General features: G+C 58.3%; 4 protein-coding genes across 9 annotated transcripts in view; 3 read left to right on the plus strand and 1 right to left on the minus strand.

Moving 5' to 3' along the window:
- Positions 1-1,017: 1,017 nt before the first annotated feature.
- PCIF1 (phosphorylated CTD interacting factor 1) lies at positions 1,018-10,969 on the plus strand. The gene is made up of 16 exons (XM_088154465.1): positions 1,018-1,153; positions 2,813-2,951; positions 3,060-3,184; positions 3,304-3,444; positions 4,134-4,261; positions 5,836-5,990; positions 6,084-6,231; positions 6,327-6,410; positions 6,634-6,733; positions 7,447-7,609; positions 7,805-7,977; positions 8,125-8,211; positions 8,358-8,542; positions 8,765-8,858; positions 8,966-9,141; positions 10,117-10,969. The coding sequence occupies exons 2-16, from the start codon at positions 2,828-2,830 to the stop codon at positions 10,337-10,339; spliced, it is 2,106 nt and encodes a 701-aa protein (XP_088010591.1). The 5' UTR covers positions 1,018-1,153; positions 2,813-2,827; the 3' UTR covers positions 10,340-10,969.
- Positions 10,970-13,968: 2,999 nt separating this feature from the next.
- LOC103049279 (E3 ubiquitin-protein ligase RNF182-like) lies at positions 13,969-18,833 on the plus strand. Its single transcript, XM_088154493.1, has one exon. The coding sequence runs from the start codon at positions 14,667-14,669 to the stop codon at positions 15,390-15,392; it is 726 nt and encodes a 241-aa protein (XP_088010619.1). The 5' UTR covers positions 13,969-14,666; the 3' UTR covers positions 15,393-18,833.
- A 17,306-nt stretch (positions 18,834-36,139) lies between these two features.
- Positions 36,140-46,495, minus strand: ZNF335 (zinc finger protein 335). Of its 6 annotated transcripts, none has more exons than XM_088154455.1 (24): positions 46,337-46,494; positions 45,344-46,042; positions 45,098-45,250; positions 43,994-44,228; positions 43,718-43,895; positions 43,528-43,640; positions 43,358-43,376; positions 42,952-43,068; positions 42,792-42,868; positions 42,550-42,710; positions 40,940-41,172; positions 40,759-40,837; positions 40,202-40,296; positions 39,863-40,119; positions 39,581-39,689; positions 38,994-39,317; positions 38,713-38,855; positions 38,472-38,611; positions 38,155-38,258; positions 37,529-37,609; positions 37,356-37,439; positions 37,195-37,260; positions 37,005-37,086; positions 36,140-36,546 (listed from the first exon to the last, which is right to left on the minus strand). In XM_088154455.1, exons 1-24 carry the CDS (start codon positions 46,413-46,415, stop codon positions 36,434-36,436), a joined length of 3,741 nt encoding a protein of 1,246 aa, XP_088010581.1. In that variant the 5' UTR covers positions 46,416-46,494; the 3' UTR covers positions 36,140-36,433. The 6 variants fall into 6 exon arrangements, with proteins under 6 accessions (XP_088010581.1, XP_088010580.1, XP_088010579.1 ...); XM_088154454.1 differs by having other exon boundaries at positions 40,759-40,840; XM_088154453.1 differs by having other exon boundaries at positions 43,979-44,228.
- Positions 46,496-53,987: 7,492 nt separating this feature from the next.
- Positions 53,988-58,222, plus strand: part of MMP9 (matrix metallopeptidase 9) — a 7,636-nt gene continuing 3,401 nt past the window's right edge. Inside the window, exons 1-9 of the mRNA XM_088154466.1 lie at positions 53,988-54,290; positions 54,755-54,984; positions 55,323-55,471; positions 55,585-55,716; positions 55,818-55,991; positions 56,431-56,604; positions 56,970-57,143; positions 57,505-57,660; positions 58,119-58,222. The exon at positions 58,119-58,222 is cut by the window's right edge and continues 92 nt beyond it. Coding sequence (XP_088010592.1) covers positions 54,135-54,290; positions 54,755-54,984; positions 55,323-55,471; positions 55,585-55,716; positions 55,818-55,991; positions 56,431-56,604; positions 56,970-57,143; positions 57,505-57,660; positions 58,119-58,222 — 1,449 coding nt within the window. The 5' untranslated portion in view covers positions 53,988-54,134. The remainder of the gene's footprint in view (positions 54,291-54,754; positions 54,985-55,322; positions 55,472-55,584; positions 55,717-55,817; positions 55,992-56,430; positions 56,605-56,969; positions 57,144-57,504; positions 57,661-58,118) is intronic.

Raw genomic sequence — 58,222 nt, forward strand, 5'->3', positions numbered from 1 at the left:
ACTGGGGCTCAACCCCTGAATCAGACATCACCAGATTTCTGGGCCTGTGTAACACGCCGAATTCGTAAGTGATCCACTTCAGCGTGCACTGCACTGCACACCCAGGGTTGGCACACTCGCACAGCACGCTTAGCCCCAGCCCCAGGCTAACGAAGCTTAACTGCTACCTTCACAGACACGCTACGCCCAGCTGGCGAAGGCACAAGCCCCGTGAGGCGGCGCCCCTGCTCACAACGGCGCGTTACGGCCGTTACCATCAAACCCAATTTGAGCCTCACCAGAGGTTCTGAAACTTTTTCAGGCCGTGCAACCTGTCGAAGGAACACAAAACTGTTTGAGTGAACCGTATGTTTCGGGGAATCCGAAGCCCAGGACTCTGAAAGCTCCCGGGGTCGGCGGCCGCCGTCCCGTCCCGCCCCCGCCTGGCCTGGCCTGCGGCCGCGCCCGGTCCCAGCGCTCCCCTCCAGCCACCGGCGGCCGGAGCAAGACCCGCGGCCTTCCCCGGCTCTCCCGCCCAGGAGGACAGACGAGGCGGCCCCACAACGCCGAGGGGAGGAAGCGCGCCAGGACTCCCCTGCCCGCACGGCGCCCGAGGCCGGGAGCGAGGCTCCCCCGCCGCCCGCGGACCTCTCCCCTCACCCGGCCGCCCTTCTCCTCCTCCCCCGCCCGCAGGCGCCGCGGCCCGGCTGAGGATCGGCGCCCTTCCCGCGGCGGGAACACGCGCGGCCTCACGCGGGTCCCCCCCTTCCGCGCGGAGAGGCCGACTTGAAGGGCGGCCTGCGAGCAGCTGCGGGAACCGGGTGGAGCCTGCGGCGTCCCTCAGCGGCGCCCCCGCATCGCCCGAGCAGTGACCGGCAGGCCGCTCTCCCCCAAGATGGCGCCCGCAGCCTGGCCCGCGCACGTTTTCCACCCCTGCTTTGCCCATGCGCGGCCCCCACGGGGCGGCCACCGGGGCCGAAGTGCGCCTGCGCGGCCGGAAGGGCCCGCCGAGCGACGCGTGCGCAGAACGCGCGGCAGGGCGTGTCCGGCGCCTGCGCGCGGCTCGCCGCGGGTCCCGATTACAAGATGGCGGCGGCGGCTGCCAGGGTGAGGCAGCGGTGCGATGGCGGCGGGAAGCTGAGCGACCCCCAGCGACCCCAGGCCCCGGCCGCAGGTGAGGGGCGGCACGCCGAGCACGGAGGCCTTCCCTGGCGAGCAGGGGCCGCCGCGCCGTGGCGCCCGCGGGCGGTGGAACCTCCGCGCTGACGAGCCGCAGGCGGGAGGAAAAGGAGGCGCCGCCGCCGCCGCCATCTTGGGCGCGCACCCGCCCTCCCCCGCCGCCGCCGCGCGCGCACGTGACCCCCTCGCAGGCCCCGCGGCCCGGCGCCCCGTCCGCGCTGCTCCTCCGCTCCCGCCGGAGCCTCGCCGCCCGCCCCCCCCACCCCGCCAGGCCAGGCGCGGCCCCCCCCGCGCGGCCCCCCCCGGAGCCCACGGCTTCTGGCCGCCTCGCGGCGCGGCCAGGGGGCCGCCGCCCGCTCCTCCCCTCGGCCTGGGCAGCCCGCCGCCCGGACCGGCCCAGCCCAGCCCGGGCTCCCCGTGGCTGCTCGGGCGCTTGCTTCCGCTCAGAGCGGAGGACCGGCCCGGCCCGGCCGCCGCCTCCCGTCTCCCTCGCCCCGCCGCGATGCTCGGAGACGCGCGCGGCCCTGTCGGGGCCGGGCCGGGCCCGGAGCAGCCGGCGGCGCGGACGCAGCGGGCGGCGGAGCGGTCCGGCGCGCTCCCCAGGGCGGCCACGTGGGCGGGCCCCGGAGCCGCGCCGCTCCTGCGCCACGAGAAGGGAGGCCGGCCCGGCGCCTCGCCGGGGCCGCGCGCTTGGCTGGCGGAGTCGGGGCGGCCCTGGCGGCCCTGGCGGGGCTGGGCTGGGCTGGGCGCGGCGCGGGAGGAGTCGCGCCCGGGCCGCCTTGTTAGGAGGAGGTGGGCGGCACACGAGCGAGCCCCTCCGCGCCCCGCAGGGCAGGGCAGGCCCCCGAACGGCGCGCTCAGCTCCGCTCCGGCGGCGTTTAGGCGCGCGGAGAGCAGCAATCACCGTCGCCGTTTGGCCCTTTCCCCCCGAGGCCTCCTAGCCCAGCCCCCCCCGCAAAGCCCCCCTGCCGGTTCCCGTCTTCTCCTCGGGTGCTCTGCGACGCCCCTCCACGTCTCCCCGGCCCCCTCCTCTCTGGGCTGCACGCACCAAGTCCCGCCGTTGCTCTTGCGGGGTTCACCCTCCGAGCCCCGCGCCGTCTCTCGCCGCTCCTCGTGCGGGGCTTTGCATGCGCCTAAAATCGGTGGCCCCCACCCTCAGTAGAAGGAAGATAAAAAAAGCTGGAGCAAAGCTTAGCAGCTGGCGCGGAGAAGAGCACTGAGCAGGGCCTGAGTGGGAGAAACTGAAGGGGAGTTGGCACGCTTTGATCGCCCTAGTTGAATCACATAGTAATCACATTATGCCAGTTTTGTACGAGAGGCCGCTCAAGTACCACAGTGTGGCAAATTGGTTCACAGCCCTGAAGCATGGAAGACTGTCCCCCATCCCCTTCCTCTCTTCTCCTATGCAGGCTTTTCAGGAGTGCTGAATAAACGGTCCGTGTTTTTGATCGGCCCCCTTGATGCTAGGATTCTCCTAATGGGACAAGGGTGGAATTCGGACTTGATTCCCCACAGGGTTCTGGGAGTTCTGCAGTTGGCAGGATTCAGCAGGTCCCCTGACAGTCAACTGGTGCGATGCCAGCATTCTTCTGCGTTGCGCGTGGGTTTGGCTGTGGGCAGGAGATGTAGCGATGCCGTTTCCTTGTTTCCCCAGTGCCAATGCTGCAAAATGGCCAATGAGAACCACGGCAGCTCCAGGGAGGAAGCTGCTCTGATGAGCCACTCTCCCGGCACCTCCCACCAAAACCAGCCAAGCTCCCCCAAACCCGCCCGTCTGGTGCAGGACTTGCCAGGTAACCCTTGACCATGGAGCAGAGCCAGGGGCTCTGGGAAACTGCTGGTGTGGGTGGCCAGAACACCCGTTCCCCCCGTAACACTGGATGTTGTTACCTCACCCGCAGATGAGCTGGTGCAGGCGGGCTGGGAGAAGTGCTGGAGCAAACGTGAGAATCGCCCTTACTACTTCAACCGCTTCACCAACCAGTCCCTCTGGGAGATGCCGTTGCTGGGGCAACATGACGTCATTGTGAGTTGCTGGTTTGGCTGCTCTGGGGCATGGCCCCTTGGAGGATCCTGGTAGCTGCTTGCGCGGCTTGTTTCAGGACACCAGAGTTCGTTTTAACAGTTCTCTTTTGGGCTTCCTAGTCCGACCCTCTGGGTCTGAATGCTGCTCCAATGCCCGCTGAAGGGGGAGCCAGTGAAGTCACCACTGCCGAAAGCAGGATGTGGAAACGGAGGCTCTCTGAGGAGGGCCAGCCCAGTGGCAACAGTGCAAAAAAGCCCAAGGTAGGGTGCCCTCTCCTCTTGGACCCATAGCTCTCAGGCAGACCAAAACACCGAGCGTTCAGCCAGCTGGGGTAGTGGGTTGTGATGGCAGAGCCTGGCTGCAGTGGGCTGTGAGAATAACCTTGAGGAACAGGAGGAAGAGCCGCAGCCAAAGCAGTGGTCAGGTAAGAGAAAAGCAGTCCGGAGCAGGAAGGAAATTTGAGAAGCGTCTCTGGCTTGACCCTCCCTAGTTCTCGTTAGGATAAAGGCAGGGAGCAGGGAGACCTATTCAGACTTGCAAGAGTCTGTTTCTGTAACCCTTCAATAAAAGTAGCATTAGCATTCGCGGCTTCGCTGTTCGTCTGGTCTGCCTCCAAGGGCCAACATCGGCTGGTGTGACAGGGGAGTCGACAGGGCCGCAGGCTAGCGCCTGCTTGTGACCTGAAGAACTCTGGGCCCTCCAGCAGACCTGGGTGTCCCTGGCGCAGCCTTCCCAGAAGCCTCCTCAGCCTCACTGTTTTCCTTGCTCTGCCGTTCATCTCTTTCACAACTGGAAGGTCCAGAAGTTCCCAGAGCCCAGTGACAAGTGTCCGTCCGCCTCTGTTCTGCAGTTCAGGGTTGGGGCATGGGAGGGGCATGAGGACGAGCTGGTGCTTGCTGCTGGGTGAGCCTGTTCCTTTCCCAAGCTCAAAGGCGTTTCTCACTTTCAGATGGAGGTACCAGGAAACCCCACAGCTCAGCCAGTCCCAAATGTTTCCAGCACCCCCGGGACGCCACTGTTGAAGGTGTGGGGCGTCTCTCCTGAAGACCGGCAGACGGCTCTCTTACGGCCCACCGAGTGAGTCAGACCTTGGGGATGCCCTCTGGTGAATCTGGGAGAGTTGCTGGGCAGGAGGAGGCTTAGCCCGCAGTATGCTTTCAGCTGACCCTAGCGTAGCCCCGTACACCGCCACTTAGAAAATCCGTGGCTTTTCTTTCTCATCCTGCCCTGCATGTTGTTGAAAGAAAAACTGGGTATTTCCTTTCTAACAATTGTTTGGTGCAAGTTTAGCTTTTGAAATGTGCATTTCAGAAAGTTTGGCTATCCTCAGAGAATATAGTCTACAGTCTTCTTTTTCTCATGCACAATCTTTTGAACTTTTTTTTTTTTATTTAAGCAATTTATATAGCGTCTGTCTCTCACCTGTGTTTTTGGGCAGTGAGCAGAGGGTTAAAACCAAAAGCAACAACAACATTTATAATAATAATATAATATGTGTCTGAGGTCTAAAAATAATTCCAGTCAGTAAAGACAAGAACTAAACTGATCAACAGAGAGATTATTTGTTGTATTTTAAGAGAAGGTGATAAGTTACTGAAATTGTTTACACTTGTTGGAATGAAGGGGGAAGTCATTTCTTTATATGTAAATATTTTTTTCCTTTACTGTATTCTTATTTCTTGTTTCATTTCTATTTTTTCTTTTCTGCACATTCTATTTTTTCTTTTTATTCTTTCATTTTTTCAGTTTGTATTAGTTTTTATTGTTGTATTTGTAATTTTTAATAAAATTACTATTAAAAAGAAAAGAGCTAAAATGATCAACTAACAGGGCTCACTGAGCCTTCTGGCCCAAATGCCTATGGGAACATCCAGGTCCTCAGTGCCTTAGGAAAGGCCAACGGGGTCATGGCCATCTGGACCCCAGGAGAGAGGCTGTTCCATAGGCCAGGCCCTGCCACAGAGAGTGATTCTAATCACGGGCAGTCACAAAAACCTGGGTTCTGCTTACTATTTCATAATCCCGTTCTTTCTGCACAAACAGCTGTATTTTGCAGTTTCGCACATTCCCCTGATTTTGGCAGTTCTCCTGTTTTCCCAGTTGTCAATTACAGTCTTGGAATCTATATTAATGCTTAACCCCAGATAGTAACCAGTTGGTGTAGTAATTAAGGCACCTGGCTAGAAACTGGGTGACTGTAAGCTCTAGTCCTGCCTTAGGCAAGAAGCCAGGATGGTGGCTTTGGGCTTCTTTCACAGCCCGAGGAAGCAACAGCCAAGGGCAAACCACTTCTGGGAAATGTTCCCAAGAGAACTGCAGGGACTTCCCTGTGCAGTCGTCAGCTCAAAAGGGGAAAAAGCCCCATGTCTAATAAAGATTCACTGCCATAAAGCACCAGGCAGGGTCTTTCCAGTTATGTGCCTTCCAGGAGGCCTTCCTGCCCAGCCCATTGTCGGTCTGCAAGGGCAGGTTGTGGGCCTGTGGATCCTTACTGGTGAAACCAACATAGCGTATGAAACTGGACAAAGTTTTTTAGGATCCGCGTGGCGATGGGCTTTTCTGCATTGCAATTTTCTGGGTTTTTGAAGCAAGAGCGGGTATTGCTTTAGAAGGGTTTTCAATTGTTGCCGTAAATGGGTTTCCTTCTGCAGAGTCTACTGGGACTTGGACATTCAGACCAACGCAGTCATTAAGCAGAGGGCCCCATCCGAAGTGCTGACCCCACACCCTGAAGTGGAGCTGCTCCGATCTCAGTTGATGCTGAAGCTGCGGCAGCATTACCGGGAGCTCTGCCAGCAGCGAGAGGGTAAAGCCTCCCCTTAACCCTTACGGACTGCTGGCCTTGTCTCAGGGGGTGCTTCAGCTGAGCCCGCCTGTCCGTCTCCGGCTCCTCCCTCAGGAATTGATCCTCCACGGGAGTCCTTCAACCGCTGGATGCTCGAGCGAAAGGTGGTGGACAAAGGGACGGATCCTTTGCTGCCGAGCAACTGCGAGCCTGTTGTATCTCCTTCCATGTTCCGAGAAATCATGAATGACATTCCCATCAGGTATAGCTAGAAAGGGGTGACCTGCAGGGCATCTTGCGAAGCTGGCCACCTGGTGCCCAACCCTCAGCCCTTCCCCTCTCCTGTCTGCGCTGCAGATTGTCCCGAATCAAGTTCCGGGAAGAAGCCAAGCGGCTGCTCTTCAAATATGCCGAGGCTGCAAAGCGGCTCATCGAATCCAGGTTGGAGCACCTTTAGCTATTTTAGCGTGGGAGGGGGAACCCTGTTCTTCCCAGAAGGCAATCCAGCAGGGAAGGGGGGTGGGCACTGTGCAGCGGTGAAGGAAGGGCCCAAGCCCCCAGACGGGGGAGCAGAAGCCTCGGGACCAGGCTCTCCAGAGGCAGGTTAAACCGAGGCTCAGTTTCTTGGCCTTCAGAGCCAGCAGGTATTTCTCTCTGTGTGCAGGAGCGCCTCTCCGGACAGCAGGAAGGTGGTGAAGTGGAACGTAGAAGATACCTTCAGCTGGCTGCGGCGGGATCGCTCCGCCTCCAAGGAGGACTACATGGTTGGTGTGCTTTCTTCAGGGAGATGTGCGGGATGGAACAGGAATTGGACTGTTTTGTAATCATGCCTTTATACACAAATGCATCGTTGCACATGGTCTCCAGCTGTATTTCTGTGTAGGTCCTCTAAGTACAGATTTCTTGTTAAAGTGCCAGTTTATTGCCCATGTGTGAATACGCGGCAATAGAATTTATGCTTTGAGCAAAGGTGGTAGATTCTGCTTTGCCTCCTTATTTCTCCCCCTCCTTTACTTACTGGGCCAGTTTGTTAAAGTGACAATTAGAGCCTTGACCCCTCTCATCTGTCAAAGCCGCCATTCCAAATAGTACGTCTATAATGTCTTCACACTGTGACTTCCATGCTCTTAGAGTTATCTTGTCTCCTTATCAGTTGTAAAGCCATTATTTCTCTGTTGCGTCTCCCGTTAGCGCATAGGGACACTCAAACTGTCCTGTCCGGCATCAATGTTTTATATAAGTCACATCAACTTTGGAGTTCTTGCCCCGGCTCGTCTGGGTGGAAGAGACCAGTAGCTCGGTGTAGCCTGCTGGCTTTGGAAATAAGATGATCGTTCGGATCCTCTTCAGTTATTGGCATTTATTGGGCGAGTTTTCCACCACAGAGAGAAGCAGCGCAAAGCAGGTGTTCCACACTGCTAAGTGCAGCGGCTACCGGGAAGCTCACAAGAGCCGTTTCTTTCTCCTGCCTGTGTAGGACCGCCTGGAGCACTTGCGCAAGCAGTGCGGTCCCCACGTCTCTGCCGCAGCAAAAGACTCGGTGGAGGGCATTTGCAGTAAGATCTACCACATCTCCTTGGAGTACGTCAAGCGCATTCGTGAGAAGCACCTGGCCATCCTAAAGGAACACAACATATCTGGTAGCTACAAGGGAGAAGGGCGGGCAGCAGAGAAGCCGCCTGTCCTAGCGCTCTCTGTGGGTCCCGGGTGGAGGGAGCGGGGCTGACTTCCTCGGGCGGGCACTCTGGTGCCAGAGTGCTCTCCGGTGGTTCGGGTAGCCCGCTTGATGGGGAGAGGGTGCGGTACACGTAGGGCTAACTTCCCATCGCCCACAGTCGAGGTAGAGGCTCCCGATGCGCAGGACCGGCTCGTTTACTGCTATCCGGTGCGGCTGGCCGTCCCTTCGCCCCCGCTGCCGAACGTGGAGATGCACGTGGAGAACAGCCTGGTCTGCGTGCGCTACAAGGGCGAGATGGTGAAAGTCAGCCGCAGCTACTTCAGCAAGTTGGTGCGTCATCTGTGGGGCGAGGGGGGCTTTGAGGCACGGAACAAGCCAGACTACAGGAGGGGGCCGGGGGCCCTTCCTGGGCAGCGGCTCAGAGCCCCTGCCCCTGCCCCTTTGCATCCTCTTGCAGCGCCCGTCTTTCCTTTGCAGTGGCTGCTTTATCGATACAGTTGCATTGACGACTCGGTCTTTGAGCGCTTCTTACCAAGGGTTTGGTGCCTTCTCCGCAGATACCAGGTATGGCCCGTCCGGCTGGGCTTGGGCCAGGAGGATGGTGGGGGGAGGGCCAGGCTGTGGGGCTGGCAGGTTGGCACTGGCCCAGAAGATAGGCCCACCCTGTCCTGGAGTTCTGCTCCCCAAGGGCTTCCGTCCTTCCTCCTCAGATGATGTTTGGCGTCGGGCTCTACGAAGGGACTGGCCTGCAGGGGGCTCTCCCGGTGCATGTCTTCGAAGCCCTCCACAAGCTCTTTGGGGTGAGCTTCGAGTGCTTTGCCTCCCCCTTGAACTGTTACTTCAAGCAATACTGCTCGGCCTTCCTGGACACGGACGGGTACTTTGGATCAAGAGGGTGAGTGCCCGTGGGGGAGCTCCCCGCCCACCTTGGGGCTCGGGTGCTGTGGGAGGAGGAGACGGGACCCGGCCCGCTGAGCGTGGTTCGTGGGCCACGCTGGGGAAGAGGGTTGGGCGGAGGGCATCTTTCCCAGGGGCTGCCCCCCCCCGGTCATCTCACTGGCTTTGGCCGTCTCCTCCTCCCCTTCCTCCTCCTCCTTCTCCTCCTCCTTTCCTTCAGGCCTTGCCTGGACTTCTTTCCCATCAGCGGCTCGTTTCAGGCAAACCCCCCCTTCTGTGAGGAGCTGATGGATGCCATGGTGTCTCACTTTGAGGTAGGCTGGGCCGCAGGGCGTGGGCACCTCTGCTCTCCCTTTTTTGCGGAGGCCAGGTGGGCGAGTCACTCACTGGCTGGCCTTTCTGCCTGTTCTGTGTACCTTAGAAATTGCTGGAGACGTCCAGCGAGCCCTTGTCGTTCATTGTCTTCATCCCTGAGTGGCGAGACCCCCCCACGCCAGCCCTGACTCGCATGGAGCAGAGTCGCTTCAAGCGCCAGCAGCTCATCCTCCCGGCCTTCGACCACGAATACCGCAGCGGCTCCCAGCACGTATGCAAAAAGTAAGCCGGGAATCTGGCGAAGCTTTTATCCCACCTTTGTATTCGTAACTCAAGGCAGCAGGCATCCCTGATCCTCCTGCCCCCTCCTCTTTTCCCCCAACAACGACCTTGTGAGAACGGTTGGGCTGAGCGAATGGGACTGGCCCCAAGTCACCCAGCCGGCTTTCATGCCTGAGGGGGGGCCTCGAACTCCCCGCCCCCCCCCGGTTTCTAGGCCAGCTCCTTCGCTGCTACCCCAGACTGCTCTCTTCCCCCTCTCTTCGTTCTCTGTTCCCTCCCAAGCCTTCCCCGGTGGGGGGGCTCTGTGAGAGGAGCGCCTTGGTGTCCTCCTCCCTCTTCCAGGGACCTCCTTTTCACGCAGCAGCGGGAACAGCCCGTCTCTGGGTTTGCCGGGTTCTTTTCCTGAGGCCGGGCTTTGCAGCAGCCTCCTTCCCGGGGGGGGGCACAGCCCCTGAGCAGGGTCTTCTCCCACTCTCTCCATGCGTCCCCCGGAGCACTAGCCTTCGACAAGAAGCTCTAGCCAAAGGAAGTCTGGGGGCCGAAAAAAGAAGGCGGGGCGGGGGCGGCTGCGTGACCTGATGCATAAAAGCACCGAAAGCCCTTCCAGGGCAGGTGCCAAAAACGCTTCTGCGCCTTCCTTGAGTGAACTTCGTGGAGACATCTGGCCATCTGCCCAGTGGACACACTCTCGGGCTGCCGCATGTTGGGCCGTTGGGTCCAGCACCATCTTCCCCGGCTGGGGGCTGGAACTGAAAAGAGCCTGAAAGGAAGCTGGGCAGCCGCGACTGTTCTCGCAGTGACCCTCCGAGGCAAAGCAGGAGGGCCCTCGCCTGCTCCCCCCCGAGCCCCGTGCAGAGCAAGCGCTGCATCGCTGCGTTGTAGCCTGTGTGCTGTCCCCTCCCTAAGGGCTGGGCGGTGGCAGGGGGTGAACAAGCCCTCGGGGGGACTTTGAGTATTGGTCTTCCGCAACTGCAGGGAGGAGATGTACTACAAAGCGGTGCACAACACAGCAGTCCTGTTCCTGCAGAACAACGCGGGCTTTGCCAAGTGGGAGCCAACGCAGGAACGCCTGCAGGAGCTGGTCACCACCTACAAGCACTCGGGACGGACCCTGGCCGCCGCCACCTCTTCAGCTCCAGACAAGGAACAAGAGACAGTTCGGGAGCAGAGTACCAGCAGAGAGTCGACCCCTAATTGATCAGTAGCGGACTGACAGGCAGAGAGGGACAATCAGATTGTCCAAAGCAGGGAGGGGAACGGCTGACCTCAGCATGCTGGACCGAGGGCTGGTAGTGACACGTTGGCCTCCCCTGTTGCCCTCGTGTCCCCCGGATGAGCTGCAGATCTCCTTGGGCTGTGCCCAGCAGGGCAGTGCCTCCTGCCCCACCAAGTCCCCTTTGGCCGAGGCGGGGGGGGACAGCTGGAGGCCCTGCGGAAGCGGGGCAGGGCTGCCGCCCTCGCAGCAGAAGGTGGGAAAAGCAGGTGGGATGGTGCCCGTGCACATCAGTAGTGTAAATATGTGTCCATGTGGTGACTGCTCTTGTTGCCTCGTCCCAGTTCTTTCCAAGTGTGCCCGTTGCATATTTCCACTGGCGCCGTTTATTGTCAGTTGCAGAGCAAAGGACTGTGTGTGTGTGGACAGAAGGTCTCGGCCGCCTTTTGTAGTTGTCTTGTTTCCACCTGAGGCTCCTGGCTTTCTAGGAGGGGTTTTGTTTTTTTTAAGGGTTTAATTTAACTGTGCTAACCATTTTATGACTTAAGAGCAAAGGAAAGTCTATTTTGGATTTTGTTTCTAGTTCTTAGGAACATTAAAACCAGCATTACCGTGTGCCCGGACCTCAGTGGCTTTCCTGCGAAGGGTTGGACCGGGGGCAGCCGTGAGCTCACTCAAGGGTTTGCTGCTAAAGTGGCACCTTCTGGCCAGATGTGCCAATGAAGCGGCAAGGCTGTTGGCCAGTTTGGGTAATTTGGTTCTGAATGTTTGAGCGCAGAGCTTTTCTCTGCTGCGAGAAACCCCATTGTCGTATCTGCTCACAGCTGTCTACTTTCACAGCTTCAGCCACACAACCTGTCCTGCCTCCCTCCCCCCTCCTGTGGCTGTGGGAGCACAGTGGCACCAGCACTAGATTCAAGTGTTCCTGGAGGGTGAATTGGCCCCTTGGGCTCACCGTCTTGCTACTCATTCATTCATTTATTTATTTTATTCAAGTTACACGGCTGCCCATCTTGCCAAGGCAACTTGCTGGGCCTGCCCAGGTTTCAAGAGGATTACCGAAGCAATGAATCTAGCAAACGCCCATCTGATCACATAAGTTCACAAGGCAATTGGCCTCCGTTCCTGCTGTTTGCAGGATTCTCTTTGGGGGACCTGGCTGGTCAATGCAGGAGCAGAAGCTGGCCTGGATGGGCCTTTGAGTTGCTTCAGACTCAGGCCTCTTCTACGTGGAAGATCCCTGAAAGCTGCTAGGAAGGGTCTTCCACATGAAGAGTTGACAAGGGTCAACTAGTGCCCCCTGCTAGTCAGCCAGGGCAGTAGGAGTTCCAGGGGGTCACGGTGCACCATACATAGGCTGTGAGGATGCAATTCCGGCCCTCAAGGTGTACGTGGCATCACTCTGACTTCCTTGCATTGTGCTTCATGTTGGTAGGGTTCAGGACATCCGTCCCACCACACAGCCTTTCGAATTCTAGTTGAGGAGGGACACTAAATCTGCAAGAGAATACGTATAACAAATGCATGGGTTCTAACCTCTTAGTGACCTGTTCACTCAGAAGCAGTGACTTTCTGCAATAATAAAAGTATTTAAGATGCAAGCAGCATATAACCGGAAAGGCGGAGGGAAGATTTTCGTGAATCTCAAGCTCTAGTGCTTGCCGAACATTCCAGAAAGTGTGTGTGAAAGCCCTGAAGCCAGTGGTAATTTGATTTTGTTACTCATGGAGGACAGAATGCTCAAATGTTGCTGAAATTATTTTGCAAAACGTTTGGCGATGTTTAAATTACAAGAGACCATCATCATCTAATCCAGCCCCAGAATCCACACATCCTTCCCTGGTGAGTCATCCGATCCCCATTTGGAAGTCTCCAGTAAAGAGAAGTCCATCTCTGTTCCAGGCAGGTTCTTCTCCTGTTCCATCGTTCTTGCCTTTGGGATGTTCTTCCAAAATACCCAGAGCAGCTCTCTTAATCTCAGCCTGTTGTTCCTTGACCTGCCCTCAGTTTCAGCAGAGAATAGGTCTGCCATTCGGGTATTGGTAGACACCTTCCTCAGGTCTTCTCCATCTTCTCTTGTGTAAGTTAAACGCAAGGCCCAGAACTGGACGTGGTTCTCCAAGCGTGGATTAAACTGGCAGAGAGGAACCATCTGGATGCAGTCTGATTGCATTGCCCTTTTTAGCTGCTGGGTCACGCTGCTTGCTCGGCAGATGGTGCACTGGGACCCCTAGTCTTCATGCACACTGCTAGGTCTCCCTGATCCTTTCTTCTGCCCAGCTTCTGGACCTTTTCTGGTCGCTGAGCATCATTTTGGCCCTGTGCAAACCCTCAAGGTGGTTTTGCTCTGTCGTTTGGCAGTGTTAATCCCCTTAGCTTGGTGTCATCCGCAAATTTAATGAACATTCCTCCCATCCTCTAGGTCAGTGTTTCCCAACCTTGGCGACTTTAAGATGGGTGGGCTTCAACTCCAACATGGCTGTCTGGGGAATTCTGGGAGTTGAAGCCCACCCATCTTAAAGTCGCCAAGGTTGGGAAACACTGCTGCTCTAGGTCATTTATATAGTTGTTTGAAAGTGAAGGTTGAGGACAGTCCCATCTTCTCCAGGCAGTACAGAACTGTTGATGTGGCAGAAACGTCTAACCCGCAGTTCTCCCCTTGGCCAAATGTGTGAATGGCAGATCTTGTCAAGCGCGTTACCAAGATCGAGGTGCGCTGCAGCCAGGCCCTCTGTCACAAAAGGCTGGCCTGGCGTGGCTTGTTCTTGGCCGACCGTGATCATTTGCCAAGCCCCTGAGGACGCGCTACGTGCCATCTTCCTTCCCCTCTTTGGGCGCTGGAACTGTGTTTGTTCTGCTTCTTGGGCCTCTCGCTCTTTCCCGGGGGTTTCCAAAGAGCGCAGCCAGCAGTTCTGAAATAATCAGGGAGAATCTTGCCGGCAGTCTTCAAATTTAAAAACATGCAGTAGACGTATTTTTTTGTTGCTAAGACAGCATTAGAAGCAACAGGTGGAGAAGCAGATTGTGGCTAAATATTAACGGTGTGAGCTGTTTCGCAGCAGAGGAGGGCTGCGGTGGGCATTCTGGGGAGCTGCCTCGGCGATGCAATAGTTACCTTGTAAATGCCGCATTCCTTTGAGGGTAAGAAGCTGTTCCACGCTGAGTTTATGGAACGAGTGACATTGAATCTGTCTGTTAGAGTGCCGAATCTTACTATTTATTTCACTAAATAATTTCAATAAAGCTGTTGCGCCCTCTGTGTGAGGGCATGCAAGAGAGCAGGTCTTTCCCCTGCCTTGTGCCCAAGTCCCTCTTTCCAACATCCCAGAGGGCTGCGAGGGCCGGTGGGCCAGCGGCTGCTGCCAAGCAGGACCGGGGGGGGGGGTGGATTTGGGCTAAGCGAGTGTCGCCTGCATCCCGCTCAGTCTGCGTCGCCTTGGCAACGGAGAGGCGGATGCCCGTGGCCTGGGAGCGCCCAGCTGGCACTGCGGCAGCAGGAGTGCCGGCAGTCCCTGAGAGGCAGATGGGCCGCCGGGCTCCCTCCGAGCCTGGAGTGAGGTAAGGAGGCAGGAGGGCAGGACCCGGCCCGGGGAGTCCCGTACAGCGGGGGGGGGGGGGGCTCTGCAGTCTTTCAAGGCGAGGCTCCGCCCACGTGGGCTCCAGCAGTCCTGTTGCCGCTGCCTGACTGCCCCCTGACCGGCGGCACCTCAGGGCTGAGCCATGCGGAGGGGGCAAAGGAAAGGGGTGCTCCTGCCGAGCTGCTGCTGGCAGCCGTGAGGGTGCCCGGGCTGGCCAGTGAGTACCATCAGACCAGCCAGCTTTCCCCCGTCCAGCCCTGCTTCCTTCTGCAGGCGAGTCTGACCCCTCCCTCCTTCCTGCAGAGCTGGGGGGGAGGGGGCTCAGATATATGCCACAAGCCAGGTGTGCCCCGGGTTAGCTCTGGGGAGGGGGCTCCTCCCTCGCCCTCCGCCTCCCCTCGCTGTCCACGGTCCCAGGACCCAGCAGTGGCCCTGAGGACATCCTGCCCCTTGGAGGCAGCAGGTCGGTTGACTCTGCTGGTTCCTGGTGTGCCACATCCTGTGACTGGGGACACCAAAGGACCGGTTGCTGTGCTGGGGGGGCAGGGTGCCTGGCGTGACTGGCTCTGGAAGGACTTGGCTCTGCCCGTGGCTGTGGAAGCAGGGCTCAGTTTGTTTAAGGAACGCCTTGCTGCGCTTGGCCTTCCTCCCACTTCCTCCAGTGCAGAAACCTGGCTTCTAAAGGCCTTTGCTTTTTGTCCCCTTCAGACGTCGTCCTCCTTTCGGGGGCTGCCATGTCCCTCCCAAAGGGCAAGGGAGACAGCGCCCAGCCGCTGGGCTTCGCCGCCCACGAGACGGAGTGCAGCATCTGCTGCGAGAGTTTTGACTGGCGCGCCCGGCGGCCCAAGCTGCTCAGCTGCCACCACCAGGTGTGCGCCAGGTGCCTGCGCAGGATGGCGGACATTGGCAAGTCCCCTGTGAACCTCAGCTGCCCCTTCTGCCGGCAGGAGACGCCCGTGCCAGACGAAGACGTGGGGCAGCTGCCTGACAACGGCCGGGTGCTGGCGCTGCTCTGCAGGCAAGGCGGCTCCCCACTGTCCCCAGAGGTGCTCCTGTGCCCGAGCATCCTGGAGCCCTTCGCAGACGGCAAGCAGCGCTCCTCGGACTGCCTGGTCATCACGCTGCTGGAGGTGCCGGAGGATGCGGCAGCCCCCGACGGGCTGGGGATAGTGGACGTGATGCGCTTCTACCGCCCGCCCAGCCTGGCCTCCTTGCCCTGCCACGGCTCGCTGCCCGTGTGCCAGTCGTGCAGCACCTGGCGGGCCGTCCCCCGATTCTTCCTCGGCCTCCTCGGCCTGGTGTACTTCAGTTCCTTGCCTTTGGGCATCTACCTCCTGCTTGTGGAGCGCCCCAACCTGGGCCTCGTCTTGGTCAGCCTGGTGCCCTCCACCCTCCTCCTCTGCATCCTCTACAGCCTCTGCCAGTGCGTCTGCCAGGAAGTCTTTGACTTCCCCGCGTGAGGTGCCTTGGAGGCCCGGCAACCCTCCCACCGCCCCCGCCCTCTCGCTCAGCTCTCCCGCTCTGGCCCATAGGGCACCTACAGATGCTGCTGGGTGTCGCCTGAGCCCCCGTCTCGCAGCAGAGGATGGGGCTGCTCTCCGTGGGCAGGGAAGGGGTTCCGTGAAGTTGGAGACACGGATGGCAGAGATGCGTATTGCACCCTTGTGAAAGAGTGGTGTCCCATTTTCTTGCTCGTGGACGTGTTTGCCGCCAGTCACAGCTAACCAGATCCCCAGTTTGGGGAAGACTGGTGGAAATCTGCCCAGAGAGTGAAATCACCAGAGCGTGCAGGCCAAGAACAGCCTCTGAAGCAGCCCCAAGGGGATCTGGGCCACTAGCCACCACAGAAATCGAACCCTGGTGCATAGTGGCAGCGTGCCTGGCAACTGCACACCGTACTGCGGAATATGTCCCTTTCCTGCCTTTCAGTGCGACGGAAGATTTTGGCTGGCCACTGTTGGAAGTGTTGGACCCCCTTGGTCTCTTCTGGCAAGGCAGCTCTTAAGGTAGACCGCAGAGAGCTGGGAGACCGAAGCCCCCAGCGCATCCGTCTGGACGAAGGCCTCTCGAGCGGGGAGCGGGGGGGTGAGGAAGAGTCCTGGGGAAGAGAGAGCCCAGGAGCAGGAGCAGGAGCAGGAGCAGCCCAGCAGCAAGAGCCTGCTTGCTTCCTCACCTGAAGGTGTCCTGGCTGGCAGGCAACACATTTAACAGCACTGGGCAGGAACACCTGAGCAGGGATGGTGGGGCAAGTTGAGCCCCTGGAGCCTCTGTCCGCCTCTTCTGGCCCCCAGCAGCCCTTCTTGGCTCCTGCGCTCCATCTTGTATCCCCCCACCGAGCCCCGACCCCACTTCCAGAGGTAGCGCCAGGCTGGATGCCCGGACCCGGGAAGGGAAGGTTCAGAGGAAACATGCCAGGGCCCCCCCAAGAGCACGCCCGTTACTGAGTCAAGAGCCTCGTTAGCAACGTGGGTGCACGAGACCGTTAGGAAAGGAAAGGCGCTTGGCGATCAGCCCCAGGTTCTTTCCTGGAAACCACCCCGTGCCCAGTTAGTTTTGTGGCTTTCTCGTGGGAGAGAAGGTGGGTGCTCCCTTCCTTTTCTGGCCGAGGGCTCAGGATGCCCCTGAAATCCCACATTCCAATGACCCCCCCCCCACACCGTGGTCCCATTCACAGAAGCACCCAGCCAGAGCCTCCAATGCCGCCAAGGCTTCTGGGCACCCCAGGAGTGCCTGACCAAGCTGAACCCCCGAGTCAGAAGGGACTCTTGAGGACATCCAGGCCACCCCCACTCAGTGCAGAAGCACCCCAGAGCCGAACGGCTACCCAGAGCCTCCCCTCTGGCAAGGGCTCCTTTGCCACGCTGCTCTGACACTTTGGGAGCCACTGAGGTCTGCCTTCCTCTGGGCTTCAGGTGTCCCCCACGCAGCCCTCCCTGAGGTGCTCAGTTCCGCCTGTGGGGAGCAGCTCAAGGAGGCGGGGGGCCACCGGGGGCCCTCCCTGCCTTTGACTCATGGTCAAAGCTGCCCGGGGCTTGGCCAGGGGGGCTCCAAGCAAGCGCTGCTTTGCAAAGGACCCCAGCAAGTCCCCGGCAGGGGTGGGAGAGCCTTAAGATGTGCAAAGCTGGGGGTGGATCCCTCTCCCCCCACCCTGAAAGACACGCACGAGAAGGCCTCGCTCGCTTGTCATCGCCAGAGACCCTGGCTGGCTTGGGGGCACAAAGATGTGGAGTCTCGTTCTTGGTCCCTGGAGCCTGCCTTGTTTGGCAGCGTTAATCATCTGGGGCCAGAGACAGGGAAATGGTCCCCCCCCCCCAATAATCTGGGCTCTCTGGCATGCAGTGGCAGAAGCATGACCTGCCAAAAGAGGTTTGCTCCTCCTGCGCTGGACATCCAGAAGCAAGGCAGGTGCCAGGACAGCTCCCAGGCCGAGGCAAGCGGCTGTGCTGGGGCTGAGGCTGGGTCAGGAAAGGCAGGATCCCCTCGAGAGAGACAGGAGACCCCGATGCCCCCTTCCTCCCCCGTTAGCCTTACCTGGTCTCAGACGAGATGCAGAAAGTACAACTAGGCAGAGAGTAATCAAGCCTAGAGGAAACTGGGCTTGCAGAAAAAGAGCCTAAACGGCTAAACCGTCTCTCACTAACCTAGACTTTTTCAGCAAATTGGGGGGATGAAGAATCAAGAGAGTTTGGCTCTGGACTTCAAAAAGACAGCGGGAGGGATATTCAAAGGGGGGTCTGACAGAGATCCGTGTTGGGAGCAGCACCTTTTAATGTGTTTATTCGTGATTTGGAGTTGGAAGCGAGCCGTGAGGTGGCTGATGTGCTGCTGTCCAGAGAGATAAAGTGAAAGCCATTGAAAACTATTCATCAGCAAAACGTTGAAAAGGGAAAACAGAAGAATATAGTATTGCAAGCAAACAGAGGGAGAGAGAACCAAAGAGTTTTAAAACTCTTTATTTGGAAGTATAAATAAAGTAACCTGTGTATGGTTTTAAAAATTAGAGGAAGGAACATCAATAGCCCGTGCTGTGCTGATGTCACTACCCCGATAGCAAAAAATGCAACTGATCTGCAGGCTCTAGTAATAAAAGTCAAGGAGCACAGCCAAAAAATGGGGCTAAAGTTAAATATAAAGAAGACAAAACTAAGGGCAACAGGTAGAACAACCAGCCTTAAAACTGACAATGAAGATATTGAAGTGGTGGAGAATTTCTGCCTTTTAGGATTGACTATCCACAGTAAAGAACAAGCAGTCAAGAAGCATGCTGCAAACGAGCGCTCGGCCATGAAGGCCTTGGAGAAGATATTCAGATGCCATCACTATGCAAGCCACAGTCTTCCCTGTGACGCTCCATGGAAGCGAAAGTTGGACTTTGAAGAAGCAGGAGAGGAAGAACATTGACGCTCTGATGTTGGAGAAGACTCCTGAGAGGACTGTGGGCAGCCAAGAAAACAAACCGATGGATCATCGAGCAACCAACCCAGAGTTATCACTTGGGGCACAAATGACCAGGCTCAAATTGTCGTCCTTCAGACACTTTGGAGAAAGCTCTAATGCAGGGAAAGGAAAGGTGGAAAGGAAGAGAAGAAGAGGATGGCCGTCAGCAAGACGGATGGACTTATTACAGCACTGATGGGGGCACCATTGGGAGACCTGAAGGTCCAGGTTAGGGACGGATCAACGTGGAGAAGATCTATGTGGTTGCTAAGAGTCAGCACTGACTTGGTGGCACATATCAATCGGATGCCTTTAAAAATTGAGCTAGATGTAATTAGAACAGCCCTTAAAAGGATTAATTCCTATTACATTAATTTTTCTGTCAGTGATGATTCTCACACTTTCAAATTTTTATTGAATCTAGAGAATTAATTTTCTGACGTTTTGCTATGGTACCTCTGGCAATAAATAACAGAAATTTATTTAATTTCTTACGCTGCATCATTTTATAAATTTGGGGGGTGGGGAAATGGACAATAAAGTCACCATAGAATTAATTACTAAATGTTGCAGTCTAATTTCTCCAATTTCCTTAAAGACCCTCAATCAAAATGAGGAATGAAAGAGACGCTGCTGATGGAAAGGTTAACACCCACCAGCGTGCTCATAACTTCAGCAACACAATCTAGAAAGACTTCGATTAACACGCACGTATAGTAGCATAGACTTCAAAGAAAAACTGTTGTGTTCAGTATTAGAGTTTTGTACAATATTGAAGAGATTCCTTGAAAATTATGGGGGTACTCCAAATATTGTAATGTTCTTGCTTGGTAATATCTGACATGCTTCAGAATAAATGTTTACGTATAGCTGATTTGAAAAAGGTTTGGAACCTCCATTCAGTTTGACATGCTTCCTACTGATAATCAAAACCCCAATCCTACAAAGTCCTGTACCTTTCTCTTTGTTGAACTGATCAGATTATCTACATCCTTAGCTGTACCCAGCAGGGCCTTTCTGATGCTCTGATGTGTCTAAATTCCAGGTGATCAAAAAATAGAGAGATGAACAATTGGGACAGAAATTGTTTCCCTTCTCCAAACTTCTGAATGAGAATGATTCTCTTCTACTCTCTCCGTTATCCTTTTTTAGGAAAAGTATGATTTGCACTCTACGAAGTCAAACAGTAAACAAGGGAAAAGGAGGGGGAAGAGGTGGTAGCTCCCTGCAGTGAGGAACCCAGGCCCCAGTGTGCAGGCTTGACAGGGTGCTGTGGGAGGGGTGGGGTCTAGGGTGTGACGGGCAGGTTGCCGGGGCTCTTCAAACCCACCCACCATCATCCCCCCAAGGATTCCGGCACTGCAAGCCAGGCTTCCGTCAGGCCTCCCAGTTGAGGGACACGATGCAGGTCACCCACTGGGTGCGTATGTAGACTGGGCAGAGCGGGTCTGGATTCCTCCCTGCGCGACCTGCACAAGGCAGTCCTGGCAAGAGAGCGGCCACGTCTCAGGAAGACTGGGAAGGACATGAATGGCAGTTGCCACGCCCATCTCATCCGAGGGGCTTTTCAAAGGAGGAGGGCAGCAAAACCCAGAGCTGGGGCCAGCAGTGCAAGAGACAGAGAGAGAAGCGCGAGAGACGGAAGTGGGGCTTGGAGATCGGCAGGGCGCCACAGGGGCAAAGCCAGGAGGACGCCAGTGCGGAGACAATGGAAACAAACGGGGAGAGCTTAAAATCCTGGCACAGGAAGACATACAGGTAGTCCTCACTTAACAACGGCAATTGGGACCGGAACTTCCATCGCTAAGTGTTGCGGTTGTAAAGCGCAACCTCACATGATTGCATCGCTTAGTGACGGCAATGCCAGTAGTCCCCATGATCACAGGTTGTTAAGTGAGGACCTCACATGACCGCAGCTTGCGACTTCCTGTCAGCCTCCCACAAGCAAAGTCAATGGAGACATTGCAAGTCCCGAGCGGCTCACAAGCAGGCTGGCAGGTGGGTGGGTGGGTGGGTGCTCTGGGGCGTGGGCGGACGGGGGAGGGTGTGCGGTGGGGGGCGCTACGGATCTCGTCCCCCTCAGCCAGGCTCCTCGGGAGGAAAGCAGTGGGCGCACGTAACGGGAGCAGCTTGCCCCCGACTTGGTCATGTCATCAGCATCACAAGAACTCGGTGGGACGAGTTCAGGCGTTCCTGTCGGGGGGAAAAGCTATGTCCTGTCGCCGTGGGAGCCTACTCTAGAGGGCTCGGGCAGGCAGAAGTTATGTCAGAACCTCGCAATCAATTAACCAGCATCATAGCTGGCTTGCTCAGTTCTGCCATAGTAGTAGTGGGGGGGGGGCTAGGTGAGTAGCAGTTAGAGCAGGTGGCCTGTTATCTACGTGCAAGGATGGCAAGGTCGTGAGAGCAGGAGGCGGCCCCAGAAGGACGGAGGGCGGAAGGGGGGCAAGGAACAAGGGGTTAAGAAAGCGTTGGCGCGCGCGGGCTTTTCAGTTCCAGCCATCTCTACCATGGACTGTATATTAACTCTCAATAAACTCATTTTCTTTTGGACTTGCTGAGTTCCAGAGAAGGTTTCTCCTTATTGGGGTTGGAAGCTGCAGTCCTGACAGGATACCGATGAGGCCAACTTTCCGTGCTAGATGACCAAATCCCCAGGGAGGTACCGGAACAGCCACAGTGGGTTGGCTCTTGGCATCTGCTGGGGATATGACCTGCCAAGAGTCAGAGGTCCGAAAATTTCCTGTTGATTTTCGCTGACCATTTCATGAGGAAGAGTCAAGAAGGTCAGCTATCTTCACCCGCAGGGAGGTCCCGGGGAAAGAAGCGAAGGTGGCCGGTGCCAGAACCGTGTCGTTATCCCCGGGCTCCTGGAAGACAGACGGGCCCCCGGAGCTCAGAAGACGGGCTTGTGACGCATTCAGGTGCAAAGGAGGTCAGAGCCATCGGCTCAACATCCTGAGAGGGAAAAGTGCCCAGGAAGGATGGGAAGTTCTACGAAGCGCAAATGATTTCTACAAGAGCAGAAGGGGGGGAGTCAGCGTGGATATACAGACCTTTCTAGAAGACTGAAAAGAAAAAGTGGCATGGATAGGAACTGGGACACATAACCAGAGAAGGGTATGAGGCTAGAACACATCAGAAAGGCTGCCAGGAAAGGTCCCAAACAACAAAGAGGGTCTTTCTGGAATGCCAGAAACTACAGGAAGGTGAGGAGTCTGTGGATCGGCTGTGAGGAGGGAAAGGTGGGTCGGTGTCGAGTGCTGGGAAGAAGGCTGTCAAACGTTACATGGACTCCTTTCGGGAGGAAAACAGAGTCCGGGCTGGCCTTCGTTGGGCACTAGTGGGATGGATGGACAAGGAGAGGACCCAAGCACGGACGACCAATTGAAAGGGCTTCTCCAAGGCCAGGCGGGTCACATCCCAGGCGCGGGAGCCGCTCTCCTGGAGAGCCGGCAACGTTCCAGAAGACTGAAGAGGAGAGCAAAGTCCCCGTTTTCAAAAACGGGAAGGATGGCGACCCGCGAAATTGCTGATCTGTCCCCTTGAAGTTGATAGTGGGGGGTCCTCAAGCAGATGGTTAAACGGCAGCGTTGGGGAGCACCTGGATAGGAAAGCAACAGTGAACAGGAACCAGCCTGTGTCTATCACAAACAAGCTGGGCTGAATTCTTTGGCTTAATAGCGCAAGGGAATGCTGTGGACACGGCATATCTCGACCACAGCAAAGCATTCAACCAGGTCTCTTATCATCTCCTCCTTACCAAAATGGGCTAACGATGCAGCCATTAGATGGATTCCTAACTGGCTGAATGGCTGCACCCCGGGAGCACCCCTAAATGGTTGCCCATCCGCTTGGAGAGTAGTGCCACAGGGGTCTGTCCTGGGCCCTGCGCTGGTCAGCCTCTTTCACTAAGGCCGAGAAAGGGGTGGAGGGGGCGAGGGTCAATCGGCAGATGGCACAAAAGTAATAGGAGTGACCGGCGGGTTAGGGAAGATTCAGAAAGATCTCGACTGGTGGGGTCAAAGGAAGAGGATGGACTTCAGAGGATGGACTTTAGAAGGGGGAAACACACAGTCCCACATCTGGAAAGGAAGGAATGAAAGACAAAAATACGGGATGGGGGAGACCTGGCCTGGCGGGAGAAAGGGGCCCGGGCGTCCTAGCAGAGGACACGGTGAACGGGGACCAGCAGCAGACGCAGCTGCTGAGAAGGCAGCTCCTACTCGGGATGCATTAACAGGAGCAAGGAGTCCAGATCACGGGAAAACGTATGTTTAGTAGAAAAGATTGATTTGAGATCACGCTAGCAGTCTTCCGATATGCAAAGGGCCATCATGCGTAGGAGGGAGAGGACGGTCTCTGTGGCCCAGCAGATCAGGACCAGAACCAGTGGGGGAGGCTGCTGAGAGGTGGATTCAGGCTGGCTATCGGGGGGAGCGCCAGCCAGCAGAGTCAGTTGCCCCATGAAGTGGCACGTTCCCCTTCATTGGAGGTCGGGTACCCATCTGTCCCAAATTCTTTAGTGGTTCCTGCACTGAGCATGGTTGGTCTAGATGACCTCTGATGTTCCTTCTGAGCCTATGACTCTTTGAAAGGATTTGAAACAGGAATAAGAACAACAGGGAAACTGGGTATTCTAACAAGCCATTCTAAGAAAAAAGTCGCCACGAATGATGTTTTGTTTTGGCCTTTTGAAGGAAAGGGCCATACTGATATTTAATTGTGTGTCGCTTTCTGGTCACCATGCCTGAGAAAGGACAGCGCAAGGAACAGGTCTTCAGAATGACGATGAGGCTCACACAGCTGCCAGGCGAGGTCAGCCGGCAGCCTGGGTCCTCCGGGGCCCCAGGATCACAACGAGCCGGCTGCCACGGATTCCTTAAGTGCCAGGTGGACGCCGTGCCCTTCGATGGAGGGGAGGGAACCCACCTAGACAGTTTCAACCAGACCAGGATGGACTGTCAGCGGCCTCTGCTATCTATCCCAAAATCCCAGTCCTTGTATCTTGAACCCAGTGCTGAAAGCAGGAAGAGAGGGGCCGGCACTACTCTCCAAGTGAGCATCCTGATTTTTTAAAGAATATATTGGCAAAATAATGAACAGATCAAAAGCAGAGACACAGTGTGTTATATTAAGAAAGCAATATAGCATAAAAGTGATAATCACAATAATGAAAAGGTGGGAAAGGTTTGGAAAAGAACAACTCCCCCTCCACCACTCCCACCCCCTGGTCATTTTGGTTGAAATTATCATCTTTGCCCTGATATAAAAAAGAAAAAAAAATTGAATGTTGACAAACAACACATATCAACATCCATTCCTGCAGATCAGATATAGATTTCATCTTCCAGTGATATATGGTCATATTTTAGCAAGCCCACACGTCTGAAAAGACTACCCTTCTTGTTGTCTTGATACATTACCAATATGGGCTACGGCCAAGGAAAGGATGTCTATTTAAGGCCCAGCAATTCATCCGGAGTTACCTTGGCAATAATGTTGATATCAGCCCATAATGTGACAGTAACAGGACAAGATCAAACCATGTGAGAGTTAAAGTTCCAACTCCTAAATTGCATCTCCAGCACTAAGCCATTGAACCAACCCTTCTTAAACATTCCCTCAGGTGTCCAATATATATGCAAAGCAAATCTTCTCCTGCATTAATTTCATTTTAAGATCACAAGGAACTAATCTCACACTGTTCAATGTGACATCCATTGGTTCATCAGGACAATTAAATGGTTCAAGCCATTATTCTGTAAATAATTACGCTCAATTTCATTAACTGGCTTCAACTTTCTAGAAAGAAGGGTTATTGGCTTAGCAACCATAGTTAGTTTACCTCTAACCACTTCAGAAGCAGTAATGGTATCTGGCCCAAATAGATCCATGATCCACTTAAACACTGTTTTAATCTGGGACTTTTGGAATGCTCCGCGTCAGCCGGCCTGGGATGCAGAAGGCCTGACTTGTGGTCGCTCGCCCTGGTCCAGCCTCAATGTGCCATTGATGGCTCTCCCTTGGGGATCCCTGGGGGACAGTAGTTCTCCTCGAGGGGAGACAGCTGGAAAGTGTGGTGAGGTCAGAGATGAGACCAGCAAGCCTGTCCCCCACCCCACGAGAAGCCATCACAAGCACTGCTGGACAAAAGCTTTGGGAATTTTCACAGAAGAAGCAACGAGGCTGAGTCTCCCATTATGCCATGTGGACCCCTCGGATTTGGGGAAGGAATCTGCCAATTGCAGCTGCTTGCCAGGAGAGAGGGAAAGGGCACACTGCACCCTAGTTCACTCTAGTTCCACCCACCGCCCCAAAGGGTTCATCTGCCTGGCAGCTCGGCGCGTTCCAGGGCTGCCCTCTACGCCTGTACGGAGAAGAGACCCTACAACATGGTCCGCCCTGCTGGCCCTAGCCTTTCCCAACCTGGCACTCTCCAGATGTGCAGAGCCACAAGCCTGCATGACCAGCTGACATGCCAGCTGAGCCTCGTGCGGGCTGTAGTCCAACACCTCCAGGGCGCACCAGCTCGGAGAGGGCAGAGCGATGTCTCTTTCAGCCCCACTGAACTCCCCAGGGTGGCCCCAGGGATCGGAGTCCGGGGGTGGCACATCTCTCTTCCCCTCCCAGGGTGCACATCTGGGGTCTTCCCAGAGGCCAGAGGCCCTTCTCAGGGGACAGAGGCCCCACACCCACTGGGGAGGCTTCCCAGGTAGGGGGTGAGTGGCTGGCTCAGCCGTGCTCCACAGCTTGGGCTCAGGGGGGAACCGCTCTGCCACACGTTGGCCAATGGAGGGGAGTGGATCAGGGCCTGGCCCAGGTTCCCACCAGGGGTCTGCAGCCCCAGAGCTCCCCCACAGGGCCTGGGGCCTCTTGGGCTGGGGGCTACTGCCCGGGCCTGCCCACTCGCCTCCAGCCTGCCCCTTCTTCTCTTCGTCCTTGTCCTCAGCCTCTTCCTGGTCCTCGCCCGGAGCCTGGAGCAGCCGAGGGACCCCACGCAGCCGGTCTTCCTTCTTGAGGCGGCGACGGGCGTTGGCAAACCATGTGGAGACCTGGGTCAGGCTTCTCTGGCTCAGCACGGCCAGCAGCACCTTCTCCCCCTTGCTGGGATAGGGGTGCTGGAGGTGCTGGCCCAGCCAAGCTCGGAGGGCCCCCGTGCTCTCCCGCCAGATGGCGGCCTTGGCCCACCGTGGGTCCTCCAGCGTGCCTGCACAGAGGAGGGGGGGGAGCGGCCACAGCAGGGGTGCCCTTCCAGGCAGCGGGCAGCAGGGGGCCGGCACCTGCAAGGCACAAAGGCAGAGCCCGGATGAGTCAAGGGCAGCGTGGCCAACCCGCCCTGGCCTGGCCCAGGGCCGAAAGCACCCTCACCATCTCTGCTCCAGCTGGCCCAGAGGTGCATTTTGCCACCCACCGCAAAACGAGGAGAACAGCCATGGTTTCCTGCTACTGCGGTCAGCCGCCTGGAAGAAGATGGTCCCTAAGTGAACCAGGAAACTGACCCGGAGCTGAGGGGCTGATGGTTCAGAGCAGCTCCTGGGAGTCTACTGTACCCTTTCCGCTGCTGGGAGCGAAGAAGGCGGGGGGGTCCCGTCTGGCACAGCTCCTGACACCTACGGCAAGATGAACAAGGGCACTCTGACCGCCTTCTGGCCAGAGGAGCCGCCTTCGGGCTTGCAGAAGCCGGAATGTGTAGGCACAGCCTGAAGTAGCCGCCAAAGTCTGGTTTCTGCCAAGCCCCCGATAACAGAGGCCGTTTCAGGCTCTGGCTGGCAAATCGAGGGCAGTGGGCAGAATGTGGGGGCAGACACATTCCCATCATGCCTTTCGGGACCCCAAACCTGCAAAAACATTCAGGCATGTTTTTGGCTTTCTCCTGGGAGGTAATTGGGGCATTTGGGGTGGCCTCCTTACATCACCCAGGCCCTTGGCGGGGGAGAGCGAGACCCCTCGCTTCATCACGGTGGCCACCTTTTGTCATTATCTTTTCTTGATCTGACAATTGTTTGCAAACTGCCCAGAGCCACTGAGCGTCAGGTGGCATGCAACTTCAATAAATCATCATCATCATCATCATCATCATCATCATCATCATCATCATCATCATCACCACAATGCAGAGTGGGAATTTTAGGGACTTGGCCCTGTTCAGAAAGTTTCACAGACTACCCAAAAGGTTCGGTGTCAGAAAATGCCAGCCTCCCTATTTGGCCTCTCTTTACATCCAGAGGAATGGTGGGCTGAGCAGCACCGGCTGGGGACAAACCCGACAGGGGAGGGTCCTGGTGAGCAGAGATGCAGCAAAGGCGCTTCTAGCTGAGAAGCCTTCAGGTCTGATGAAATATACCCCAGGATGCTGAAGGAACCCGCGGAAGAGCTGTTGGGGCCTCGGCCGATCATTTTTCAATCTTACTAAATGTAACAAAAAACACAGGTCACCCGTGGTTGTTTTCACTCCTGATCACACAAAGCTTTTGGTCAGTTAGAAAGGTCTCTCCTAGGAAGATAAACAAATAACTGGGCCCCAACTTCTGCTCAGGTTCCAGCTCTTCCCCCCTGAAATGCCACAGTAAGAACTCCGCTGCTGGCGCTCCTGAGAGGAGGCAGCGGCAGAGGAGCAGGGCCACGAGGCCCGCCCGCCCCGTGGGGCTCCCACCTTGGGGAAAACATCAGCCAAGAAGGGCTGGCCCCTTGCCCGGTTAAGTATTTGCTGCCCGGCGTGTTCAGGGCCACCACTCTGTTGCGCGGATGGGCGATTTCAGAGGAAGTCCTCGCGAAAGCTCTCCCCGCTGTTCGTGCCCCCGCAGGAGAAGAAATCAACGGCAGAAGGCGGGACTGCCACGGGAGACCCGGCCAGAAGCTCCCCCGGCCGCCTGCTACTCCGCGCTGGTCGGGTCGGGCCCGGGATCCCCGCCCGCTGCTGCGCTTCTGACAGCGGCGATCCGGTGCGGAGCCGCCCTCGCAGAAACAGACCCGCCTGCGCGCCCGGGCGGCGGGAAGGGACGCGCGGCTGCAGCCCGACGGCGCTCGCGGTCCCTGCTGGCTTCCCGGCGGAGGGGTTCTCGGCCAGTCCAGCTTCGATCCAGACAGCCCGGCCCCCGGCCCCGGGCGCGCTGCACTCAGTGCCCGCCTCAGCGGCTGCAACCACGCACCCCGACCTTTTGTGGGGCCGCCGTGCCGCCCTCTGCGCTCTGCCACCCGTCTGGGCGGCCCTGCAACAAAGGGGAGCCCCCCGGCTCCTCCGCGGACAGACGAACCAGCTCAAACCGTACGAGCCGCAACGCAGAAGCCCGCTGCGAACCGGTGCGGCGCTACAGCCTTAGCCGGGGGCCCTCGCTCCGTAGCCCGACGCCGCTTCCCCAGTCCCGAGGCAGGCGGGGTTGGCATTGCTGGAAAGAGGAGCAAAGAGACCCCTGGACGGGACAGGCCCCGGTGGCCAGGCGGGCACTCTGCTGGTGGCGGAATCCCAGGTGAAGCACCCCCAGCGAAGGAGGTCCCGCCCAGCGCCACTGCCAGCAGCTCCAGGACTTCCTTTGAACCCTGCTTTTGGGTTTCCCGAGAGAGCGTTAATCTGAGGGCGACTGTGGAGAACCCCCCTTGACCGTCTGTCCCTCCCTCCCTCCAGAACCGAATCTCCTTGCTAGGAAGAGGCTGCTGGCCTGGAGAAGGCGCTCGGCTTCCTTGACCATCCCATTGAAAAGAATCACACCCCCACCCCCAGCCCCAGCCCTGATCCCTCACCGGCTGGGCGATGGAGCCTGGGGGCGGTGAGTGCCAGCCATGGCAAGGAAGAGCAGGATACAGGCAGGGAAGTGAGGGCAGCAGGGCAGCAGGACACCCCTGCAAGGGATTCCAAACGCCCTCCAGGTCCCGGATTTCCACAGAAAGCTTTTGGGGCCCTGCTGTGGCCATGCTGCAGAAATGATGGGCTGGCTGGACAAGGAGCCCTGGGCGCTTTTATAGGAGCAAGTCTGGGGGGGGCAGAGGGGGGATGCGATTAGAGGTCACCCGGTTCCCCTTGAAGGGACAGGTTCAGGACTGGCCAATCAGGATCCTCCGGCTGCCTCTCCCCCCTCCCCTTCCTAGCGGGAGGCATTGTAGGAGGACAGCCAAAAACCAGGAGGAGTCTGGGGGTGCCTTTTCTGACTAATCATTTTTTCCAAAGGCTTTTCAATTTAAATGTTAAAGCATACCAGGCAATCAACTGTCTGTTCAGACACAACACAGCCTCCAGAGTTAAAACTTCCTGAAGAGGTGGGGGCCGGGGAGTTAAGGCCTTCTAAAAGGCAACAACAGAGGGAGCCCCAGGTCCATCCCTGGTGGAGGGACTCCCGAGGCCAAGGCTGAAAGGCCATTCTGCTTGGCCCTCCAGGGCCAGCTCACTGAGAGCCACAAACCGCAGGCAGGTCAACCTCTGGGCCTCTGAGTCCCATCAGCCACAGAGTGCACGGCCAGTGGTGAAGACTCATGGGAACTGCTGCCTCTTGCAAACACGGGCAGGAGGTGCCTGAAAAGTTTCAGTGCTTCCAAGCTCCCCAGGACCTCCCGGTTTCTGCCTGGCCTCGCTCCCAGCACCCGCCCCTGGGAGGAGACCCTGCGCTCATCTCCCACCTGCAGCTTCACGTGGGCAACGGACACTGCCAACGTTCTTCTGGGGAACTTGGAAGGCCAGGAGGGCCATAAACCCCCTTCTCTTGGGCTGTCCCTGCAGATCACTGGGCTTCTAGAAGGGCGTTCTCTAGAGGGAACTGAGGGGCATTGCCAGGAAGGGGGGGGCCTCCATCCCACCTGCCACGGAAGAGAGCGCAGGACCCAGGGATGGCAGAAGAGCTGATGACCGACTGGGCACGGGACAGCAAAGATGGGAGCTGGTGTCCCGCTCTGGCTTGGGTCGAATGAGCCCCAGCTCCTACATGTGGATCGGGAACAGCAACGTTTGGCCCTCCATCTTAAGAGGCAAAATAGCTCCATGAAGCACGGTAAGTCTTTATTGCCAAAGGTTTGGTATGGGGGGGGCTGGAGCTTTGGGGTGTCGGAGGGGGGAGGCTGGCCAAGCTAAAGCAGCAAGGAATCCAGCCAGCTGCAAGCAAGAAAATTGGCCCCTCCACCTTCAGCCCCACCACCCCTCTGTTCGCTCACCAAAAGAGTGGGGAGGAGGCTCTTTTGCGGGCTGTGTGGTCTCCAAGGGCAGATGGTCCTGGGGGCACCCCCGTGCTCTCAGAGGTGGGCTTGGCACCTGCTGGACAACATGCCCCAGATGGACAGGCCTTCTTCTCACCTGATGAACAGCTCCATCAGCTGCTGGTGCTTGTGTGGGACAGCAATGGGGGGGATCCTGGGAAGGGGGCCTGAAGACATGCCACCTTGACGCCCCTCCCTGCTGGAAGAGGCCATCCCACCTGTTCAGAGAGCACCAGGGGATGATGCCCCCCTCCTCTCCAGCAGTGCAAGGCACCCCTTTTGCCCTGATGAAAGGGTTAGGAAGAACTTAGCAAGTTAGTGCAGAATTTAGCATTTCTCTCTCTCTTGCTCCCTCTCTCTCTCTCTCATACACACACGCTTCTAGTCCTCAAGCTTGCACATAGAGGGGAATGCTTGATGCCAAGGAAGAAGCAAAATACTGCTCCAGCCCTTCTTTGCACAAAACAGGGTGGCCAACCCTGCGGTCCGAGGCATCTCGATCCAAACTGTGTAAAGAGGAGGGGACTTCCAGGAACTCCAGACCAAGCCCAAGGAAGATGGTGTGGCTTTGGCTCCATCTAAGAAAGTTGTCTCCCTTCTGGGCAGGATATATCAGGCAAGCCACAGCAGCAGCAGGAGAGAGACAGCCAGGTTCCAGAATAGGATCCAGAGCACAGACCCCGTTTTCGAGGAACTGCTCTAAAGTCCTGAGCCTCGTGGACAGGGAACCAGAGGAACTGTGGAATGAAACCAAAGACGTTGTTGCGGGTGAAGGTGAAAAGAGACGGCCAAAGACCAAGACACAGGAGAAGCAACTAGATGTCGAAGCAGACGGTGGACGTTGCCAAGAAGAGAAGGGAAGGGAAGCCAGCGCAACACAAAGATCTCGTTAAGGAGCTTAACGAAGGATTTCAGAGCATTACTAGAAGGAAGAAGGGGCAGTATTACAATTATATTGACAATGGAAACAGACATGGAAAATTAAGGAAAGTTTTCCCAGAGATCTCAGAGCTCAGAAGGAGGTTCAACCCTCAAACTGGAATGCTAAAGGACATGAATGGGCAGGTAGTAACAAGAAGATCAAAAGAAAGATGGAGGGAGTCTGCTGAAATTCTGCACAGCAGTGTGGCAGGGTTACACTTAAGGTATGGCACAAACCACAGGCCAGGAGGCTGAATGGTTCTCCTCTGGTATTTACAAGAGGTAGGCGTAGTGTACAAACCATACACTCCTCATGTGTTAAGCCTATTACATAAGTTGTATGTAGCATTAAGCCCAGATAAGTAGATAATGCTATATCTATAAGTGACAAGTGTCTTAACAAGGTTATAAATTCCCGTCTTGCCCTGTGTTCTTAATGGCCTGCCTTTCTTAGCCACAGAGGTGGCGGTGGCACCCGCCTTTCTCTAGCCATGGCCTTTAAGGGCTAGCAATTCTGCTCCTCCTACCTGGGGCCGAACGTTCTTACGCTTGTCCTGGAGGTCCTGCTGTAGGCTGAGGTAGCCTGGCCATTGATCCCTTGTACCGAGTTGCTTCTCAGTCTCTCAGTTCTCATCAGTTGGGGTGGGTGGGGGTGGGGGTGATTCCTGGCTGCTGTCTGCAGCTGGTCTGTGTCTTTGGAAGGCTTGTGAGGCTCACAAGCTCTGCTTCTTCTCACTCATTCCAGCTTGGCAACTTCAGGGTCTCCTTGCTCACTCCACCAAACTGTTTAGGTTCAGTTTTGCCTCCTCCATGCAACTCCTGGCTTCTGGCTTCTCCTTCAGCTCTCCAATGCCACTTCCACCCCCACCCACCCCAATATCAGCATCAAAACCAAATTCTCTGTGCTACTGGTGTGGTCCTCTACTCTACTGAAGTCCCAAGGGACCCAACCATACAGAAAGAAACCTCAGCTTCAAATTTTTCCTTCCACAAGCAGGGATGTTGACATTGAAGATACCTTGGAAGAGATTTCCTGCTTACAAATACCTCTTGTACAGGAAGATGAAGCTAGATCTGCACTCCAATTATTGTCAAGTTGGGAGGCTACAGGAACTGATGGAATACCCACAGAAATATGACAAGCAACAAAAGAAGAATCAGTCAAGGTTCTAACCAAACGCTACGTTTTTATTTCTATTCACTCCCCAGAATTCTCCTTGATAGATGGGCTGCTATATGCATTTGTTAAATAAAAAATAAATTTAAAAGTGCCAGCAACAGTGGAGAATGACACAGTGGCCAACTGATTGGAAAAGGTCAATCTACACTCCAAAACCAAAGAAAGGGGACTTGACAGAGTGTGCCAACTATTGTACAATATCCTTAATTTTGCATGCTAGCTGAGGATCATCCAACACAGATTAGAGACCCACATGGAAAAGGAGATGCCAGATGTTCAAGCTGGCTTTAGGAAAGGCTGAAGAACAAGAGGCATTAATGCTGATGCACACTGGGTAATTGAGAAAACCAAAGAACACCTCCCCAGAAGTCAACACGTGCTTCACTGATTATGGAAAAGCCTTCCATTGAGTTGACTGTCTGCATTGATGGACAATTTTCATGGATGAAAACATGGATCAAGGCGGTTGAATCCGAACTTAAATCTAGGCTACTGTCCCTCCTCGGTTCTTAAGATGAAATATGATCAGGCGAAACAAACCCTGAAGCAACGGATGAAGGATACAGAGCAGCAAGATCTAGGGAAGGCCCAAGCCTTCCTGCCACCAGTACACAACTGATACGCTGTCATTGCTGCCAGCCACCTCACACAGCTAGAAACGCCCAGGCATCGGAAAGCTTTCTCTCTTGCCCGATGTTGTGCTCTCCCCTCTCAGCATTGGTTGGTGAATATGAGAAAGTGCCACTGGCTGAAGGGCTCTGCCCCTGGGATACCGGAGAGGTGGGAACCACAGAACGTGTTCTTCCTCATTGCTCCTTTTGCGGAGACATTCGGACCAGATTCATCCTGCCTCTGGTTAGTAGATACCCTGGTCACCCAGACTCAGCCTAGGCCCAGATGCTGCTCATCCACGAACTGCCTTTTTTGCAACACACGTGGCTCGGTTTCGTGCAGCGGCACAGAAGATCCGCTGGACCCCGATGGGGCAATTTTCTGCTAGTTAGACACACTTTATGTAACTATGTAACTGAAGTCCACTTAAATTTTAGATATGATCACTTTTTTGTAATTTTAGATGTTATGTCTTATATAATTTTAGTGTCTATTTTATAACTTATAGACTGTATCCTGGATCTCCCTCACTCATAGATGCTAGTTAGGTTGTTTTATAAATGTATTTTAACTTTGTTTTAAATTTTATTTTGTGTATATAGATTAGATGAGAGATAGATGATGAGAGAGAGAGAGAGAGAGAGAGATGATGGGAGAGGGAGAGAGAGATCCACAAAGCACTCTGCTTGTACTGGTCTATGACCACAATAAATAAATTGATTGAGTTGACTGTGTCAAATTGTGGAATGCCTTAGAAAATGGGGATCCCAGAACATCTCATTGTCCTCATGTAAAACCTATACACAGGTCAGGAAGCCCCAGAACATGGTGAAACAGACTGGCTCCAGATCGGCAAAGGAGCGAGACAAGCTGTATACTCTCCCCTTATTTATTCAATCTATATGCTGAATATATATTAAGGGAAGCTGGATTGGAAGATGAGCATGGTTTTAAAACTGGAGGAAGGATGATGAATAACCTGCACTATGCTGATGACACTACCCTGATAGCTGAATTTGCAAAGGATCTGGAAGCTGTAGTAATAAAAGTCAAGGAGCACAGAATAAAATGGGACTAAAATTAAATATAAAGACGACCAAACTAAGGACAACAGGTAGAACCAGCCTTGGAACTGACAGTGAAGATATCAAAGTGGTGGACAGCTTCCGCCTTTTAGGACCAACCATCAACAGTTGAGGAACCAGCAGTCAAGCGATGTGCCACAGAGGAGCACTTGGTAGAGCAGCCAGGAAGGCCCTGGAAAAAATAATCAGATGCGGTGATGTGTCTGCACCTACAAAGCTCAGAATCGTGCAGGCCATGGTCTTCCCCATTTCTCTTTTATGAAAGAGAAAGTTGGAAAGCAGGATAGGAAGAGTATTGACACTTTTGAACTTTGGCATTGGAGAAGACTCCTGAGAAGACCGTGGGCAGCCAAGAAAACAAACGAATAGATGAGGGAACAAATCAGTCTAGAGTTCTCGAACTCAAGACACAAATGACCAGTCTCAAATTATCAAAAAACAGCAATCTGGAGAAAGCTGTGATGCCGGGGAAGGTGGAAGAGAGGACAAGGATGACCAGCAGCCAGGGGGACGGACGTGGTGGCAGCAGTGAGGGGAGACCTGAATGGCCAGGTTGGGGACAGATCATCCTGGCCAAGGTTGATCTGTGTGGTTCCTAAGAGACAACAACAATTTGATGGCACAGTCATCATTAGCACTGTGTAAAGCACTGAAAATAATGATTAAATAGTAAAAGAAATTAAAGATAGAAGCCCTGCTAGCCAGTTCCAGTCACTTGGCTCAGGAAGAGTTCCCGGTCCAGACCAGGACCAGAAAGGCGGGCAGCCAAACCTCAAATTCTTCTCTCGCCCACCTCTGGCACCCGCTGGCTGCAGTGGAACCTCCCTCACCAGTTTGAAAGAGATTCTGCCCTGACCTTCTGGGACACCACAGAGGCCAGACTGGATGGCCCCAAAGGAAGGGCCCAAGGCCAAAGTTGGTGAGGCAGATCCTAAAGATAACACGCTCTGTGGCATCAAACCTCGCCAAGAGTTCTGAGAGAGCTGGCAGGGGCACACCCACACCCCCAGAGCCATCCATTTCCTAGCCCAAGTTATCCACCAAGATGATCAAAGGAGCCCCTTATCCAGGGTCCAAATGAATTGGGTCCAGAGAATCTGCACCCCCAGATGCCTTTGCACAGAGCAGCCAAAGCAGTTTCTGCATCAAGACTGGCCAGAAGCCCAACTGCAGCGGACAGGAGAACATAATCTCATTGCCCGCGGCCTGAGAAAGGGAACATCAGTCACCAGTAATCCCCTTCCGTGACTGCAAGGTAGAGCGCGCCAAGAGAGAAAGGACGGCCAGACCGAAGTGGTTTCTCTTTTGCTCGCTTAATACATATCTACCTAACCTTGGGGGATCTCAGAAAAGCTAAGCAAGATCAGATCCTGTTAATAGCTGGACAGGAGACCACCAGAAGTTTTAGGGCTAAACCTGCAACTGAAACAGCACCCTAGAAAACAGCAACGGCACATCACTTCCACGCTCTTGGCCAGAAGCTATGTGGACGTGTCTCCAGGAGTCAAGCTTGACTCAGCGGCAGCTGTTTGCCAGAGATGAAGGTCTTCTCCTGAACTTTGTCACGTGAGGGTGCTGGCTCTAACCACGGATCCACACCTTGCGTTTCCAGCACCACCCAAGAGGGAGGAAGTGCAAGCGCGTTTCCTCCGGTGACTTCAGGGCTCCAGAATCGGGCCAGCTCATCAGAGTCTTCCCGGCCTTTGATACCTTTGGCATTAACACCCTCTCCTACTCGCCCCCCGACTGTGAGGGAGCCCCTCCACCTTCCCCCAGGTTTGAAGGGGGCTCAGGGCCCGCCTGGGCCATCCAAGGGGTGCAGGCCACCACCAGACTCTGGCAGCCTTTGGCATGAGGCCCCAGGACGGCCACAGCAACGGGCCCCCAGCAGGGTGCAGCACGTTAACTTTAGGAACCGTCCAGGTCCCGGTGCTCAGCAGCGCCGCAGACGGGCTCTGTCAGAGCGGCATCTGCAGTTCCCTTTCCCACAAAGCAAAGTTCAGGGCAGCACTGTGAGCAAACTGGCCTCTCCCTGCTCCAGACCGGGCCTGGAGGGACCCAGCATCCCCCCCCACCCAACACAAGCCTCAGCCCCGGTGAGCCCAGGACCTCGCAGGAGCTCCACTCGAAGAATGCAATGCCCCTTTCCAAAGCCAGCTGGGACCCTGCCTCTCCTTCCACCCTCGTCTCGGAACAAGGAGAAGGCAGAGGGAACCAGGGCTCTGGGCCAGGCTGGGGGGTCACCGGTCCAGCCCTGATGGGCACAAGGCCTGCACTGTCCCTGCTCTGGCCACAGCCTGCTTCCCTCCTCCCCTGGCAGGACAACCTTGCCCCGGCTCAAGCAGATAATCCCGGCCTGCCCGCCACTAATGCTCAGCCGGGACACAGCTGGAGCGGCTGAGCCAGACAAGCCACAGCTGGCTGCTTCCTGTTCCAGACTGCTGCTTCACCACCTGCCCGGCTCTTGCGCAGCAACCCAGGGCTGGCACCTGCTTCCCCCAGCCCTTGCTGAAGGTGCCCTTAGAGCAACGTGGCTTTTTGCCCCATTGAACACAATCAGGATAATGGCAAAGCTCCTAGCTAAATTCCCAGCTTAGCCGTTATAATCTGATGCAAACGCTGCCAAGTGAACAGGCTGGGTCTGGACTGCCAGGAAGAGGTCCGGTCGGCTCAGGCAGGGGGGCAGGGGTGAAAGGGCCTCAGCTCCCCTCTCCCACAATCAAGGTGACTTGAGCAGGGCTTAGGAGGGGAGGGGAGGGGAGGGGCACAGGCCATCAACCAGACTTCCAGACTTGGTGGGCCCTTTTTATTCAGCAGTACGTCCACCACAGACTGCCCCGGGTCGAGGCGCTTCCTCAAGTTTTGGTGCGGATGTCCCGCTTCCAGGAGGCACCTGTGAAAAGCGAGCCCCACCTGGCCTGCCAGGTCACACGCGGGACGGGCGAGCGCAAGCAGCCGCTGAAGCCGGCCAGTGGCTGGAGGCACAATCCAGAGGGAAGGCTAGTCCTCTAGCCAAGCCGGCCAGGGCATCCTGGCTGCCCCAGAAGTGCCAAGAAAGAGGTCCACCCTTGGGCAGCGTGCTCCTTCACTCTGCTAGGGTGATGATGTCATAGTGAACTCCCGGCTGCAGCTGATGGGTTTGCTCTGGCACGGACTCCGTGCCAAAGGGGGCATGGGCCATGGCAGCGTCCGCCACTGCTGCAGAGAGGAAGGAGAGAAGAGTAAGTAGAGGCAGTGGGGGGAGGTCCCAATTCAGACTTCAGCCCCTGTATTGAAGAGCAGAGGCCACCAGGTCATTCGGGTACGGGCAGCCAGCAGATGGGAGAAAACAGGATCTGGCCCAACCTGCATGGCCTGACGAGTACAGGATGAACACTTTGAGATCCTCTCCTGTGCAGCTGGAGATGGGGTGAAAACATCAGGCACAGAACTGGGGGGGGCCCAGAGGACTCAGCCCCCCTTCCCCACCAGGGTGTAGTTGCGCAGAGCAAGCCTGGGACCAACACACCCAGGAAATGCCAGGCCTGCAGCCCTCACACGGGGGGCCGCCAGGGCCTTTCCCTTGCCCCAGACAAGTTGCAATCGACCCAAGTCAACAGGTGGAAAGAAGTTCCTGACCCGGGGGTGGGTGTCCTCGTTCCCACCTCCCCCCATACCTGTCACTGCCGAATGTGCTGCAGCCTCCAGCTGGGCTTGCGTGACGAGCTGCTGCCCTGGTGACACCGGGACGTACTGGATCTGCGGGGAGAAGGCATCGGTAAGGGCCCCGTTCCAGACGCCCCCAAACACAGCCGCTTCGTCGGCTGGCCGCCTCCAGCGCAAACGTCCCAAGGGGGGCCTGCATACCTGGGGCTCCTGCGCAAACGGGCTGCCTTGTTCATACTGGATGTGGGTGATTTGGCCGTCCTGTACCTGAAACGGAGCAAGGATTGCGAGTAGACTGGGCAGGGGGGAAGAGGAACGGACGCCACCACCGGCTGGGAAAGGAGCAAGCAGGAAGGCCTCACCTGGATGTGATGGCCCTCAGGCAGAACCACATACTCGTGGGGCAGGAGGTGCTGGACGCCCTCCTGAGTTATGATGTACTGCACCTTCAGGAGGAAGGCGGGAGAAAGGTTACTTTCTGGCTGCCGGCCAGACCCCACGCCTCCCTCTCGGCACGACCCCGCAGCCGGCCCACCTGGTTCTCTGTGGTCACCAAATGCTGCACCATTTGACCGTCTGCTGTGGCCATGATCTCCTGAATGTAGGTGGCCTCCTCCTGCAAGGAAGCGCAAAGCCTTTACGTCCAGCCCAACCAGAATCCCCTGTGGGTGGGTGGGTGGGGTGTGTGCGGCAAGGGGCAAAAGACACCCGGGAGGCGGGGGGGACGACTGCTGATTCTCCCGACCATGCGCCACAGGCCGGAGGCTTCCGCAGAGACAGGAAGAAGCCCCGACAGCAGCAGCCTTACAACCATGGGGTCCCTCCTGTTTCTGTTGCCTGTCTTCCGTTTTCATTCTGTTAGAAATCCACACAAAGACCAGACCCTCTCTACAAACCTCAAGAGCCTTTCAAGTCTTCTTCATCACCGCAGGCTGTGTGAACGCAGCAACTGCGCTTCGTTAACCCAGCTGAACAACTGCCCGCTTTCCTCTTGCATGTTTAAAACTAGCAATAAACGCATTTCCCGACAGCAAGGCCTCACCTCGGAGGGGCTTCCCAGAACCTCCTCCCGGACATCAGGTTGCCCCCAGTTGAAAGGGGCACTCAGAGCAGGAGACGGCGGAGCTCCACCCTGCCGCCTCAGCACCTTTTGGTTCTCACCTGGCTGGGGACGTCCTGCTCCTGGGTCACGATCATGTGCTCCTGCTCCAGAGCCTGCTGAAGCCTCTCTGGGGCCAGCACAGCTTGGCCAGACTGCAGGGCTGCTGCAGGGTCGAGAAGAGAGTGAGGGGTGCCAGCTGGCCTCTGCTCAAAGACCCCCAAGATCGCCCTTGGCCAAGCCCTAAAAGGCTCCAGCCATCCCATCACCCTGGGATGAGGAACCACAGCCCCCAGTTCTGAATGCCGGAGCAGGAATTGGGGGGAGGGGAGCCAAGCCGGAAGGAAAGGGGAAGCCCCGATCCTGCCCGGTCACTTACTCTGCAGGGTGGCCAGAGTCTCCTCATGGCTGTTCAGGATGATGGTCTGGGACGCTGCGGGGACCGGTTCAGAGGCCGGCCTTCCTTCGGAGCTGTGCAGCCTCTGCGTGTGGAACTTGAGGTGGCCGTTCCGGTTGAACCTGCAGGCCAAGGAGTCCTGCTCTCAGCAGGCGTCCAGGCAAGGAACACCCCACGGCTGCAGAGCAGAGGCCCCCCCGCCCAAGCGATATCCCCAGCCCACCTCTGGCCACATATGTAGCATGCAAAGGGCTTCTCGTTGGTGTGTGTCAAAGTGTGTCTGCGCAGATCTTTCTTGTTCTTGGAAGCAAAGCTGCAGTGCTGGCACTTGTGGGGCCGCAGGCTGGCGTGCTGATCCAGGTGGCTCTGGAAGGGGCCAGAAGGTAAGAGGGGGCTCAGGTGGCCGCCCTCCCCTTCCTCGGGGGCTGGAGGACGCGCGGGCTCCTCTGGGTGGCTCCTTCTGAAGCCACATTTTCTAGCCCCCTCGCCCGGCAAAGCACCTACCCGGACCTCTGGCCATGCTGCTGCCGTGAATGGGCAATCGGGACACTTGAAGGCACTGGGCCCCACATGGGCCCTCTTATGGCTCTCCATCTCCGCTCGGCCCGCAAAGGTGGCGGTGCAGATCTTGCAGGAGAACTTCTTGGCCGGGGGGGCCTTGCCCGGCTGGCATTTCTTGGCGGGGGGGGGCTTGCACAAGGGCTGCTCAGCCGGGCCCAGCGGGACACCGGCCTCTGGCTCCTGCTGCTCCTGGACCTGCCAGGTCAGGCAACGCACCATGGGCCACCGGACGCCGGGGAGAGTCTCCAGGGGCTCCCCGTTTATCTGCTGTGGGGAGAACCACCACGGTCACGGGGGCCTCTCTGCTGCGGCCTGATCCCGAGCAGCAGGGCAGTCCAGGGGAAGGCCTGGCACAGGCGGCAGCACTGCACCCAAGAGGCCAGGTGCCCCAGAAGGCCCAACAGCTGCCCCGTGCCCCCGTAACACAGCAATGCTAGGCTGCGATGGGCGTTTTCACAGTGAGCTGCTCTGAGCTCTTTCTGTGGGAAGCAGCGCAGAAGCCTTTGGGAGGGGCGGGGCCCCTCGCTCACCTCCTCAGAAGGCGGCTGCTGTGGCGGTTGAGGCCCCTCCAGAGTTGCAGGGCCCTTCAGGGAGTCCTGCATCACAGTCTGCACCGTTTCACCAGAAGCCTCCTCCTTCCTGCAGAGAGAGTTTGGAAAACGGGCTCTCGCTTTCAAAGGACACAACAGAGAGGAGGAGCCGAAGCAGAAGCCGGCCTCAGCCAGGGGGCTGAAGGAACTCGGCCTGTCCTTGAGAGGCCTTTTCTGATCTCGCCCTGCCCAGAAGGCGGTGCCCCACCGAGGAAGGCTCACCTGTAGAGCGTGCTGGCAACCTCCCCGCCGGGGGCAACAATGCTGTACTCAGAGGCACCGCAGAAGGGAATGGCGATCTGCTGGAGCTCGGAGCCGCCTGTGGAGGGCTGGGCGAGGGCCTCTTGCACCAAGGCCTCCCTTTGCTCTGTCACCTGGAGGGTCAGGACACTGGCCTGCAGCTCCTCCTCCTCCTCCTCCTGGTCCTGGGACTCGGAGCCCTTGGAGAAGCTCTTCTTCACGGCTTTCACCACAGCCACCTGCAGGAGCAGCAGAGCGGGGTCAGGCCCAAGGCTTCGTCCCTTCTCAGCTCCCACAGCAGCTGGAAGCCACCAACCTCACCTCCAGAGCGCTGGCTGGCAGCTCCCGCTGGCCACTCATGTTCAGCAGAAGGTCCAATGCGGTTTGCGTGGCCAGCTCTGCCGAGCCCTCCACCTCTGATGGGGAAGAGGAAGAGATCCAATTTAGCCTGCACCCCTCTCCCTTCTACTCCACATCGTTTGAGCTGCTCTAAAAGTGGGAATGGGTCAGGGCACACTGTCACTCGCTCCTGGCTTATGTTCCCCCCCTGCCTGGCTCTTCTCCCCAAAACGGAGGGAAGGACTGCTTGACCTCGGCCAGATGCACTTCGCAATACAGCGCTGCCTCTGCGGCGGTTTCCAGAAACAAGACAGCTTTTCCCTCTGCCAGGTGATGGGAGAAAGGGTGAAGGCACATGGGCACCACGCGATCCAGAACGTGGGGGAACCTGGACCGGGATCCCTAGACCAACCCTGCCCTAGTGAAGTCACAAGCCAGGACCCATAAATTAAACTAAGGCTGGTGGCACAGCTGTAGGGGGCTCTGCCTCCCTGCCCAAGAATGGATGGCAGGATCCCTGCGAGCCTCCCCGCACGTACCTGGCTCATAGAGAAGGGTGGCCCCCTCCAAGGGCTCCTGCGAAGGGTCAGGGGGTCCTTGCGCTGACTGGGAAGCCACCTGCTGGGAACAAGAAGCCGAGCCATTGCAGCAGCAGCAGCAGCAGCAGCAGCAGCAGCAGCAGCAGCAGCGAGAGCACAAGGACCTGGTCTGGCCACTCACAGATGGGCTGGGCGTGGCGGCCTCCGTGGCCGCTTGACCCTGGCTGTGCTGCTGCTTCAGTTCCTCAATCTGCTGAAGGGTGAAGAAAGGGCGGCGGCGACAGGGGGGCTCCTCCGGGTGGCGCTGCACCCACTCCTCAAAATTCTCCGGATGGCGGCACTGGACGTGGAGGCGCAGGTTCTTCTTGTGCTTCGTGGTGAAGTGGCAGAGCTCGCAGGCAAAGGGCTTCCCACCTGCGGACGGCAGCAAGGCTCAGCAGGCCCTCCTTCCGCCTCGCCACCCAGGCGGGAGAAGAGCCCCTCCTCGACACACCCGCCCCTCCCCGGCTTGAGACCACGAGGCGGAGGGCTGGCGTGAACCTCCCCATCTGCAATTTCACACAAGGAGACGCCAAGGCTAAAAACACCATATGGAGTTTCCTGAGACACGGCTGTGCCTGTTTTCAGTACCGCGCAGATGGTACCGATGCAGTCAAACATGTCTCCCCTTTGAGCTAGATGGTCTCTGAGATGGCTGAGCAGATTGTGCAGCACTCCTCCTTGTAGGCCAGGGGCTGGGACTCCTGGGGCCCACCTCCAGCATTATGAGAAGGGCCACCGATGCGCCACCAGGAAGGCTTGGCTGTGCCTCCATGCAGACCCTCCCAGATGTGCTTGTGCTCAGGGACGAAATTGTCTTGTGGCCAGCAAAACGAAACATGCAGAGCTCTTTTCACACAAGTAAAATTTAAGAGGCCACAGTTCTCCCAAATTCACTAACTGGTCTGCGCAGCACACTCAACTACAAAGTAAGCCACTTTCTGGGCCAAAACACCATGCTAAATTGCAAAGCTCCTAACCAAGGTTAACCAGGTTCACAGTGAGGCGTGAATGCTTGTCTCTCACAGTATCTGCTCGGCCAGTTTGACCTGGCAGGGTTGGCATGCTCCAGGTTCCATCAAATAAGCAATGCCATCTCTGGACCCCGGAAACGCGCATTCTCCATGGCAGCGCTGCCCTCTGGAATGAGGCTCCCATGAAAATTTGAAGGGCTCCCGCCCTGCTGGCATTTCAAAGGGCATTAAAGACCTGGGTCTTTGCCCAGGGCTTTGAAGATGATGACTGACACCCCTGCGCCCTTTTTGTTCCCCTCTGGGCTTATTTCCTTTGCCACTGCTGTTCTTTCGCCTTCTGCTGCTTTTGAGTTTTTTGCATCATTCTTCATTTTTAAAAGTTTTAACAATTGTAAACTGCCAGAGTTGCCGGGAGTCCAGCAGCATGTAAATTTAATATATTATTATTGAATGCTATCACTCAATCACAGGCAGAAATTGCAGTTCAGCCTCCTATGGAAGCCACAGAAGGTCAGCAGACCACGTGGGAGCACCCAGGAAGCAGCTGAACTGGATGCTCAAGGCCTGTTGGGGGGCCTAACAAGCAAGTCATCACCACGCGCAGTCCACTTCTCCAGAAGGCCCTGAGCCCGCTGCCTTCCCACCAAATGCCGCTGATTGGGACGCGGGGGGTGCTCGGACTGTCCCACCAGCCCAGCCAAGAAGGCTTCCAGCAGCTCTTCCCCAAAGCCTGCTGGAGGTTGGCACCCAGTCTTGTCTCGTTCCTCCCCCCTCGCACCTGTGTGCTTGACCGCCACGTGAGAGAGCAGGAAGTCTTCGCGGACGGTGGCGTAGGAGCACAGGCTGCAGCGGAAGGGCCGGTCGTTGATGTGCAGGAGCTGGTGATTGAGCAGCAGCTTCTTGTCCTCGCAGACGTGATCGCAGAACTCACACTTGAACCTGCCCGGAGGAGGCCCTGGTCAGCCGGCAGTCCGGAAGAGCCAAGGTCCCACACCACCCCTCCCTAAAAGCGGCAGTCACCTGTGGTTTGCCACAGCTTGGATGTGGGTCAGCAGGTGCATCTTAAAAGTGTAGCGCTTCTTGAAAGACTTCCCGCACTGCAAGAGAGCAGAGGCCCGTTCCCATCACGCAGAGGTGCCAGGCTGCGCACGGCCACAGGCCCCAGTGCTCCCACACCCACCTTGTCACACATGTGGGGCTTTTCAGAACTGTGCGTCTTCATGTGCTGGGTGAGCCGCTTCTGCATCGGGTAGACTCGACTGCACACTGGGCAGGGGAAGGAGCTCCGCTTGGGAGCCTAGAGAGAGAGAGAGAGAGGGGGAGACTGTGCTGGGGGCCAGTCGCCTGGCTGGGCTTGAGGGCGGTGGGGCAACGTCCTCTTGGCAAGGCAGGCAGCTATTACGTCCGCCCAGCCGGCAGACGGATGTCCAGAGACACGGTTAACCTGCTTCCAGGAAAGATTCAAGCCTGCAGCCTCCCTCCCAGTCCAGGAGTTATTCTGCAGGCAGGCAGGAGGAGGAGGAGGAAGAGTGGGAAGATGGCCAGCCAGGAAGGAGTGCCAGGCTCGGGAGAATCTCTCTGCTTACCGGGTCAGCTCGCTTCTTCCTAAAACAGAGCAAGGAAGGAAGGCGAGTTTGTGAGAAGAGCAGAAAGCAGAAGGAAGGCCCTATTGAATTCAGCTGCCATGGAAGACCAAACCCAGACAGGTTCCAAAGGGCCACCCAGCTGAGGCGACCAGACCCCGCTCAGCACTCACTTGTCACGATTGTGCACAGCAGAATGACGGATGACATCCTTCTTGTACACGCTGGTGTAGTCGCACTCCTCGCACTTGTAGGGCTTTCTACCCATGTGGTTGAACATGTGCTCCTGCGAGACGCAAAGGAAAGGCTCAAGGCTCCGAGCAAGGCTTGCTCCCTGCTGGGAGGGGGCCAGGGGGAGCTCACCTTCAGAGAGGACCAGCGCCGGGAGCGATAGCTGCACTGCAGGCAGCGGAAGAGCTGGGGGTCTCCAGCCTCGTGGGAATTCACATGGAAGCGCAGGTCGTCGTGAGTCAGGAAGCGAGAGCCACAAATCCGGCACAAGTAGGGGCGCATCAACGGCCTGGCAGACTTGTAGCAGTACCTGCAAGGGGCACAGCCACGATCACCTCCGGTGGCCCAGCCAACTGCCAACTTCCGGCTCCCGTGGGAGCCACCCCCTCTCACCTTTGCCCCATGTACTTGCGGTACTTCTTGCCCAGGAACCGATGGGAGGGCCGGCCCCGTCGGCGGGGAATCACTTCGGGCTTGTCGCGGGAGGACGGGTCCCTGTTCTCCGAATCGGACTGGCTCACGGCCACTTCCGCGAGGCTGCCACTGGTGGCAGGGACGGAGCCCGAGGAGCTGGCCGCCTCGGAACTCTGCGGGTCCCCCTGGGGGATGCTCGGCGAGGAGGCAGCCGGCTCCACTTCACCACCTGCCGAGGGAATGGTTCGGAAGCGGGAACGCTGGTTGACACCGAGGCACGGGCGACGCTTTCTAGCTGCGGCCGAGCCCAGGGACTCCAAAGCAGCCGCAAAATACGCGAAGGGCCGGCCTCCAGACAAAACCCAGTGCACGTCCACCTCTGGGATTGGCAGACCCTCTCCTGTACAGGGGGTGCAACCGTTCCCCAGCAAGATCTCTACTCTGACGCATCTGGGGACAGAAGCTCAGGAGAACAGCGTGGTCTTCACGGGAAAAACAAAGGTGCTGTTGGGGTCCAAAAGCTCCCCTCCTGAGCTGGCCTGCCTATAGCATCTAACAAACAAGGAGAAAACTGGCACCAGGAGCTCTCAAGGCCAGAAAGTTAGCTGGCAAAGTCCCACTGGCTAAATCAATTTGGACACGGCAGGAAACGTGCGCTATGTAGGTGCACAAAGGATGACAACGTGCGAATCCTGTACGGCGTTCCATTTGTGAGCAGCAGAAGGAAGAAACCGAGACGCTTTGCCTTCCCTTCCAGAGCCGGGGTGGGCTGCTGACCACCTGCCAGAGCGCCGTTATCAGGCCCCTGTGACTCCAGCCCTCGGTCCCTCTCCAGGCACCACTTGCCCGGCAGAACCCTTGCCAAACCTTTTGGTACAGTGGGGGGGGGGGGCAGCCCTGCCAAACAGGGGCAAAGCAAGAAGCCTGGAACTCCCCCAGGGATTTGGTATCCATCTCCCAGGTGTGAGCAGCACCCTGGGGCATGCCAGCGTTTTAAGCCCAGGCGCGTGCTTTGTATGCCCCCTCAACGCGACCTTCTGGCCCACCCCTGCAACCCTGCGCCTGGGATGCGCTCACCCTCGCCCCCCTTCTGCTTACCCTCTGGCTGAGGGGGGGCTTCCAGGCAAGGGAACTTGCGGGGTCTCCCCGGGCGTCTGCGCGGTCGCTGCTCGGGGGAAGGGGGAAGCGGGCGGCCGATCTTGGGCAGGCGCCCTCGGGGCTCGTCCTCCGCTGGATTATAGTCGCTGTCCACTGCAGAGGGCAAAGATGGGCACCCACAGCCGCGGCGCGAGGCGGGACGGGACGGGACGGGGCGCCCGCCCGCCCGGGCCCCGCCGCGCCTACCTTCGGGGTCATCGATGGCACCGGCGTCCACGATGTCGTCGTCCTCCTCCTCCTCCTCCTCCTGCTGCTGCTCGTCGTCGCCCCCGGGCCTCCGGCTGCCCGGCGCGAGCGCCCCCTTGCGCGGGCGGCCCCTGTCCGGGCCCGAGGCGCCCCCTGCAGCCGGAGGAAGGCGCCTTGGCCGCCCGCCGGGCGCTCCCCCGGGAGAAGCGGCCGGGCCGGCGGACGCCCCCGGCGCGAGGTGCCGCTGCTGCGCGTGGCGCAGCAGGGTCTGCCTGCAGGCGCTGCGGAAGGGGCACCGCCGGCACTGGAAGCGCCGCAGCACCACCACCTCCACCAGCTCCTCGGGGGTCTCCAGCGCGGGCCGCTCCGCCGCCTCGTCCGCCGGGCCGCCCGCAAGGGAGCCGCACGCGCTTCCATTCCCGCCGCCGCCGGGCCCGGGCAAGGCGGGCGGCTGGCCCTGCGGGGGCTCGGCCGGGGCCGGGGCCGGGGCCGGGGCGCCGTGCGGGGAAGCGGGCGCCGCCGGGGACGAGTCGGGCGGGGGCGCCGGGGCCTCCTCATCCTCCGGGCCGGGCGCGTCGCCGCCGTCCGCCGCCGCCTCGCAGGATCCCGCGCCCGGGCCCGGGCCGCGCTCCTCCTCCCGCCGCCCGGGCCGGGGGGCCGCGCCGCCGCCGCCGCCGCTCTCCGCCTCCGTGGCCGGACCTGTGGGGGGGCGCGCCGTCAGCCGGGGGGCGCGCGGGGGGGCGCGGGGCGCATCCCGCCATGGCGAGCGCGCAGCGCGGGCCGCGCCGGGAGGAAGAGGGGCGAGGAGGGGTCCCGCCCCCGGGCCCCCGCGCGCGTCCGCCCGCCCCTCCCTCCGCGGGGCCTGTCCGAGGCGGGCTGCCCCTGGCGCTGCCTGCGCCCTGCTCCGCCGGCGCCATCTTGCCAAGCGCTCCTCGCCCTGCGGCCGGCGGGGAACGGACGGGGGCACCCGCCGCCCCGCCACCGCCCGCTCACCGCCAGTGGGTCCGCCGCCGGGCGCCGGGCGCTCCGTCGGCGGCCGCGCGTTCCGTTCCGGCACCCGCGAAGACGCCATCGCCGCTTCCCTCGCCCGGCGGAGGGATTCGGGCCTCGGCCCTCTCCGTCGCTGACATCGCTGCTGCCGGAACTACTTCCGCAGGGGACAGCGCGTCGTTCCGCGCTCCTCCAGGGGCTACTTTTCGTCGCCGTCCGCGGAAGCGTCCTGCGGCCTCGGCCCTCGCGTCACGCGCAGAGGCGGGGCCGCCGCCGGCCGCGGAGGTAGGAGGGGCGCGAGGGGTTTCGGGCCGCCGCCCCCGAGCTTCCCCGGCCTGCCCGGCCCCTCCCCGCCCCTCTGCGGAAGCGCCGCGCGGGGCCTCGCCGCCCGCGGGTGGAACCAGCTGCGGGGGCATCGGAGCCAGCGAGAGCCCGGGCCAGCAGGGCCCCCGCCCCGCCGCTTCTTCAGGCGCGCCGTGTGCGGGGTGCGCGTGGCGTAACGCGCTCCAAGCCCGCGCCCCCCCCGCTCCTTCCTGCGCCGGGCTTCGGCTCTCGGCGCCTCGGCCCCCTCCCCTCCCCTCCCCTCCCGCCGGCGGAGCAGTTGCCTTATTAGGTGCCCTGCGCGCTGCCCGCGGGGTGCCCAGGGGCCTTGCCTCATCGCGGTTGCGCAAGGCTGCCCGGAACGGGCGCGCCTCCGCGGCCTTGCCTCACGGCTTTCCCGGCTGCCCTGGGGGATGGGGGCGCCCGCAGGAGCCGCTGCCCCAGCCCGCCGGCGCGGGGGTCTGCAGCCTTCAAGGAAGGGAAGGGGCTGGCGGGGCGTCGCCCCCTTCTTGGCCTGAGCGGTTTCGGCCGGGCCGGGGCGGCGCGGTCCTTGGCGCCCCTGGCCCGTTTTTAGCATCTTGGGACAAAGACGGTGCATCTGCACAACGGGGGCGGGGGGGCTCTCTTGTGTGCTTTGGGACGGCGGGGAGCGAGTCGGAGACGCGCTCCTGGCCGTGCGTTGTTAGCGAGCTTTGCTTCTGCCGGGACTCGGGCTGTAACTTGCCTCGGAAGAGCGGAAAATGCTGCGCTGTTCCCTAAGGCAGGCTGGGGGCGTTTGAGGGCCGTGTGGCATCGGGCCGGTTACGCATCCAGGCCACCTGAAGAGGAGCCGCGGCTTCCTCCCCGTTGCTGCGGAGCTGGAGGAGCCAAGAACGGGAAGCCCGCTGACCGCATACGCATCCAGGTTAAGAAGCCCCCCCCGTGTTTTCCACTTGGCGGCTCCCCGATCTGAGCCACGTGGCCCCAGTTTCCCCATCAGGGAAGGCCAGTCTCGATCCCCTCCATTGCTGGCTCCTGCGCCGCCCGGGTCATGGGCAGCAGGAGGCGAGGAAAGCAGTGGCGGGGAGGAGGAGGAAGGCCCGGGGCTTCAGGGCTGGGCGTGACCTCCCTTGACCCCCAGAGACTCCCGGCTGCTTCCCCTCTTCCTTGCTCCTTTGCAGCCCCCCTGCCGGTCATGATTCATCGCCCAGATCAGTTTGCAGCACAGAGCGAGCCACGCGTTGTGGACAAGCACGCCAGCGCCGCAAGACCGGGCTGAGCCGTGGCTGGATTAAGGTCTCCTCCGCTAGGCTCGGCAGGAACCCCGGAGCCCACTGACCCGGGGCTCTGGGGCTGCTGCTGGGGAAGGTCCTGGCACTAGCTCTTCCCCCACACCGCAGCCCAGCCCGGAGAGGCGGCCGTTGTCCGGCCCACCTTGAAGTGGAGGGCAGAGGCCCCGAGCCCCTCGAGCTCAGCGGGGGGTCTGCGTGGCCGGGGGAGCGCGACTGGGCCTGCGCCCCTCTGCGATGCTGGGGTGGTCCGGCCACAGTGCGCAACTGCTGCCTCTGCTCCACTCCAGAGAGGAGGCAGGCTCGGAACCCGGCCTTGAACCTCGGCCCGTGAGCGGATGGGCGTCTTCGCGGTGCAGCCCCAGAGAGAGAGGTCTGGGGCAGTAGAAGGCGGCCTGGGCATGTTGGGCTGGGGGCCACCCTAAACTTTTCCCCACCGCACCCCCAGAACTTCCATCTAAAGCAACGTTTCTCAACCTTGGTGACTTTAAGAGGTGTGGACTTCAACTCCCAGAATTCCCCCAGCCAGCCATGAGAGAACGAAGTGCGCACACTGATCTAAAGTGCAAATTCTTGAAATCCAAAAGGCCAAATGGCAATGGAATTGTATATATTTGCTTTCCTCTAACATGCAGAAACAGTAATAAGTAACAATCCAGTGGAGACCTTAGTATTAACTATTCAGCTTAAGGCAGAAACCTTTACTGTACAACAAATATTTTAATGTAACTTGCAGTTGGCTGGTGTGAGTCTTCCGGGCTGTGTGGCCGTGTTCTTGAAGTTTTGTTTAGGGTTAGGGTGTGAAAGCCTTCGACAATACATTAACTTGCAGTTGTTAATTAATGCTATGTTTAGCTTTGGATGCAAAAATTAAACAGTCTTATGCTTATTAATGTTGACATTTCAAGTCATGCTTAACGCTGGTATAAACCTCTTTTTTTTCTCTATCTTGAAAGCTTTAAGTTATTTAAACATAAAAGCATTAACAGTCTCTAGTCAACCCCTGTATCAAAATAATACAATGTATTACTTATAGCAATGTAATAAAACAAGGAAAAACTCCCGAAAGGCCCTTAAAAGGCTGCTTTTCACAGGATCCTTCTAAAGCCAGAACTTTTTTTGTCATTGTTTGATATATATTTATCTTATGGTTGTCCTGGCGTTAGGAGATATATTGATCATTGTATTATTGCTGATGTTGCCTTTCACTGTGTTGATATAGCGTCTGTTGCGTTGCCTGTCCTGCGCTTAAGAGAGAGGCGTGCGCTAAATAAACATTTCTCCTGCTGTTGGGGAAGTCCGCTTTGCGCCACAGTAGCAATCTCCCTTGCTGCGGCAGCTGGCCGCCGTGACTCTTCCTTGCGGCTCCTCACTCAGTGGCGGTTCTGCACCACGGTCACCCCAAGACCCTCTGCGGCCCTGGGTGCCTGGGGCCATGCTGGCTGGGGATGACGAGAAGCCCGTGCGCCCCGCATCGCCCGCCTGCCCTCTGCCTCTGGAGGCCACCCTTCCCAAAGAACAGGCCCGAGCAGCCGAGTCGGCAGAGACCCTCCACCGAGCCCAGCTCCCCCCACTTCAGCCCCTTCCTCCCTCTGCGGGCCTGGTCAGGAGGGAGGCTGCCGGCTGCTGCTGCTGCTGCTGCTGCTGCTTCAATCACCGTGCCCCAGGAGCCGTGGGTGTGTACACGCACATGCACACACAACAGACTAGGTGAAACACTCTGGGAACCAGCCGTGGCTCACGCTCTGTGTGAACAAAGCCGACGCCCTGAGCCAACACAGGGTTGATTTGTTTTAGCATTTTCTATGAATCCAGCAAAGACTAACTTCAGTAACTTCTTTACTTGTAAGCCACTGAGAGTCACTTGTATAGTGAGATGGGTGGCACGTAAGTTCAACTAATAAAATAAATAACGTCCAATGAACTACCTCCTGCTGCTTTCTACCTTTTGAAAAGGAGCTGTCCTCCAACATCCTCACCCTGCAACTTGCTGAACATGGCAAGGTCCCTGATTTTGTGTAGCACCTTAAAAAGACATCGATCATCCAAGTTTCTATGTTTGAGTCCCCAGAGCGGCACCCAGGAGGCTCCAGGCTCCCTGCTATGTGTAACTTGTTACATTTTTAAAAGAAAATTTTAATTAAAGGAAGGGGGAGCTGACATATTGCAAACCAAGGGCCACGGGTTCCTTGTGCTGTAGGGCTCTCTTTCAGCTTGCCGTTCTTTCAGATTTTGTTTTGGAAGATTCATTGGCTTTTGCAGGTGTTCACATTCTTTTGAACTAAGCGCCAGTGGTGTGGAAACTAACAAAGGGATAAAGGAAATGGGTACTGCACGCTCCTGCAGTTGCAAGAAGGTTGCTATTAAAGGAGGCTCATTCTTCATGGGTTAGACTTACCGGTTTCCACAGGCACAGAAGCCTTCAGCAGCCGGGAGCCTCGGCTGGAGGGCTGTTTAGGCCCGGACTAGCAAGATGGCCCCTCTGCCCAGACTGATCCAGGCAATCCAAGTTTGGCCTGTCAGCCTTCTGGAAGCCAAATTAGGGCTCCTTGTGCTGCTTTATGACAGCCGGGTTGGCCTAGTGATGAAGGTGCAAAATTAGGAGTGGGGAGGCTGTGAGTTCAAGTCCCGACTTAGGCACAGGAGCCAGCTGGGTGGGCTTGGGCCGGCCGCGCGCGCTCGGCCCTGGGAAGGAGAAGGCCGGGGCCGGCCCTTCCAGAAAGGTTGCCGCAAAAACTCCATGGAGTGCCCAGGTCAAGTCTGACTTAAAGGCGCCACAAAAAAACGAAAGCATGCTGCTTTATACGTTGAATCTTCTATTACTTCTTCTTTTAAAGTTAGGTACGTTGATTTAAATGTAAAATAGTAATTGTATGATATAATATGAACCTACACCTGAGGGCTATTTGTGTCACCTCTGCACGGGGAACGTTCACGTACGTTCTTCCTTTCCTTTCCTTCCTGCATTTTCTTTTTGCAAGTAAAAAATACAAGTCTAAAAGAGGTTAGGCGGGAATGTCCTGTGAGGGGAGCCAGAGGGAGAAGGGCCCCCCTAACCGCAGCTGTATGAACAGGCAGCCCCCCTGCAGACATTTTGTGAGAGCACCCACAGCGGCACTCTGGTTGGTCCAGTTACATCCACCTGGAGGCCTCAGGCCAACTCAGGTCACCGGGCAGTCCAGACTGTTCCCAGCTGCAGAGGCCCAGCGACTGCAAGCTTGAGCAGGCCCGTCCTCTCCTGCCCCCAGAAGAAGGGGAGTCCACCGCTCTCGGGTGAGGGTGGGGGGAATTCCCTATGAACACTCATGTGTCAAAGCCACTGGCCTGACTCAGAGCCTAGTGGCCGCTTAGTTCCCATGGATCTCTTCCCCTTTTTTCCGACAAGAGCCTGCATACTCACCCGAGGCCTTGGGGGGAACGAGGCTGCATCTCCCGTTGGAGCATTGGGGACCCGGCCGCTAGTGATCCAGTGGGCGGGGTTCCTATTCCCCCTCCCCGAGAACTTCTCCCAGGCCGCATGCCGGACTGTGAACCCCACCTTGGCAGCCGGATCCTCCGGCCGTCCCAACTTTTCCCAGGATTCTGCCTGGCCAGGCGAAGGGGCTGGTCCCGGGCATTTGGCAGAAACTGTGACCAAAGCTGTCGGGGCCCTGAGGTACGGATGAGCTCATGAAGGAAGTGCATGTAGACATCCTCTGTCTCAACATCCGACCGGCAGCACCCCCCTTCCCTTTGTGAAAGATGCTGAGAGGCAAAGTCACAGCTCCCGCCACTCAGCGTGCCTAGTGGGAGGGGCGCTGGCCCTGGCAAAGCAGAGAAACAGTGCTCAGCAAAGCAGGGGTGCTCCTGCAGAGCCCCCCAAGAAGCAGGATCCGGGGGATGGCTGGAGAAGAGATGGAAACCAAATCACATTCTGCCAACAGGCAGAATTTGGGAATAGGACACGAAAGCAGACACAAGGGCTCAAATAGAGACACTGATGGGGTTGTCCCCCAGGGACGCCCAGGCTAAAAGGGGGCTGGGCAGGTTACATGGCTGGCGAACGCAGGCATCCCCTTTGGGTACTGTGCAAATAGGCCCTCGCCTCAGCACGCCGTATGCTTTCTCGTGTGGGAGTCTTGTTTGAAGAGATGCCTGCCCTGGCGCTCTGTTAGCCCAGATTTAGAGTGAATAACCCAGACAGACTCACACAGCATGCTAAACTTGAAAATCCTGGGTGAACAAGCCACCATGGCTATGTTCACAGACTGCTGGCCCCAAACAAACGCAAGTCACCCTCAGCCTGTTCATGCAGCAGTCAAGGACAATGCCTGGTTCCTGCCTCATGCTGAGCCCCAAACTAGCCCGAGGAACACGCTGAGCATCAGATGGCAGGAAGGCTCCCCTCCAGCCAAAAGGCTGAGCTGGCTCGCGCGCTCTCTCTCTCTCTCTCTCTCTCTCTCTCTCCCCCCCCCCCCCCTTCCATCTGGGGATTTCCCCATGAGACACCTTGGAGAGGAGCAGGAGACAGGGAAGCCTCACCCACTCCGTCTGGGAGCAAAGCAGGGGAAGTCCAGGTGGGTCACTGGTGCCTCCTGGAGGGGTGGGGGGGCACAACTGCTTGCCTGGCCCTCTTGAGTCATAGGCTGAGCCCAAGGGGTGCTCAGCTCTCTGGGGCTCCTCAGGAGCTGCAGACTAAGCTTTCACCTGGCAGGCGAAAAAATTCCTGATGAATTTTTGGCGGGGGTGTTCCAGATGATGTGGTCCTCCATTTGAACTCTCCCACCACTTTTTTTTACAAAGCATTCATGAAACCAGGAACAGCCACACGGAAATCTTCTGACTTGCTATGCCGAACCCACCTGTCTGGACATGCCCAACGGAGTCTGGCAAGGAGGGTGGGAAGCCATGCTACTCCTGGGGGGCTCAAGGGCGGCTGTTGGCCGACTGTCCTCCCACAGCACAAGGGGCTCCTTCCCCGCTCTCGGATGGGCCGTGCCGTGCTCAGCACCTCCAGCTCAGCATGATGAAACCGCAGGGGTGCTGGGGTCTCCCTCCCTCCCTCCCTCTCTCCCAAAGCACTGCCACCTAAGGGTGCCACATTCGCAGGCTTACCACCGCTGGGACGAAGGCCTCAGCCAGCAGGCTTGTGCAGGGAAAGGGGAATGTTTTGTTAAGAAGGCTTGCCCCCACCCCTGTGCCCCCCCAGGCAAAGGGAGGCCGCACTCTTGACCATTGCACAGACAAAGGAGGAGTTGGTGGTGACAGATGGCTAACCCCCTCTCCCCTCTGCCCGGCCCTCCTCTCTTGGACATTACTGCAGTGCAAAACCGGGGCACTCCCCATCCAGCCAGGATGCCTGGAAGCTCCTCGGATAGCCTGTTGTGGCAAAAAGGCCAAAAGGCCTTCCAGGCTCATCCGGTCCTTGCAGCGCAGGGCCCCGCATCCGAGAGAGGAGAACCACCACGGCTGCTGCGTCCTCCTCGAGGGGAGGCCTGATGGAAAAGAAAGCGCTCTGGGAGTATCCCAGCCAGGTTGCCGGGGCTCCCTGGGCCAAGACAGCCTCCCTGAAAGACCAGAGCGCAGGGCCGGACCTACGCCTGGGGTTGGCCAGACAAAGACGATGGCTCTGGGCCTGGGCAATGCCCAGGCAGCGGGCCTTCGACGAAAGCATGGATCAGGAGGTGCCCAGGTTGGCGACCTCTGGCCCTGCTAGGAGTCCAAAGGACCATCGCTCCCAGCCTGCCCCGCCCTCCCAGGGTCTCCATCCCATCCTCCCCGCCACAGGCAGAGCGCCGGCCAGGGAAGGCAGGCAGTGGGGGAGGCAGCGCCTGAAGGGGCGCCGCGCGGGGCCCCCGGAGAAGGGAGGGCCAGATGCGCCACGGAGCGCTTGCTCTCGCCGCCGGGCTCCCGAGCACCGTCCAGGCGGACGGCTGCCCTCGCCGCACCGCCGGCTGGTCCGCCTGCGTTTCACACTTCCTGTTGAGACAGGTCCGGGAAGAGGCAGCGCCCCGGCCAGCTTCTCCCCCTCTTTCCAGAGGAGGGAGGGAGGGAGGGACCCGCCGCTGACTCAGCCCTTGCTCGCCTTCCCTCTCCCCGCGGACCATAAAGGGGCCCGTCGGGACTCGGGCTGCAAACGGCGCTGCCGCTGGCTGAGCCTCACGCGGAACAGAGGGAGAGAGAGACCCGTCCGTCCGTCCGCCCGCCCGAGACCCTCGCCCGCCGCAGCAGCCATGAGGACCCCCGCCCCGGCTCTCCTCCTCCTCCTCCTCCTGGCGCTCCTGCCGCTGCCCTGCGCTTGGGCCGCCCCCCTGGAAGGCAGGGCACCTGTGGTCATCGCCTTCCCCGGGGAGGCGGTCAGCCAGATGACGGACCGGGAGCTTGCAGCCGTGAGTCTCAGAGCTGCGCGGTCCGGCGGGGCGCCCCTCCCGCCTCCCTCGCCTTTCCTCGTTCGGAAGCCCGAAGCGGAGCGCGGCAGGCGGCCTCTCTCGGGGGCGGCGGGAGGGAAAGAGGGGCGAGGCCGATCCGAGCTGCCGCAGGCGCGCCGTCCCGCCCGCCCCCCCGCTTGCCTCCCTTTCCCGCCGGCCCCGTGCGCTTCGGCTCACCCAGCCCACCTGTGACCTCCACCCCACCCGTCCCTTCATTTGGTCCGCATGAGTTATTGTAGACCCCCGGGGAACCGGTCACGGGATGGCTGCTCTGCGGACCTCAGGCTGACAGAAGGAGGTCCCTTCTGTCCCCAGCAGCTGGTGCAGTGCGGGAACCCCGCTGGTTCTGCAGGTCCCCAGCCGGCCGGCCTTCCTTGGCCAGAGAGCCCTCGGCTAGCGTGCTCTTCTCCTTCTTTTTCTGCCAGCTCTACCTCCAGCGTTATGGGTACTTGAAGGAGACCAACCCCGTGGGGCAGGTGAAGCTGGAGACCCCCCTCAAGGCAATGCAGAAGCGACTGGGCTTGCCAGAGACGGGGCACCTGGATGCCACCACCCTCGCAGCCATGCGGGCTCCCCGCTGCGGAGTCCCAGATGTCGGGCATTTCCAGACGTTCCAGGGAGACCTCAAGTGGGACCACACCAACCTCACATACCGGTGAGTGAGTGAGCGAACACGTCCATCGCCTTGTTCACAACCCCCATGGTAGACTAAAGGGGGGTGGACGGCCTGAGAAATTAATGCCAAGACCCCTGCAGGGGACCTGATTGGGGAAGGCGGCCCACCCTCCAGAGGCAGACGCACATTGCCGGATGCTTCCCTCGTCCTCTGCTGTAGTTGCAGGGGGGTGGGGGTGGGAGGGGGGCTGAGGACAGCGCCTTGCCAAGGTTGCGCGAAGCTGAACGGAAGCAGGGCGCCTGGGGCGCTGTAGCAGCAAGGAGGGATGGAGGGGCTCAGGAGCTGCCGAACACATCTGAGCCTTCGCTCTTTGGCAGGGTGGTAAACTACTCTCCTGACATGGACGGCTCCATCATCGAAGACGCCTTTGCCAGAGCCTTCAAGGTGTGGAGCGAAGTGACGCCCCTCACCTTCACGCGCCAGGAGAGCGGGGAGGTGGATATTCTCATCCAGTTTGGCACAGGAGGTGAGTCGTGGCTGCTGATGGAAGGGGCGGGAGCAGGGGGCGCTGTCTGGAGGGCGGGAAGGGTTCCTGCTCCAATTGTGACCCCGGTTTTGCTGGCCTGCCCTTCCCCCCAGAGCATGGCGACGGATACCCTTTCGATGGCAAGGATGGCCTTCTCGCCCATGCCTTCCCTCCTGGCAAAGACCGGTACAGCGGGGACGCCCATTTTGATGATGATGAGTTCTGGACGCTGGGCACGGGTGCCGGTGAGTTGGCTCCGCTTGCTGGCTTGGGGCTTCCCCAGGCCCCTGGGAGCTGTGCCCGCCTGGGCCGGTCTGATGTCTGGTCTCTCCTGTCTCCTGAGCAGTGGTGAAGACTTACTATGGGAACGCCAATGGGTCTTCCTGCCACTTCCCCTTTACCTTTGGGGGGAAGACCTACTCCTCCTGCACTCCTGACGGGCGAGAGGACGGGCTGCCTTGGTGCGCCACCACCCCCAACTTTGACCAGGACAAGCTGTATGGCTTCTGCCCCAGTGAATGTGAGTGGCTGCGGAGGGGGGCTCAGAAAGGGAAGGGGGCAGAGAGGACCCCACAGTCTGAAGCCCTGACTGCCGCACAGGCAGCTGTCCCAGAACCGGCCTGACGACCTTCTCCTCTGGCCCCATCAGCTGAGGATGTGGGGAGGTGAGGGGCAGCAGGAGGGGGCCCTCTGGATTTGGCAAGATGAGCGGGCACAGCCCCTCCTATGGGGTGGAGCGAAAAGCTGGAGGGGATGGAAGCAAGGTGAGACTCTAACTGTGGGTGGGCAGGGGGCCTTCTCAAAGCGTCCCCCCCACAAAGCAGTTTGCTTCTGAGTCCACCTGCTCCTTTTCTGGAAGGGGGAACTGAGCTCCCCGCGTCCCCCACAAAGCCCAACATGGGAAGCTCAGTTGCCTCGAATTACTCGCTTGCAGCTCATTCTCCTTCGTGCTTTGCTAGACCTCTTCACCTTCGATGGGAACAGCCATGGCGAGAAGTGCGTCTTCCCCTTTGTCTTCAGCGGCAAATCCTACAAGGGCTGCACCACCGATGGGCGCACGGATGGCTACCGCTGGTGCGCGACCACTGACAACTTTGACCAGGACAAGAAATACGGCTTCTGCCCCAATAGAGGTACACCAGGACTGGGGACACGTGGTGTTCAGGAGGGACTGCGGTGTGGGAAAAGCGCCCCGCAGGTGCTCAGAGACACCCTCGGTCTCGGCACTACCAAGGGGCGCTGCAGCTGCCAGGCTCACAGACAAATCCCGGCAGTCTCATGCTCAGCTTTGGGGCTGGCCCTGGCTCTGGGGGTGTTTTTGCTCTGCCAGCAGCGACAGCTGGGCCTCGTCTCCCGCCTCCCCATCACGCTCTCTCGCCAGGCGCGCAAGAGGGCAAGGCGGGAGGAGAGACCAACCTGGCCCAGGGTCACTGGGCAGGTGGGAGGACCCGACCCCTGGGGCTGGGGGCTCAGGGCTGACCTCTGCCTTCTCCCACAGACACGGCCGTGATTGGAGGGAATGCCCAGGGCGAGCCCTGCTCCTTCCCATTCAGATTCCAGGGCCAGATGTACAGTGGCTGCACCTCCGAGGGACGGGCCGATGGGAAGCTCTGGTGTGCCACCACCGGCGACTACGATGCAGACAAGAAGTGGGGCTTCTGCTCTGACCAAGGTACTGGTGGGAGGCCCGTCCCCCTGCCTGCTTGGGAAACCAGTGGAGTCCTCGGCTGCACGCACACGTGCATACACCCCCACCCCCACCCCCACCCCAAGGGGGTGGGGCTGCAGGGCGTCGGGAGAAAGGAGACCCCTCCAGCAGCCCAGGGGAACGGGTGCCCTCCTCAGGAAGGGAAGGGCAGTGACGGGAAGCGGCGACCCGGGGGCCACAGGCATCGAGGGCTCCGGGGAGAGGCTCTGCAGCTGCAGGCTTGGAGAGCCAAAGGCTGGTGGCTGAGGTGGGGCGCGCTGCTGCAGGAGACCTGCTGGGGAGCGAAGAGGGGCCCAGTCCAGCAGCTGCTGCTTTGTACCCCCAGGCTACAGCCTCTTCCTGGTTGCTGCGCATGAATTCGGCCACTCTCTGGGCCTGGAGCACTCCAGCATCCGAGAAGCCCTCATGTACCCCATGTACAGTTACCTGGCTGACTTCCACCTGCACTCCGACGATGTGGCCGGAATCCAGTTTCTCTATGGTGAGCAGGAGGCCTTGGGAGGGCCGCTGGGGGGGTCTCCTGAGAGCAGAAAGGCGGTCTGTCTGCCCCACCTGAGGCCTGGGAAATAGGCAGGCGTCTGGCACTGCCCAGTCCCTGGCCCGGGACTCACCAGAAGGAATTGGCAGCATCAGGGTGGCTCAGGGCTGTTCACACCCCACGCTGGACTCGGGTCCTGGAGACCTTCCATGAGCTTCTATGAGAAGTTTTGCATCGGCACGAGGCCCAGAAGGATCCCTCGAGGTCCTCCAGTCCACCCCTGCCCAGCAGAGCAATCCCACTCAGGGAAGGGGAGCCCCCCTTGGTCCATGGCTCTGCTCTTGAGCTGCTCTTGCTCTGGGGAAGGGGCTTTTCTAACTCTCCCCCCCGCCTGTAACTGAAATCAGGTCTTCTGCCTCCGTCCCATTTGATAAATGGCCCTTCCTCCTCCTCCCCGCTAGGTCGAGGATCAGGCCCTCGGCCCACGGTGCCCAGCCCCCCCCCACAGACCCCCACGGAAGCTGTGGACTCCTCCACCCCTGTTGACGCTGGCTCTTCCGTGACC

The sequence above is a fragment of the Python bivittatus genome, unplaced genomic scaffold (assembly GCF_059951505.1).
Source record: "Python bivittatus isolate LINGU-HERP-01145 unplaced genomic scaffold, Pbiv_v1 ctg000700_np1212, whole genome shotgun sequence".
NCBI lineage: Eukaryota > Metazoa > Chordata > Lepidosauria > Squamata > Pythonidae > Python > Python bivittatus.

Coding starts and splice junctions, on each gene's coding strand:
- PCIF1 (XM_088154465.1), top strand. CDS start 2,828: ATGGCCAATGAGAACCACGGCAGCTCCAGGGAGGAAGCTGCTCTGATG. Junction 2,952..3,059: donor TCTGGTGCAGGACTTGCCAG/GTAACCCTTGAC, acceptor CCTCACCCGCAG/ATGAGCTGGTGCAGGCGGGC. Junction 9,142..10,116: donor TCCCAGCACGTATGCAAAAA/GTAAGCCGGGAA, acceptor CCGCAACTGCAG/GGAGGAGATGTACTACAAAG.
- LOC103049279 (XM_088154493.1), top strand. CDS start 14,667: ATGTCCCTCCCAAAGGGCAAGGGAGACAGCGCCCAGCCGCTGGGCTTC.
- ZNF335 (XM_088154450.1), bottom strand. CDS start 46,415: ATGGCGTCTTCGCGGGTGCCGGAACGGAACGCGCGGCCGCCGACGGAG. Junction 40,297..40,758: donor CACCCTTCTCTATGAGCCAG/GTACGTGCGGGG, acceptor CTTCCCCATCAG/AGGTGGAGGGCTCGGCAGAG. Junction 36,547..37,004: donor AGCACATTCGGCAGTGACAG/GTATGGGGGGAG, acceptor TCCTCTCTGCAG/CAGTGGCGGACGCTGCCATG.